This window comes from Beta vulgaris, chromosome 3, assembly GCF_026745355.1.
Source record: "Beta vulgaris subsp. vulgaris cultivar EL10 chromosome 3, EL10.2, whole genome shotgun sequence".
Classification (NCBI taxonomy): Eukaryota; Viridiplantae; Streptophyta; class Magnoliopsida; order Caryophyllales; family Amaranthaceae; genus Beta; species Beta vulgaris.
The window spans coordinates 45905624-45977712 of record NC_079204.1 but is presented as its reverse complement, the minus strand read 5'-3'; the positions used below and the strand labels follow the sequence as shown (position 1 = coordinate 45977712).

Sequence of the window (72089 nt, the reverse complement as noted above, 5' to 3'; positions counted from 1 at the left end):
TTAGATATTTAATCCATGTTGTTACTACATTTCCTTCCATTGCCTTTTACTCTTCACCTTTGTTCGTTTTGGTCCAAGTGCACAATCCACGGACTGGGTAAATATGGCGTAAGAGACTTAAGTGTAAGGGAGATTCGGATTTATATAGATTTAGGTGTTTAGGGAGTAATAGGTAACCGAAAATAATTAGGTTTTTGAAAGATATTTTATTCAAAAGATTTTTGGAAATAGTTAGATAAAGATAGATATTGTTGAAAAATACTTTAGATAAAGCTGAATTTTTATGAAATATTATTTTGATATATTTAAAAAATAATTAATATAATTAATTAACTCTATTAATTAAAATGGCTAGAAAATAGGTTTTAGAAAATGTGCTTTTGTAAAGTTATTTTAAAATGTTTTGGGAAGTGGGCTTAGTCAAACTATTTATGATGGAACCACTGACCCCAACGAGCATATCAAGCAATACAAGCAAAGAATGATGACCATTCCTATTCCTCGTGATATGAGGGTAGCCACCCTGTGTGAAGGGTTCGGGTCCATTCTTTCCGACCCTACCTTAGACTGGTTGACTAACATGCCAAACGGATGCATTACCTCGCTCGTTCGCAGAACTTCAAAACATGTTCAATCAACAATTCGTCGGTAGTCGAAAAGTCCAGAAGCAGAATGATATGTACCACGTCGTCCCACGCCATGGAGAAAGTCTCAGAGAGTATATTAACCGCTTTAACAGAGAGAAGGTGTCCATTCCTAATTGTGACATCCCAACACTACCGAAGAATTTAGGCATGGACTGTATGGAGACTCTAACCTCTATAAGGACTTAACCATATATCCGTGCACCAAGTTTGAAGATGCATTGAATAAAGCTCTCGCTCAAGTCTGCCTAAGAGAAGATATGGACGCCAGTAAGGAGCCCACTGAACCGGGCCGGTCTAGTAGGAAGTACACATGGAATCGGAGGCGAGATAGCAAACCAAAGCCATATGACCGGCTATTTAATGATCAATATGTCGTTGCAGTAAAAGACGAGGAGCTAGATTCGAAGGACGAGTCCGAGCATCACCCAGAGATAGAAGAATACAACTTTCGTGTGAGCACCGGGGGACTCATCAACCATCTGGCAAAGCTCGGAGACGCATTCAAGTGGCCACCTAAGTCGTCAAGTCCAGGAGACCGCAAAGATCCATCCAAATGGTGCGACTATCATGGAGACATTGGTCATGTGACTAATGGGTAAATTGCCCTCCACAGACTAGTCTCCTATCTCCTGAAGAAAAAACATCTCAAAGAGATTATGTTCAAGAAGGCTAAGACAACTATCTCAAAAGAGAAATCCACATCTTCCCCCCAAAAACCTCCTAATCCACCTTCTCATGTTAAAATTATTATGGTATTATAGAAGGATCTGATGTTTGTGGTTTAAATTACTCTGCAGCTAAGAGACATGCTAAGGAATGCTATACGGACAAACCTACCCTAAGGCGTGCCATCAACCCGGGACCAGCTATGAATTTCGATGATGTGGACGCACTAGATGCCTTAACATTTAACCATAAGGGCCTGGTCATTTTTCTCTCTGTGGGCAACCGCCTGCTCAAAAAATCTTAGTGCACCACGGAAGCTCGATCAAAATCATTATGCTAGACACGCTTGTCCAGATGTGACTGAGTGAAAGTGACGTGGTCAAAAAGTCTACAGTCCTAGTTGGTTTCAGTGGAGAAGACAAGAACACCATTGGAGAAATCTCCTTGCCTATTTATGTCGAAGGTGTCAATACACAAGTGATGTTTTTTGTCATAGAATGCGTATCAGCTTATAACATAATTCTTGGCAGGCCCTGGATTCACGAGCTGAAGGCTATTCCATCATCCTACCATCAAACGGTGAAATTCCCCACCCCCTGGGGAATCCAAGAGATTAAGGTGACTGGAGTGTTGCCAAGCAGTGTTACAAAGTCATGCTCAAGCTTTCCAACGCCCAAAACAAGGTGGTATAGCAATTACAGGAGCAGTTTGCACCCAGCAGCTATGAGGAGCCATAATCTGAACTCATGGACGAAGTGGTCCTTGACCCAAAGTTCCCTGACAAAGTAGTACAAACTGTCTCCGATCTGCCTGACGAGGTAAGGGCTGACATTATTGCTTTTTTATGTGCTAACGTGATTGCGTTGCTTGGAAGCATGATGACATGACATGCATTATCCTGGATGTTATCACACATAAAATAAGGGTTGACCCTAAGCACCCTCTAGTTTGCCAAAAGCAAACAAAGTTTGCGCCAGAGCGTAACCATGTCATAAACGAAGAAGTTGAGAAATTGCTCGAAACTGGTAAGATTAGAGAAGTACATTATCCTGACTGGTTGGCTAATGTGGTTGTTCTCAAAAAGAAGAATGGGTAAGTGGCATGTTTGTATTGATTATACTAACCTCAATAAAGTGTGTCCCAAAGATCCTATCCCCCATAGAGATGATATGATTGATGCTATTGCTGGCCATGAAACGCTGACAATGATGGACACTTGTAGTGGTTACAACCAAATCCTAATGCACCTAGAGGACAAAGAGAAAACAACATTCATAACCAACAGGGGCATCTACTGTTACAGGGTTGTGCCTTTTGGATTAAAAAATGCAGGGGAAACCTACCAAAGCACTAGTACAGAAACGGCGATTTGCGTCGGATCTGAGGCACCCATTTGCGTCGGACATGGGTGCGACGCCTAAGGCCTCGACGCAAATAGCCCAGACATGATCTGCGTCGTATGCTGCACGACGCAGATATATTAGCAATTTGCGTCGCACCGTATATACAGTGCAACTTTAATGACCCCATGTAAAAAATAAAAAAAAATGCAGTACCAAAGCATGAATGCTTTAGTATTGCATTTGAGGACAAAAAACGAGACATACAAATTGTAAAGAAATCAGAACAAAAACGCAGTACCAAAAGAAACGAATTGTCTTGCATCGATTAAACGAGATAACAGAAACGAAATTAAACGCAGTTGCAGAAACGAAATTAAACGATATAACATACAAATTCTCTTGCATCGATTAAGAAACGAAAAAAATCTAACAAATATCAAAAATAAAAATCCAGATCTAACATACAACAAAAAAAACGAAATTAAAAAACTAAACCTAAAAAAACAGATCTAAATTCGCCAAAAACCAATCTAACAGACAGATCTAAAAAAAAAAAAAACGCGAATGGAACGAACGAAATTCGCCAAAAACCAGATCTCGTTCTTCAATCTCGTTCTTCAATCTCTTTCTTCAATCTCTTTCTTCAAATAGCCAAAAACCAGATCTAAAATAAAGAAATCTCGTTCTTCAAATTTAAAAAATAAACATAAATATGACAAAACAAAGAAATTCAGAATAAAATTTGAACTAAAAAATACCTGAGAAATTCGCTGCTCTTCGAAAGAACAAAAGGTGTTTTTTCAATTTTCATCGGTGCTCGTTCTTCGTTGTTGGTGTTTGAAGCGGAGGAGTTTTAAAAAAATCTGATGTCGTTGGTGTTTGAAGCGGCGGTGTGAGGCTACTGCTACTACGGAGATTCAAATCAAAGGCGGTGTGAGGCGAACGTCGAAGGCGAACGGTTGAAGGCGAACGTTGAAGGCGAACGTTGAAGGCGAACATAAATATGAGAGTTGAGAGAGAGTTCAGAGAGTTGAGAGAGACTTGAAGGCGAACAGATTTGAGAGAGAAAGAGGCGCTGAAGAGAGGCGCTGAAGAGAGAAGGTGAGAGAGAGGGTGAGAGAGAAATTTAGGGTTTGAGGGAGACAAAAGTGAGAGAGAAAGAGGCGCTAAAGAGAGAGAAGGTGAGAGAGAGGGTGAGAGAGAAATTTAGGGTTCGCTGAAGATAAAGAGGCGCTCCTGCTGTTTGAGACCTTTTAAAAGACGTTAATTATTTGAGACCAATGTGCGTCGCATGCTCTACAGGTGCGACGCACATTAGCAATGTGCGTCTCATCTTCCGTAGGTGCGACGCACATTGGTCTAAAAATCTCTCAACAGGAGCGCGGTATATGCGTCGCACTCTCCTCACGTGCGACGCACAATGTTAATTTGCGTCGCATGTGAGGAGGCTGCGACGCATATTTTTGTGATTTGCGTCGCACATCTTCCCACATGCGACACAAATCCCAACTGTGCGTCGTTTCCGTTTCCGTGCGACGCAAATGAAGGGACGCAAATCGTCCTTTTTCTACTAGTGAAGATTGGTCAACAAAGTGTTTGAAACGCAGATCAGACGTACCATAAAGGTCTATATAGATATAATGTTGGTCAAATCAACGAAAGCTACCGACCACGTTAAGCACTTGGAAGAAACTTTTCAACTCCTCTATCAGTACAACATGAAGCTCAACCTATCCAAATGCTCCTTCGGCGTATCATCAGGAAAGTTCCTAGGTTACATAGTCACCTAGAAACCGAGAAGATACGAGTGTCCTAAAGATGTTATGATGTTGACTGGACGAATAGCCGCTCTAAGCAGGTTCATTTCTAAATCCTTAGATAAAGGTCCTTTATTTCATGATGTTCTCAGGAAAAACACCAAGTTGAATGGACTGCAAAGCATGAGCAAGCCTTACAATGTAAGATCTAAAGGTCTATGTGACCCATCCTCCCTTGCTGTCCAAACCTTAACTTGACGAGAAGTTGCAACTATACTTATCGGTGTCAGAAATTGTCGTTAGTGCAGTATTGTTAAGAGAAGATGACGGCAAACAACTACCTGCCTACTATGTGAGTAAGTCCTTACTTGACGCTGAAACCAGGTACACTTATCTTGAAAAGTTAGTTCTAGCACTAGTTATGTCATCTATGAAATTGAGACCCTACTTTGAGTCTCACCCTATTATAGTCAAGACTAATTATCCTATTAAGGCTGTCTTGTGCAAACCAAAACTAACGGGAAGAATGGCCAAATGGTCTATTCAACTTAGTGCTTATGACATTCAATATGAACCCAGGACAGCTATCAGATCACAAGCTCTAGCTGAAAAATTAAAATGCCTATTTTTCCTTATAAGATTCAAAGAATATCCTCATGCAAACTAGCACAAATAACTATAGTATTAGTGGATACAAGAATATAGTCAAGATAATTGGAAGATGGTACGTGTAAGATGATCATCTATTTATATACTCTTGTAATTAGACCTGGTTAATGGACATGGTAGCCTAATTACTAAATGGTTATGGTCAAATTTATAAGGCTTTTATCGGATATGGCTTTGATGGATATGACCAGTGGAGTAGAATCTTGCACATTTAAATCCGACCCAACTACAAAGGCAAGACTATTTGGGACTGGGAGATGGTAAGGGAATCCTACTTCTAAAGTGACTCTAATAGGATTTGATACCCCAATCTCAAGATTGTAGATACAAAATCTTATCAGTAGACCAGTTTCTACTTGGTAAAAAAATGTATTTACAAACCTCTAGAGCTATCTTAAAAATAAACGGCGGAAGTATACTACATATTATCAACACAAACACCATATAGCAAAACATAAACACTATATTTACTTCATCGGCTCTATATTAATTGCACAATTCTTTTACTTTGAAATTTTACATAAAATGCAATATTATTCTACATATTAATTCTTCTCTTTATCTCTCTCATCTCCACATACATGACTTTTTTAAAAAGTGTGTCGATTACTACTTAAGGTAAACGAGTGAAGGATATGAAATATGTTGTGAAACAGAGAGCTTCTAGTGTTAATGGAAAAAGAATTAGTGTAGTTGATTCAGAATGTCAGCAGCAATTACACTTGGTTGTAAATGTTTAATGTTGTATGTAGCCAAGGTTGTAATTGCCAAGGTGGTGAGCAAGGAGGTGTTCCTTCCTAGCAAGGAGGTGTTCCTTCCTGTAAGTTTTTGTCCCTTCTCGCATACCTTGCGTTACTTTTTGAGTAATAAAACTAGTATTTGGATTCAGATGTTGTCATGGGTTGGTATTGTTTTACGAATTTGATATGCATTTTTTTCAATTCCCAATAAAATATATTAAGGAAAACTCAACATTTAAAAAGTACACATATAATAATGTGGATACTTATAGTATGATTAAAAGTTGGGTGAGATTGTAATTGTGTCATGTATAATCAGTGGCGTATCCAGGATTCGAACCCTATGGATTCGGAGCCGGTAAAAAAAAAAAACACCCATTCACTTAGATTATGGGGAGTTGGGGACTCATTATCACGAATTTCACCTTCTTGTATTGGATTTAAATATTCTCTTGAACTAGGGGAAGAGCAAGTGGATGATTTTTGTGACTTGTTTCCGCACGATCTTTCCAAAAAAAAATTCTAAACCTTTCCTAATCTACCCAAGCAAGAAATTTCAACTCCATGACCTTAAAACTTCAATCAAAGTAACTAACAAATAAAAACTCCACAATCAACAGACTACATTCATTCACCAATTCAATCAATTCATGCATATTCTAAACAACTCCACATACCACAATTCACTGCACAATTTTCACAATCCACATTCATTCATTCATTCAACATTTAGATAAATAACAAAATTACAGAAAAATTACAATTACTACAAACTATTAAAAGAAATTCTAAACAAATTTAAACAATACATATTCTGAAATTCTAATGTCTAATCATGACGAATATTCAATAATTATTCTAATCTAAAAGACTAAAATCTGGAATTCATATTTAGAATTGAAGAAGACAAGAAATCAGTTACCTTTGGCTGTCACTGTGCCGCGCCGGTGGGTGAGTGGACTAAGTGCAACGAGCCGTCAAAGACTGCATGCCGCCGCCGCCGCGGTGAGTTACTCAGTTGGCAAATTGGCAGGGCAGTGATGTTCGTTGCTTAGGGAGTTATGTGCTTTTCAGTTTTATGTTTAGCTAATTTAGATAAAAGAGGAGAACAGGAAAAAAAAGGTTGATTTTTCGATTTTGCTGGGATTCGAACCTCAGCCCGCACGCATACACAAAGAGTTTCATGGAGAACAAAACCACCCTGACCACCACTTCTTTCATGCTTTATATTCCACGCAAATTGTATATATCATCTAGTTAAAATATTTTTTATTTAAAAAAAAACAAAACTGTGCAAATTTTTCCCAAAAATCATTGGGTTCACCTGAACCCAGTGAACCCATAGTAAATCCGCCCCTGTGTATAATAGCAAGAGGTCTCGGGTTCAAATCTTGTTGGAAGTTAATTTTATTTTTGTTAATTGACATGACGAATGTACATATTGCACAATTCTAGTGGAGTAATAAAGGTGTCACGTAGTGCTAAACTGCCCGCAATGTCTTGACTGGAATCCAGGGCCGCCGACATTTTCTTCATCTCGCCTCTTCAAAGCTCCAGTCTCATGGACTCCCCTAGACCTCTCATGCTACAAGTGGAACGTGGATGCTTCACTAAAGATAAGTTGCTCAAAATCGGCCATTGGCGGTGTATTGAGAGATCATCACGGCAGGTTTCTTTGTCTCTTTTCAAGCCCTATTCCTTTTATGGAAATAAATCACGCAGAAGTATTTGCAATCCAAAGAGCCATCAAGCTATCTTCATCCATTGGTTTTCTCTCATGTGCAAAAATGGTGGTGGAATCGGACTCACTCAATGCTGTCAATTAATGGAACATCTGATGGGCCATGGAACCTAAACTTTGTCATTAACTTCATTCGAAATGCTATGAGATGCGGCTCTATGATTGAAATCTCATACAAGAGCCGTGAATCAAACGTGGTTGCGGACCTTCTTGCAAAGCAAGGACTCTCAAGAGTGGACGACTTTGTAGCATGGTTGTAATTCGCTTGCTATCAGTTCTGTAGGGCAGTTTACTTTGCTATGTATCTCTCTAAGTAGCTGAATGTAATACGTAGAACTCTTTCCTTAATAAATAAAAGGGGCCAATTTATAAAAAAAAAATAAAGGTGTCACGTAGCGTATATACATTATCACGTACGTCTTTTAATATATTTGTATAGATTTTGACTTGCTTACACAAAAAAAAATCTAAAATATATGTATCTATATATATAAAAAAAAACTGTTCATAACTTTAGTTTGTGCAAGTGCGCTTAATAAGAAAGGATGATAATTAACATATTTGGAGCACATACCCACCACTATTTTTCTGATAAATATCTTAAAATCACAAGCAGCAAAACTTTCACCTTATCAATTTATGACTCCTGCATTGGTCTTTTAGTATTAGATTCAATCATATTGAAACATAACTTAGCTTTTATATACAACATCATATTCCCGAGAATCTTATTAAAAAATCACCCAGAGAGAATATGAGCCATTTATAAATTTATTATTATAATAAATTCTTACTGAAAAATGAAAATGCCAATTTTTCCTTATAAGAATTAAAGAATATCATCATGCAACTAGCACAAATGACTATATAGTAGTATTAGTGGATGCTAGCATATAGTCAAGATAACTGGAAGGTGGTACGTGTAAGAGGATCATCTATTTATATATTCTTATAATTAGATTTGGTTATTGGACATGGTAGTTCAATTACTAAAAAGTTAAGGTCAGATTTATAGGATTTTTATATGATAGGGATTTAATGGACAGGACCATTATTGATCATGGCCATTATAAGACTGATAAAATATTCTAATAATTTTAAAATATAAATTAAATATTGTAAAAATAATTACAGATATTGATTCATATTCAATCATAGTAACTTTTGTCTTTCTCTGTTTATTATAAGAATTTTGTTGGAAGTTAATTTTAATTTTGTTGATTGACATGACTTATGTACACCTTGCATAATTCTAGTGGAGTAACAGAGGTGCCACATGGCGTGTATACATTGTCACGCACGCCTTTTAGTATATTTATATAGATTTTGACTTGCTTACAAAAAAAAAATCTGAAATATGTATATATAAATAACTTTTGATACCTTTAGTTTGTGCAAGTGCGCTTAAGAAAGGAAGATAATTAAAATATTTGGAGCTAATATTCACCCAATTAACTTTTATTAATTGACATAAATCTGACCTTAATCTTTTAGTAATTGAACTATCATGTCTAGGGGTGTTAACGAGCCGAATCGAGACTGAACATGTTCAGGCTCAGCTCGGCTCGGCTCGAAAATGTTTGAGATTGAGCTCGACTCGAGCTCGAAGCTCGTCGAGCCTAAAAATCTAGGCTCGGCTCGAGTTCGAAAGACTCAAACCCGAGCTCGGCTCGAAAACAAAAAATTTCAGATATTAAAAACAAATCAGCAAAAATTTTATTCATTAGGATTTTGATAAAAATATAGCCCAACATACTTTTGCCAAGATTAAACTAATATGAAAGTCAGGTAATGCCCATTTAATAAATAGGCCCAACTTCTATTGAAGTTTGTCACTCTTTATCCACATGCCCTTTTAATGCAAAAGGTTCACTCTTTCCTTTCCTTCCTCACAAATGTGGGACTTCAGGAATTTCATATAACAGATCTTGCAATCACACGCTGCATTTCACCGATGTGGGACACTTGCAATTTCGTATGCTGTAGGCTGTACCGCTCTAGCATGCAAATTTTTTTTTTTTTTTTTTTTTCAAGAGGCATGCAAGTTTATTTTTTTTCTTTTTTAGTATGTAGTTGTTGACTTAGTGCCACCTTTTTGTAATATTTTTTTTTGATATAATGTGTTCAATGTTTATATAAATATTTTTAAATAAATGTTTATATAAAAATTTTAAAATAATTAAACTAGTTAATTAAAGACATTATAAATAGTCCAATAATACAAATAAGACATAATTTAAAATGCAGTTTAGTGAAAGGTAGTAAGATTTTATAATGAAAATAAGGTTGTTGTTCACCTTCTATGTCGATGCGGGATATTAATATCTTATATTAAAAATATCTAAAATACTTTCGAGCTAGTTCACGAACTCTCGAACCGAACTTAGGGAGGCTCAGGCTCGACTCGTTAAGGTCTCGAGCCAATCCCGAACTCGAGCCAAGCCCTCTCGAACCGAACTTTAACCGAGCTTTGACCGGGCCGAACTCGAATAGTTTGCGAGCCACCTTGGCTCATTAACACCCCTAATCATGTCCAATAACCAAATCTAATTATAAGAATATATAAATAGATGATCCAAATATTTTAATTTTACTTTTGTTAATTGAGATGACGTATGTACATATTGCTCAATTCTAGTGGAGTAATAAAGGTGCCACGTAGCGTATATACATTGTCACGTACGTCTTTCAATAAATTTGTATAAATTTTGACTTGCTTACAAAAAAAATCTAAAAAATATATATATAAATAAATATCTGTTCATACCTTTAGTTTGTGCAAGTGCGCTTAAAAAAGGAGGATAATTAACATATTTGGAGCACATACCCACCACTATCTTTCTGATAAATATTTTAAAATAACAAGCAGCAAAACTTTCACCTTATCAATTTATGACTCCTGCATTGGTCTTTTAGTATTAGATTCAATCATATTGAAACATAATTTAGCTTCTATATACAACATCATATTCCCGAGAATCTTATAAAAAAAATCACCCAGAGAGAATATGAGCCATTTATAAATTTATTATTATGATAAATTCTTACTGAAAAATGAAAATGCCAATTTTTCCTTATAAAAATTAAAGAATATCCTCATGCAAACTAGCACAAAAAACTATAGTAGTATTAGTGGATGCAAGAATATAGTCAAGATAATTGGAAGGTGGTACGTGTAAGGGGATCATCTATTTATATTTTCTTATAATTAGATTTGGTTATTGGACATGGTAGTTGAATTACTAAAAAGTTAAGGTTAGATTTATAGGGCTTTTATAGGATAGGGATTTAATGAACAGGGTCATTATTGGTCATGGCCATTATAGGGCCGATAAAATATCCTCATAGTTTTAAAAAATAAATTAGAAATTGTAAAAATAATTATAGATATAAACTCGTATTCAATTATAGTAACTTTTGTCTTTCTCCATTTATTATAAGAATCTTGTTGGAAGTTAATTTTGATTTTGTTAATTAAAATGACTTATGTACACATTGTACAATTCTAGTAGAGTAACAAAGTTGCGTGCCACGTGACGTGTATACATTGTCACGCATGCCTTTTAATATATTTGTATAGATTTTGACTTGCTTACAAAAAAAAAAAAACTGAAATATATATATAAAAAGAACTTTTGATACATTTAGTTTGTGCAAGTACGCTTCAGAAAGGAGGATACAATTAAAATATTTGGAGCACATATTCACCCACCACTATTATTCTGATATATATTTTAAAATCACAAGCAGCGAAACTTTCACCTTATCAATTTATGACTTTTGCATTGGTCTTTTAGAATTAGATTCAATCATATTAAAACATAACTTCTATATACAACATCATATTCCCGAGAATCGTATTAAAAAATTCACCCAGAGAGAATATGAGCCATTTATAGATTTATTATTATAATAATTTCTTACTGAAAAATGAAGATGTCTATTTTTCCTCATAAGATTTAAAGAATATCCTCATGCAAACTAGCACAAAGAACTATTGTATTCCCTCCATTTCAAAATATAAGACATTCACATTTTATAAAAAATTGCTTTGACCACAGATATCTCTCATAATATGATAATTAAGAATTATAAAAATTATATTGTTGGATTCGTCCTGAAAAATACTATAATAATATTAATTTTTTATCCACGTAAATTGAGAGTAATTAACAGTCAAAGTTCGACCTCAAACATCGTGAAGGTCTTATATTTTTAAACGAAGGGAATATTAGTGGATGCAAGAATATAGTCAAGATAATTGGAAGATGGTACGTGTAAGAGGATCATCTATTTTTATATTCTTATAATTAGATTTGATTATTGGACATGGTAGTTCAATTACTGAAAGGTTAAGGTCAAATTTATAAGGCTTTTATAGGATAAGGTTTTTATGGATAGGGTCGTTATTGGTCATGGACATTATAGGGCCGATAAAATATCCCAATAATTTTAAAAAATAAATTAGATATTGTAAAAATGTTTACATGTATGGATGCCTATTCAATTATACTAACTTTTGTCTTTCTCCGTTAATTAACAAAATCTTGTTGGAAGATAATTGTACTTCTGTTAATTGACATGACTTATGCAGAGATTGCACAATTCTAATGGAGTAACAGAGTTGTCGCGTAGCGTGTATACATTGCACGTCTTTTAATATATTTGTATAGATTTTGACTTGCTTAAAAAAAAATAATTTGAAATCTATATATATAATTTTTTTTGATACCTTTAGTTTGTGCAAGTGCGCTTAAGAAAGGAGGATAATTAAAATATTTGGAGCACATATGCACCCACCACTATTTTTCTGATAAATATCTTATAATCACAAATAGCTAAACTTTACCTTATCAATTTATGACTCCTGCATTGGTCTTTTAGAATTAGATTCAATCATATTAAAACATAACTTCTATATACAACATCATATTCTTATAAAAAAAATCACCCAGAGAGAATATGATCTTATAGATTTATTATCATAATAAATTCTTACTGAAAAATAAAGATGCCTATTTTTCCTTATAAGATTTAAAGAATATCCTCATGCAAACTAGCACAAATTACTATAGTACTCCCGTGTTTCAAAATATAAGGCATTCACGCTTTACAAAAATTTGCTTTGGCCACAAATATCTCTCATAATATGATAAATAAAAATTATAAAAATTTTATACCATTGGATTCGTCCTGAAAAATACTATAATAACATTAATTTTTTAAAATCTTTTATCCACGTAAATTCAGAGTAATTAACTTACAAAGTTTGACCTCGAACATCGTGCGTGTCTTATATTTTGAAACAGAGGGAGTATTAGTGGATGCAAGAATATAGTCAAGATAATTGGAAGGTGGTACTTGTAAGAGGATCATCTATTTATATATTCTTATAAAATTAGACCTGGTTATTGGACATGATAGTTCAATTACTAAAAGGTTAAGGTCAAATTTACAGGGCTTTTATAGGATAGGGTTTTAATGGACAGAGCCATTATTGGTCATGGCCTTTATAGGGCCAATAAAATATCCCATTAATTTTAAAAATAAATTTGATATTGTAAAAATGATTACATGTATGGATTCCTATTCTATTATACTAACTTTTGTCTTTCCCCATTAATTATTTTTCTTACCGGTTGTTAACCCGCCCATTCAGGACCGACCCTTAACATGTCCAATGTTGGACTTGGAACAAGGCCTCACTTTCAAATCGTCCCCAAATTGAAAAAAATTATTCTTTAAACATAAAAGACTTGACGCTGATAGTCAAAATATCTGCAAGTTTCTTAAATTAAGCTCTTCTTGTAATGTATCAAAAGAGTTTGAAGAGAAAATCTTAGTTTGATGCATGTTTTGGATTACTTGCATATTTTGGTGTTTTCTTTGAACATTTTTACTAGTTTTTTTGCACGTTATGCATGCGGTGATATTTTAGGCACAATTATGGTTCCGTAATAAAAGAAATCTAAAATAAAATAATGAAAGTGCGTATCTAAGTTTACCTCCATTTGGCAAGTAAGAAAAAATTAGATACTTACAAATAGTATCTAAAAACATATAAAAAGTAAGTATAAGTGATTAAATTTCATATCCAAGTAATAAAGAAAACTGAATATTTTTTGGAGTTTGTATTTGTAATTAATTTTCGATTACGGAAAAATTTAATTGAGTTTGAATATGAGTTGTCTTTGTAATGAGAATGTCATGTTTTTTTATTGTCTGTGGTATTAATTTTTGGTAAGTTCTTGATTATGAATTTTTTTAGTTGATTAGATGTAAGTTTAATTTGATTGAATATTTTTTTATTGGCAACTTTACGTGATTGACCATTATATGTGTTGATTTGGTTTAATAGAGATTTGATTGATTTTTTTTTTGGTCAGTTTAAGAACGTAATGGTTTTTAATCATGGAGGGTTAAATGTAACATAATGTTTGTATATTGTGAAAGGGTGATATAATATGTAAATTCATAGGAGGATATCGTTGCTCCCCCTTTGCTTATATAATAGAGATTATATAGGGGACTATTTTTCAATTTACCATATATAGGGCCTCCATATTGTTGGGGTCGAGCTGTCCATTGTCGGCTCGTTATCGACTCGCTAGTGACCCCTTATGAAGTTACCCTTTTATAACCCTGATCCTATATCGACCCGCATCGACCCTGACTCCACCCACCCAATAATTAGGTCTACTCATGATTAAGACAAAAAAATTTGAGATATTAAAAAAAAATCGATACCTTTTGTTTTTGCAAGTGGGCTTAAGAAGAGAGGAGAACTAAAATATTTGGAGCTCATATTCATCAACAGCTTTGAGGATATATTTTTAAAATCACACCTACCAGAACTCTTGCCTTAAAAATTTATGATTCCTCGATCCCTTAATTTTTTTCAAATTAGATTGACTAATATTATAACATAACTTCAATATACACCAGTTTAGGGATGGAAATGGATACAATACCTTCATTGGACCCGACTCTAATTTTAGGGTTTGGGTCTAACTTTTTCCAGAACACTAAGAGTTCGAGTCTGGGTCCAAGTGAACTTTGTAGGGTCCTGGTCTGAGTCTTAATATTCTAGACCCAAACCCTACACAGACCCTATACTTGGACACTAAGATTATTTAATATTCTTATTGCCCTTGTGTTGTATAGAAAAACCTTCGTACCTATTCTAAAATTTCAACTTTTAACATTTGGACCCTAAATTTTAGACCCAAACCCTAGACCATATACATCATATGCACTATCGCAAGTCCAAAACTATAAAAAACATTGAAAATTGGCAATTATAAAGGAAATAAGCTACACCCTATACTCAGACCCTATATCTTGTAGGCCTTAAGGGTATGGGTCTGGGTTCAACTTTTCTAGAATCTTAGGGTTCAGGTTCAAATTTGGGTCCAACAAAAATTTTAAGATTCGGGTATAAAATCTGGTCGAACTCGACACACGACCCTACCCATGCCTATCCCTATACACCACCTGCAATGAGTCTTATAAAAGACGGTTTTTTCACCAAATATCCTCGAGTTTTCAAAAAATTCACGAGGTACGCCCAACTTTTTAAAATACACGGAGTACCCTAAGATTCATAATAATACACCCAAATGCCCTTAATGACTAACGGCGGTTAACTCTGTTAGTTTTAACCCTAATTAACCGCTAATTACTCTAACTAAATCCTAAAAAAAAGAGCCTTTTGAGAATCTTTTGAGAATCATTACACCAACACATTAGTTTTAAAATACACAGGCAAGATATAGACGTTCAAACACCATTACACCAACACATTTTATACCTCAATAAGTAAAAAATAAAAAAAACGGAAGAACAAAAAAACTTTTGCAGAAGACTAGCTATTAGAATCTTTTGAGAATCTCCTAAAAATCTTAATTCTAAAAATCTTAATTTAAACTCTGAAGTAGAAGAATGAGATAATGAACTTGATTAGAAAAAAAAACCAAACATTGATGTTTTCTGTACAATCATTCGGCCAACTTTCGGTTCTCAAACAGAATAGTTAACCATGGTTACTAAATTTTACATTTGGTAGTACTTTTTAAAGTTTTTCCACTTATAAGGTAGTTTTGTAAAATAAACATGATATAAGGTACTTTTTTTTAAAAAAAAAAGCGTCTTTAATAGTTAGTTTTTGACAATTTTTCCTTAATTTTTTATATAAAAAAACAAAACCTAACATGGTGTGGATGATCTCATATTAACGCTACTTTTCTTTTGGGTGCGAAATTAATTATAAATAATGGATGTTGTGATTCTACTCAGCTCCAAACAATTTCTTCCAATTTTTGCTATAAAAAATATATTAATCATACTGCAATTCGAAAAGATGATTAAAGAATATATGTTGCTAGCCTAATTGGAAAGGAAATAGTAACGGCAACAGGAAATAGTGGCATCCCCACGACACACTTTGGATCCATAGCAACGGGTAGAGCTGTCAATTCAGTTACTTGAGTCGGATTTGGGCTATGAAGCATGAGTACGCCTCCCAGGCGCCGTTTCCCGTATCGGGTACGGTACGGGTACGGGACGGATTCACATGGAATTTGTTATTTCCCTAGGAACACTACAAGAGGGGGGGTGAATTGTAGGTGTAGAAATAAACGTAACTTTTTGCGGAAATTAAAACTTAAACGAATAAACAAGCTAAAGGAACACAAGGGATTTTTACGAGGAAAAACTTCTTGGGCCCAACAAGAAGAAACAACCTCGACCACTAGGGATTTTAAACTCAACACTTTCACTAATTAGGCCAAACAACTCTGTTACAACCTAATTCTAACTCGAGCCTACCTTGAGTTCCTAAACTCAAGTTCCTGAACCACTGTTCCCTTAACAGCAGTTCCTCTCAACTTCACTCGAAGTTTTCTCACACATACAAGCTTCACTCAAAGCCTTTCTCTTACAGAACTTCACTCAAAGTTCCCTTACCCCAAAAACCAAAATACAATTGATCGAAATAAGCTTAGTGGAATTAGAGTAAGAAGGCAAAGAACAAATGGCTATTATGAGAGAATGAAGGCACTGACACTTAATAAGTTAAACTCACTTAATTACTTAGTCAGACACAATTTGGAACTTATCTAGACTTCTATATTTATAGTGTTAATCATGAAGAACGTGGGATTAATGTTAGAGTACACGTTTTAATCCATTTACCCATGATGTTCCTTCCCCTAAGGAACACGTTTTACATCATGTCCCATGATCCCATGAACTATAAATGAACGTGGATAAAATGCAGCCATTACTCCTAAATAATAGGAGTTCCTTCAACATTATCCGAAAATCAGTTTTTATAAACTCTTTTTATCTTTAAATCTGAATTTCTAATCTTTAAGAAAATAATATCTTTAAATAAAATCTTTCTAACAACCGGATATTTATTTTCTTATTTTCCGAAAAATAATATCTTTTCCAAAACAGATTTTCTTTTTAAAACTGATTTTATCATTTGAAATTAGAAATAACTAATTTCCTATAATCTAGGCATGACTTACTCCATTATCATTTTAACCGTTACACTAAGTACACGCCTAAGTCTAGTTCCTTATATTAGTTCAGTTCCTTTAACTATTTATCTAAGTGCCACTGAGTTTGTTCCTTACAGGGACAAACGCTTCATTCTCAAATATTCTGCCACAGTTCCTTACCATTCTTTCTTTGTTCCTTTACATTGGAACTAGAAAATAAAACGCCTAGCTTCTATTATTCTTGATCCAATGCTTGCTCCAGTATCAACATAGAAACTTCTTTACTTAGCCTTTGAAATCCTCTCTTGACTTCTTCATTGACTTTGTATTCTCCCAGTTCCTTGCATTGATACCTTAGACACCATACACTTAAATAATTCATTAGTTCACTACTTAGTTTGTTCCTTTGTTTCTTTGTCATTATCAAAACTAGGGTTCAACAATTTCCCCCTTTTTGATGATGACAACAAAGGTACAAACTAAGGAAAATAACAAATAATATAAGTGAATGAAAATAAAATAAAGAAGAAAATGAAATAAAAAACAATTATGTGAGTAACTGAAGTTTTGATTTTTCATTTACCTTAACCTATTTTTGATTTTTCATTTACCTTAATTTTTTAATTTTTTAATTTTTTTTTTCAATTTCAATGTACAGTTTGTTCCTTAAATCCTTTTCCCCCTTTGTCATCCTCAAAAAGAATAGACTCTGCATGAATTGATGAATTGATTTAACACCTTAAGACCAATATGCAAGCACCATTAGTGGTTAAGTTAGAAAATCAAAGAGTAAACTTGCTCAAACATCAATCACATAATACTAGCCATTCCAAGGAAGAAATTATGCAAAGCATTTAGAAACATAGACAATATAGCAAAAGTCATTGATTATATAGCACTTGTTCCATAACAAAACAAAGAAAGAAAAGAAAAGGAAGAAACAAAAGTTGTGTTCCTTGATGAAAGAAACAGGAACAACAAAAAAAGAAACTAAGAAAGGGAAGGGGAATGGTGTTCCTCTACAACTTCTTCTTCAACCACATCCTCCAATTTTTCATCACCACCCCATGATGTAGTTCAACCTGTTCCTTCAGCTCCTCCAAAACGAGCCATAGTGTCCATCTTCTTTTGCTGCGCAACCACGGTATCACTCAATCTTCTATATAGACTTATCATAGTATCAGTTTTGGCATCCAAAGTCCAATGAAGATGATTGTAAAATTTTATCATATGTTGTGCAGGAAGGCAGACTTCATTAACCCAGTTAGTGTCATCCGGATTTTCCTGTTCCTTACCTTGGAACTAGAGGCAGATGGGGGATGTTGTGAAGGAACTGGGGAGGTTTGAGTGGAAGGCTCATCTGTTCCAGGAATGGAAACAGAAGGTGAAGGGTGATAAATGGGAGGAAGAAATGGTGGTGTGGGTGGAAGAGTTGTGGAGGTGGAAGCAAAAGGATTTGGTCCTTTTATTTCATCCTTCAACTGCTCAAAACTTGAAGGAACAGAGAAGGACGAAGGTGAAATGGAGGGTATTTTTGTGAAAGGAACAGAGAGTTTGGGAGATGGTGGAGTAGTGGTTCCTTGAGAGTAGAGGGTACCTGTTCCTCATTATCCGAAAGGACTAAAGGAGAGTCCTCTTGGAAGGAACAGGAACAGGAGCAATTTTTCGACGAGTGCTCTTTCTCACTCTCAAAGGAACAGAGGGTTTAGGCTTAGTGGCAATGTGTTTGCGCCTCTTAGGTTTTGTTCCTCCGGTTAGGAACAGGAAGGATTATCCAAGATTACATCATTTCCTCTTCTAATCAGTTTGGGCAGTTTTCTTTTTCCTGAGGAACTGGAAACCATTTTCCTTGAATGAGAACACCTTCTTGGACAGACAGCCAAGTCCATTTAGGGTCTTCTCATTCAAGATGTTCCCTTGTTTGATCCTATGGTGGTCCAACCCGTAAGTCTTACTTCAAATGATGAAGTAAGAAGTTATAGGACCGACCAACTACACACAATGTTCTCTACAGTGAGTTAATGTTGAATGAAGAGGGAAGGGAAATTGATTTGTATGTGGTGGTCAAGCAAAACATGTAACACATATCCAAGAGACCCACTTCATTCCTCTTTTCAGTTCGAGGAATGAGTGCTCTCCAAACCAAGTTAAACAGTACTTTGTGAAGGGGAGAGAGTAGGTTATGGTTAAGTTTGTTTTGGCCAGCTGTTCCTCCAAAATATTCTAAGATTTTGTCTTGAGGAAAATTCGGAAAGGAAACAGTTCCTTTCCTTTTAAAATACAAATCAGTTCCTTTGCAAGGAACTTCCCATACTTTGCTTAAAGTTGCTTGATTAAACCTTATTTTCTTGCCTCTAACTTCAGTTGTGCAAGTTCCATTAGTATTAACAAATTTGCACAAAACTCTCCATAGCTAGAGGAACAAGAGCATTATTAAAGGCGAATTCAAACAAGAATTCCATGCCTTGTTCCTTTAGAATGGAGGTTAATTCTAGAAATTCAATTTTATTTGCCCATTCTAAATCGACGCAAAAGCCCAAGACATACCTAGATTCACTTCGTTCGACCCTTTTCTTGGAAGACGAAGAAACAGTTCCTTTGGAAGGAACAGGTGCAGTTTCTTCTTCTTCCCCCTGAGATTGTTCCGGGGTTTTCTTCATCATCTTCCCCAATCAATTTTCTTCTTCTATGCTCCTTCTAGGAGATTCTAATTGCTGTTCCTCTATGGGGTTTTCTTGAATTATGTCGGTTTCAAGGGTTTTAGTTGGAGATGAAGAAATTTCCATTTTTGAAGTGTCGGTTGTTTTTGGTGTTGGAAAAGGTGAGTTTCTTGAAGTTTTTGCCATGATTTATGAAGGTTTGGAGGTTTTTATGGAGTATCAAAGGGTGTGATGAGGTTTCGGATTTGGTGAAGATGAACGTTTGAGAGGAACACGGTTTCTTAGATGAATTGAAGAAGGAAGTTTTGCATGTAATGTAATTATGACACGCGGGAAAGAAATAAAGCAAAAGAATAATAAAAAATATAAAAGGAAGAAAAAAAGATAAAAGAACCAAGATTTAATTAAACTGGTTCCCCTTATTTTTCGGATTTTTCGGATTTTTCGGATTTTTATGAATTTTAATTTTTGAAAGAAAATAAATGCTAAGGAACTTGTGCTATAGGAACAACTAATGCTACATATCAATATCCTTCATACTATGCATGTTTCTTGACCTTAGGAACAGTAAGGGGAGTATTATGTGACATTTGTGAGTTGTTTAGTTTCTTTGACTTCATGGTTATGTTTTGCAACATTCCAATTTGCAATGGTCTTAGGCAATTAAACACAATTATTTTTAGCACACAAAGTCACTCAAATTGATTCAAACATGGGGGAATTGACATAGGAACAATCACTTAATTTTTATTAAGCCTAACTCAAGCCTTAATTTCTCATATCTATCTCTTTGCAAAGGCTTAGTTAGGATATCAGCAATCTGATAATCAGTTTGACAAAACTCAAGTTTGATCAAACCTTTTTCGACATTTTCTCTTAAAAAGTGATGTCTAATATGTATATGCTTTACTCTAGAATGATGCACTGGATCTTTAGATATACTTATAGCACTTGTATTGTCACAATAAATAGGAACACATTCAAAGTTTATTCCATAGTCACTAAGTTGTTGTTTTATCCAAAGCATTTGAGAGCAACATGCAGCAGCAGCTACATATTCTGCTTCAGCAGTGGATAAAGCAACTGTGTTTTGTTTCTTGGTACTCCAAGAAACTAAACTATGACCAAGGAATTGTGCCATACCTGAGGTGCTTTTCCTATTAACAAGATCTCCAGCATAATCTGCATCTGCATATCCTTTTAGTTCGAATGTATCACTTCTTGGATAGTAGAGTCCAAGATCATCTGTTCCTTTAAGGTATCTTAGAATTCTCTTCACAGCAGTGAGGTGAGACTCCTTTGGATTTGCTTGAAATCTTTGGATATGTCGCTGATTATGAGTTCCACAGGATGTGACTTTTGTAATCTCCAAGGTTTTGGTTGAAACTCTCTTATAGGGACATGTTGTTCCTCATGAGTTCCTTGAGTGGATGAGGAACTCTGCTCAGTTGTTCCTCTGTTAGCCTCGGTGGACTCAGTTCCTTTATTTAGAGGAACAGGAGTATCTTCTCCTCCTTGAGGAACAGGAATATCTTGACTCATTATTTTCGAATTCCTCGTTCCTTTCCTCTTTCACTTCTTCTTCTTCTTGTGAATCTGTGTTCCTTGAACTAGGTTGCGCTAACCCTATCTCATAGTCATCAACCTGTATGCTTGGATTTTGTTTGTCAGATTCATCAAAGATTACATGAATACTTTCTTCAACACACATAGTTCTCTTGTTATATAATCTATAAGCTTTACTATGTGAGGAGTATCCTAAAAATGTTGCTTCATCACTCCTTGCATCAAATTTTCCAAGATTATCTTTTCCATTATTATGCACATAACATCTGCATCCAAATGTTCTAAAGTAGGTGATGTTTGGTTTCTTTCCAAAGTAAAGTTCATAAGGAGTTTTATTAATGATAGGTCTCATCATGGCACGATTAATTATGTGACAAGCAGTATTAACAGCTTCAGCCCAAAAGTTCCTTGGAAGTTCACTAGCAATTAACATGGTTCTAGACATTTCCTCCAAAGTTCTATTTTTCCTTTCTACAACACCATTTTGTTGTGGTGTTCTAGGGGCAGAAAAATTATGATCTAGGCCATTATCTCTGCTTAGGTCATCAAATTTATAATTTTCGAATTTCTTGCCATGATATGATCTAATGTGCATTATTTTATGTCCACTTAGGTTTTGAACTCTTTTAGCAAAGACAAGGAACTCATCATAAGTTTCATCTTTACTAGAGAGAAAAATAACCCAAGTGTACCTAGAGTAGTCATCTACAATCACAAGTACATACCTCTTTCCACTTCTGCTTTGAATTCTCATGGTCCACATAAGTCCATATGAATTAACTCTAATGGTTTAGTGGTACTTACAATCGTTTTAGATTTGAAAGAGGATCTTACTTGTTTACCTCGTGCACATGCATCACAAACTTGATCAATATGAAATTTTATAGATGGTAATCCTAAAACAAGGTCTTTTGATCTAAGTTTCTCAAGCAATGAAAAGCTAGCATGTCCTAGACGCTTGTGCCATAGAAGTGAATCATCTTCAATAACACTAAGACAAGTTAAATTGATTTGAGGAACAAGGTCTAGATCCACAATGTATGTGTTCCCTTTCCTTGTTCCTTCCAAGATAACCTTCTAGTTTTAATGTTGATGATTAAGCATTTTTCCTTATCAAATTTTACAGTATTTCCTTTGTCAAAGAATTGAGAAATGCTTAATAGATTATGTTTTAGACCTTCAACTAAAAATACATTTTCAATGGAGTGTAATGGTGACTTACCGACCTTACCCATAGCAACAATGTTACCTTTCTTATTATCACCAAATGTTACATGCCACCTTCATAGGTTGTGAGTGAGAGAAACTTCGTTTTGTCTCCTGTCATGTGCTTGGAACAACCACTATCGAGATACCAAGTGTTGTTCCCCTCACTCCAACCTGCAAAAATCAACTAGTTGTTAGTTGAAGGAACCCCATCTTTCGTGGGTTCCTGTTCTTGACTAGGATTTGTTTTGACAACCCATTTTTTTTACTTATTGTCACATTTTTCCCAATCATCTCAGATTTTAGTTGACATTGATTTATGTAATGACCTACCTTGCCACAATACATACAGAACTTATCACTAGGTAGATCAACATATTTCTTTGTCTTGTTCCTTTTCTTGTAGTTTTCAAAACCAAGACCTTCTTCCTTTTGGTCTGTGGTTTCTCAATCCACTTAGGAACTTTCATGATTTTGCCTCTGTTCTTGCGACAACCAGTTCCTTTTTAAGATTACAGATATGTTCCTTTAAAATATTTTTCTCTTTATATATTTTTTCAATCTCAGATCTGTATCCTTTCAAAGGGGTTGATCTTATATCAAAGGAACTCAGAACAGGGACAAATTCCTTCAAGTGTGAAATCTCTAAATTAATTAGATAATTTTCATTTTTCAAACTCTCATAACATTCTTTGATTTTTAAGTTTTTATCAAACAAATCAAAAAATCTAGTTTCGACATCAGTTCTCATTTTCTTAAGCCATTCTATGTGTTCCTTGCAAACCTTTAAGGCTTGTTCCATTTGTTCACATTTTTCACGTTCATATACACCCTAAATTTTAGACCCAAACCCTAGACCATATACATCATATGCACTATCGCAAGTCCAAAACTATAAAAAACATTGAAAATTGGCAATTATAAAGGAAATAGGCTACACCCTATACTCAGACCCTATATCTTGTAGGCCTTAAGGGTATGGGTCTGGGTTCAACTTTTCTAGAATCTTAGGGTTCAGGTTCAAATTTGGGTCCAACAAAAATTTTAAGATTCGGGTATAAAATCTGGTCGAACTCGACACACGACCCTACCCATGCCTATCCCTATACACCACCTGCAATGAGTCTTATAAAAGACGGTTTTTTCACCAAATATCCTCGAGTTTTCAAAAAATTCACGAGGTACGCCCAACTTTTTAAAATACACGGAGTACCCTAAGATTCATAATAATACACCCAAATGCCCTTAATGACTAACGGCGGTTAACTTTGTTAGTTTTAACCCTAATTAACCGCTAATTACTCTAACTAAATCCTAAAAAAAAGAGCCTTTTGAGAATCTTTTGAGAATCATTACACCAACACATTAGTTTTAAAATACACAGGCAAGATATAGACGTTCAAACACCATTACACCAACACATTTTATACCTCAATAAGTAAAAAATACAAAAAAACGGAAGAACAAAAAAACTTTTGCAGAAGACTAGCTATTAGAATCTTTTGAGAATCTCCTAAAAATCTTAATTCTAAAAATCTTAATTTAAACTCTGAAGTAGAAGAATGAGATAATGAACTTGATTAGAAAAAAAAACCAAACATTGATGTTTTGTACAATCATTCGGCCAACTTTCGGTTCTCAAACAGAATAGTTAACCATGGTTACTAAATTTTACATTTGGTAGTACTTTTTAAAGTTTTTCCACTTATAAGGTAGTTTTGTAAAATAAACATGATATAAGGTACTTTTTTTTTAAAAAAAAAGCGTCTTTAATAGTTAGTTTTTGACAATTTTTCCTTAAAATTTTATATAAAAAAACAAAACCTAACATGGTGTGGATGATCTCATATTAACGCTACTTTTCTTTTGGGTGCGAAATTAATTATAAACAATGGATGTTGTGATTCTACTCAGCTCCAAACAATTTCTTCCAATTTTTGCTATAAAAAATATATTAATCATACTGCAATTCGAAAATATGATTAAAGAATATATGTTGCTAGCCTAATTGGAAAGGAAATAGTAACGGCAACAGGAAATAGTGGCATCCCCACGACACACTTTGGATCCATAGCAACGGGTAGAGCTGTCAATTCAGTTACTTGAGTCGGATTTGGGCTATGAAGCATGAGTACGCCTCCCAGGCGCCGTTTCCCGTATCGGGTACGGTACGGGTACGGGACGGATTCACATGGAATTTGTTATTTCCCTAGGAACACTACAAGAGGGGGGGTGAATTGTAGGTGTAGAAATAAACGTAACTTTTTGCGGAAATTAAAACTTAAACGAATAAACAAGCTAAAGGAACACAAGGGATTTTTACGAGGAAAAACTTCTTGGGCCCAACAAGAAGAAACAACCTCGACCACTAGGGATTTTAAACTCAACACTTTCACTAATTCGGCCAAACAACTCTGTTACAACCTAATTCTAACTCGAGCCCTACCTTGAGTTCCTAAACTCAAGTTCCTGAACCACTGTTCCCTTAACAGCAGTTCCTCTCAACTTCACTCAAGTTTTCTCACACATACAAGCTTCACTCAAAGCCTTTCTCTTACAGAACTTCACTCAAAGTTCCCTTACCCCAAAAACCAAAATACAATTGATCGAAATAAGCTTAGTGGAATTAGAGTAAGAAGGCAAAGAACAAATGGCTATTATGAGAGAATGAAGGCACTGACACTTAATAAGTTAAACTCACTTAATTACTTAGTCAGACACAATTTGGAACTTATCTAGACTTCTATATTTATAGTGTTTAATCATGAAGAACGTGGGATTAATGTTAGAGTACACGTTTTAATCCATTTACCCATGATGTTCCTTCCCTAAGGAACACGTTTTACATCATGTCCCATGATCCCATGAACTATAAATGAACGTGGATAAAATGCAGCCATTACTCCTAAATAATAGGAGTTCCTTCAACATTATCCGAAAATCAGTTTTTATAAACTCTTTTTATCTTTAAATCTGAATTTCTAATCTTTAAGAAAATAATATCTTTAAAATAAAATCTTTCTAACAACCGGATATTTATTTTCTTATTTTCCGAAAAATAATATCTTTTCCAAAACAGATTTTCTTTTTAAAACTGATTTTATCATTTGAAATTAGAAATAACTAATTTCCTATAATCTAGGTATGACTTACTCCATTATCATTTTAACCGTTACACTAAGTACACGCCTAAGTCTAGTTCCTTATATTAGTTCAGTTCCTTTAACATATTTACTAAGTGCCACTGAGTTTGTTCCTTACAGAGGAACAAACGCTTCATTCTCAAATATTCTGCCACAGTTCCTTACCATTCTTTCTTTGTTCCTTTACATTGGAACTAGAAAATAAAACGCCTAGCTTCTATTATTCTTGATCCAATGCATGCTCCAGTATCAACATAGAAACTTCTTTACTTAGCCTTTGAAATCCTCTCTTGACTTCTTCATTGACTTTGTATTCTCCCAGTTCCTTGCATTGATACCTTAGACACCATACACTTAAATAATTCATTAGTTCACTACTTAGTTTGTTCCTTTGTTTCTTTGTCATTATCAAAACTAGGGTTCAACAGAATTCATACACAAAACGATTTCGGGCACGTGGGTCGGGGGCAAATAACTGGGTACGGTGGTCTTCATCTGGGTACGGGGCTGGGTACGTTTTTAACCTTCAAAATTGAGAACTCTGAAGACTCGCCACTCCGTCGAAACTCTTTCTCTTCCCTCTATTGTGCTCCGGCGTATCTCCGACGACTCTCCTTCGCATCTCCAGAAGTCTGGCACTCTGGCAAGCAGTAGACCTTCTCGGCAGTCTTGCATTTAGCCATGCTGGAATTTTTCTTCTGGTTTACTTTTTTATTTTTAGTGTGGTGACTGGTGAAGGGGAAGGGGAAAGGTTAAACTAATGAAGATGTCACGTCAAAGTGAGAAGAGAGGGTGGTGTTATTGGTGTACAGGTATAATACAGTTGTCAGTAGTTCTAAAAAAAGAAAAGTTGTAGTCTTTGCACTTTGTCTTTCTCTATTGCTTCTTTTCTTCTTTTTCGTTTTTTTGCTAAATCAAATTATTCATAATCCTATATGTTTTTTTTCTGGTGAAATATATTTTATATATTCTAAAAATGAAAGTTTATTCTTTATATGTTTTATATGTATGTTTTTTAATAGTTCTGTACAAAAATAAAAGAAGATTTATGTAGGAAAAACTGAACCTAATATTTTTCATTAAAATGTATCAACATTTTTTTTGTCGAATCTCAGCCGTACCCGTTTTCGGAAATTTTGATTTTGTCGTTTTTCGTCCCCATACCTGTACCCGTATCCGTCCCCGTTCCCATATCGGTGCTACTTAGGGTTTAGGTAAGGTCATCTCAGGTTTCAGGTCATGTTCAGTCAGGTCGTATTAGGTCATTAAATCTAACAGATCGAATGCAGGTCGGGAAAATTCGTAATTCGGTCAGGTCTGCCTGAGTTTGTTTCTTCTTGCAGGTTCAGTCGGATTTGACACAATCAATTTCAGGATATGTCATCTTTTGTAGTCATGTGGTGTCGGATCGAGTTGATTGTAGGTTTGTAGCGGGTGCTTTCAGGATAAGGTCATGCGTGGTCGGATACTTATCCTGTCAGGCTAATAACGGTTTAGATCATCAGGTTTGAGTCAAGTTTAACTTGATAGTTATCGGGTTATGTTATAATTGGGTTGTGCCATACTTGGTTTTGGGTCATTTTTGGGTCGCTTCGAGTACGGAACGGGTCTTGAATCTTGTGTGGTGCTGCTTCAAATTTTTAACATTATTTAAGATTTCATTAAGAATCAATGCTTGAATAGTTCATCTAGTTATATGCCTTTTTGTACTAGTGTTAGTTTATGATTTATGTAATTATGTTACTATGTGATGAAGCCAACGACAAGTCGAGTTATTAACAATCAATAAGTTGGGTAAAATCGGTAACATGTAGCAATAAGTCGGGTAAAACCATGTACCAGGTTGAAACATGTCTTGTAAATCAGGTAACTGGCGCAATAGGTTAGGACAATAACAAGTTGCGTCGAGTTATAATAAGTTTTAGGTCCTAATCAGTTCAATTGTCGAATTGGGTTCAAATTATTGTCTGGTCGGATAACTTCAGTTATCGTTCTTTTTTAGGCAGGTGTCGGTTCAAGCTCAAGTCATAGAGTATTGGGTGAAGATCAGGTATCAGTTATATTTAAGTCATGTATAAATCAGGTTACAGGTGACATGTTTGACTAAAATTTCAAGTCCAAGTTAGTTACAAGTCATTACAAGTTCAAGTCGGGGTATGAAATCATGTCAATTTTAACAGCTCTAGCAAGGGGGTATCATTTAATTGTTTGCATTTTTATATCAATAGTCTGCCATATCATTGATAATTTTTTATGATAGTAGGTCTAAATTTCATTTTCATCCTATCAATAACAAATGGCTTTTTGTTCTTCAAATCCGTCCTCTCATATTCGTTTCAAATAAAAAAAAAATCATATTCACTTTGATTAGAATACAATAAAAGTTTGGAAACCATTTTTTCTAGTTTTCATATTTCAGTATTTTGCTTTTCTTTTATGAGAGTTGTTATTAGTTTCAAAAAGATGATAATAAAGAAGCCCTAAATTACCAACCAAAAATACCCACATTTATTCAGGACATGATAGAATTATACTTCTTGTTCTATCAAGAGTCAGGACGAAGCTGAAGATAAGCTGATAGTACAAGAGAAAAAGAAACATCAGAAAGTTGCGAATGACCAATTGTAACTGGACCTTTTGACATGAATTGCTTGATATGAGTTTAAACTTTAATTAAGAGCATCAGTTGATGAAATCTCTGATAAAAATTTCGCAACACTGCGTTCTGCTGTGCTATCTTCAGCAATTGCTATCCAAAGCTCCTCCTTGAACTCCATGCAATTCTTGTTTATCTCTTTAACCTCGTCGCTTTCGAAATCCATAAACTTCTTCACAACCTCCTGAACTTTCTCTCTTTTAATGAGAACATCCTTTTCAATTTTGTCCCTTAACCTCCACCCAATTTTCCAATTCTCAACAATTAACTTACTATACATAGGTTGATCAGTTGACAAAGGGAAAGTCAGCATTGGAATACCTGCAAAAGCACTCTCTAAAACAGAATTCAACCCAGCATGACTAAGAAAACCCCCTATAGATTTATGATATAACACCTTCATTTGATCACACCATGAGACTATGAAGGCTTTACGATTATCACCACATACACCCTTCAAAAACGATGTCTCATCTCGACCCACGAACAAGAATGATACGTCGCTAGCACACAGTCCGAGAGCTAGTTCTTCCATTTGTTCTCTTGAAGGTAAGAGATGACTTCCTAGTGAAACGTACAAGACAGACTTATCAGGTTGCGAGTTTAGCCATTGTATGTAATCTGGTTCATGGTCGAGGCACTCGTTGCTTTTCTCTTTATTGTTTGATAGTTTGGGGAGGATAATAGCAGGGCCTATAGGATAAATAGAGGTAGTCGACGGTAATATGCTTTTCATAGCTTCGATTGCTGGCCCTTCGAGCTCGTTCAGAGTTCTAAGGATGATAAATTCAGCCTGAGACATGTAAGACATTCATGATCCAACATAAGATCCAACATTCTTTTTTTGTATGAGTGGAAAGCGAGTGGGAGATCGGCTAAACGTGTTGGACCAATGCCGGGAATATACTCCACTCGCTCATCTCCTCTTTCCCCTGTTCACGTTGAAAAGAAATTAGTACAAGTACCTTATACTTTCTCAATTTAGCAATACTTTAAAAGGTGTAGAAAACAATCTCATCTGAGGAAAATATATAACAGCATAAAACTATTTTCATCTTACTGCAGATAATTTTTCATTTGATAAAAGCATCCAACTTGCCCATAGAATAGACTAGAAAGCAATTCCTACACCCTAAAACATATTACCTCCGTTTCTTTTTAATTGTTACACTTACACTTTTCACGCATGCCGATGCACTACTTTGAGCCTTTATATCTCTAATTTTGTATTTGTAAAAAATATAAAAACTACATATTAATAAAATATATACTAATACGAATCTAACAAGATCCCACATGACTATGTTTTTATTCACGTATAAATCACAAACGAGGGTCAAAGTGCAATTTGTGAATAGTGTAAAATGTCAAAGTGTAACAATTAAAAAAAAACGGAGGTAGTATAAGTAACTACTAAGAAAGGGTTTTTTTGTCATAAAGGACCCAATAAAATACAAGTTTTGTGGGGAAGGACCTAATATTTTTTTTTTGTCAAAAAAGACCTAATAAAATACTTCCGATTGTGAACAGGAACCATTTTATGAATTTCCGGCCAAATTTACCATTTACCGATGTTGACCCTTTTTTTTTTACCCCTAGTTGACTCTTTAGTCTTTAATGTTTTTTTCCTATTTTAACTGACCCAAACATATTGAATTCTCACACTTTCCTCCCAGCAGCGCAATCTCCATTGAAGGGAAGCATCAACCTATTCGATCTTATCCTACAACCTTCATCAAATCCAAGATATGTTTTGCTCTTCAAAATTTTCTTTCTTAATGTTTAAGGATTTTTGAAATTTATGGCTCCTATTATACGTTTTTCCCAAAATCGCAAATTAGGATTCTTAATTTACGGTGATTTCTCTTCTTCTCCTAATTTTACGGTAATAGAAATAGAACATTAAAGAGTCAACTAGGGGTAAAAAAAGGGGTCAACGCCGGTAAATGGTAAATTTGGCCGTAAATTCCTAAAGTGGTTCCGGTTCACAATTGGAAGTATTTTATTAGGTCCTTTTACAAAAAAAAATTTTATTAGGTCCTTACCTACAAAACTTGTATTTTATTAGGTCCTTTCTGACAAAAAACCCACTAAGAAACGACATTAGAAGTTATTTTTACCCTTTGAAAAATCATGTTTGATTATTGCTTGAACATTAAGAATGGATATGTTTACCTATCAAGGAGTCCAAAGGATAATGTTGGTTACTCACAAGAAGATCATAGTGATGAAGAGCTGGAAACAAACAAGCTAACAAAGGCCAAAAAGTAGCAACTGGAATGTTTCTCTTCTTCCCAACACCAATTACCCATGGAAGGAAAGTATCTGCAATTATGACATTAGGTTTACATTCAAGGGTGTCAAAAACTCTCTCAACGGGCTCTTCCATCTTAGTATACACAGCATGGAGAAAGCCTTCATTGTCACCCCCTCGGATATGCTCCGAGGGGAGAACGTTAGGTATAGAAGCAAACTTGGCGTTAGCCGGTTTGTCGACAGGGTCGATCAAACTAACCCACTCTTCTGTGAGTATGATGGTGAAAGAAACATTATTGTGCGCACACGAGGATGAAGAGGTTAGTTGGTTGCATAGGGTGAACATGGGATTGATGTGACCTCGCCCAGGGTATGGCACTATCACTATGTGACAATTCTTACTTTCATTCAAGGATGCCATGAGAAGGAAACAACGCTCAATACTTAATACTGAATTGTTGTTGATTAAATGATTAATCGAATGGATGCCTAGAAACACTGCTTCAACTTGTCACATTTATAGTATATAAACAATGTTTTTAAATCATCGAGATTCTTTTGATACTCAACGTGTCTCTTTTTATTTTATAATCAGGACTTTTTATGGAATCATATTCGTTCTCATAATCTAATCTTATGCTGCGTGCAATTGCGTTCTGGAACGAATATTCATTAAAGAATGAAATAATGGTAGGAAAAAGAAGGGAACAGCTAGCATTGGTCTATCACTGACTTCTGCTTGTCGATGGGCTTTGGTTTTTCTAGGTCTAAGCTTTCTAGAATATCTTCTTCAGTTCTTTGTGAATTGCATGCCAAGAAGCTATTTCTCCCTTCTCACTTTTCTATCCTCATTCTATCCTTTTTCTTATATGACACATACTTTGAATTCAACGACATAAAAACAGGCGCATAGTGTATTACAGTGTTGGACTATAAGTTTGGCTACATGGCAGATATATAGTAGGCTTTATAGACTTGTACTTACTCTCATATATGGGGGTATGCAACTATGCCTTATATATTAATTATTATATTTATTTTTATTTTCCATTAGTATTGTTATTGTTATTATAATTTATGTAATATTCAGAATTGTATTTTTGAATGGGTTTGTCATTTGTGGCGGTTTGGATAAATATGAAAGAGTATACCTCCTCCATTTCTTTTTACTTGCAACGGTTTGACTTTTACACTATTCACCAACTATACTTAGTTTATTTTTGGTGATTTATTGTAAAGGAAAAACATATTCACGTGGGATCTTGTTAGAGTCGTCTTAATGTATATTTTTCAAGTTTTATAATTTTTAATTGTCGGTAATTAAAGATATTAATAGTTAAAGTTACGCATTGACAAGCGTGAAATTCAAATGGTTGCAAGTAAAAAGAAACATACGAAATATATAGGTTTGAATTATACTATATATTCCGCCTTTGACTTTTCATGTGCCTTACAAGATGTTGTCTATAATCATTTATGTGAAGTAAAAAAAAGAAGAAGAAGATAGTAATTAGTAACCTAGTAGAAACGTTAAAATTCATACTAAGAGTTATCGATATGTTTTTGGGGAAAAGCTAGACATACTTATTTTTAATGGAATAATTTATTTCGTTTTCTTGTAATATGATGTATCTATACAAATATATTAAAAGGCGTGCGAAAACAAGAAACTGTGCCACGTGGCGCTCTTCCTAGGATGTTTTAGTTCGTGTAATCCATGTACAATAAAAAAATTAAGAAATTGCATAGTATAGGATTTGATCTCAAGACCTCAAATATATACTAAAGTTTTAACCACTAGGGTAAGTTATATTTAGTGTTATTATTATAAAGTATTATATTAATAAATGAAATTTCTTCTTACCCGGGGCATAGCCAGCCTAATAAATACTTAAAGATAAAAAGGTGTTTTTGTGTAAAGGGATCGTTTTTTTTTTGAGGGGAAAGAGAAGTGCATTAATCAAGGAACAAAGAGTCCATGAGTACATAAGGGGCAACATCATGAGGGCAATGTCACTCCCAATATTGTTCAACTCCGAACGACACTACTCTAGCTAGATTATGAGCAACATAATTCCCATCTCTTTTAACATGACTAAAACGAATGGAAAGAAAAGCGTGACACATATAGGGAACAACACCAAGAATTGCATCCAGATCTTAAATATATAATGCAGCCTTTGAGAGTCTTATAGAAACCACTTGCAAATCTGTCTTAAGCATAACATGCGACAAACCATGCGAGATAACCAATCTTGCGGCCATATGAACCGCCTTGCATTCGGCGACCTCCGGGGGCCCATAGGCACAATATTTTCTCACAACCGAAAAAAGTACTTGTCACTCGAGCCACGAGCTACAACTCCTAAGCCAACCCACCCATCATTGCTGATAGATGCACCCCCGTTCAGTTTAATCACCTTGGATGGAGGCGCAAACCACCAAGTTGGGCTGCTCCCAAGAGGCCGGTTTGGTTCGCTGCCATAAATTCTCACTACATATTGGTTAAAATCTTTTATATCAATCATAATGCTTATAATAATAAATCATTTATAAAAACCTTGTAATTGATCGTCGTCTACTCGTTATTATTGTCGTTGATTATAATATATAATATTAGAACATACGAAGAGTCTTTCTACTCCTTTAATCATTAGAGTGGTGGTAGGCGTGTCGCACACCTAACAAAAGTAATTTCCTAACTGTGTAGCAGGGCAAGTCAGGGTCGAATCCACAGGGACAAACAATATCAAATACTAGGTATCTCGACTCAAATTAACTAAACAAGTGACAAACAATGATGGAAAAGGGTGTTGAACTAATACTAATACTAAACTATGACAATTACTAAAGAGACACAAGGTATAATCAATCAATAAAGGCATCTAGAATTAAGTATCCCCACTAGCATGACCAATACATGAATAATTTCCATCCCAGTAAACATAATCAATGATTCAAAAGGAGTAATGCACTCTATAACTACCAAAGACCTCTCCCGAGTACCAATGGCTACTCTAAACAAGCAATCAAACCTATTCCCATGGAATCATGCAAGAAAGAGACATTAAACATGGCACCACAATTAAATTCCTAGTAATCCTATCTACTTATTCCCGTAGAGATATTCATACTCTTGATTGAATCAACAAAACCATCTAGATTCAATTCCCATTGAAAACAAGATATAAGGAATCAATTCAAAATCATCTATCCCTAGTATGATAATGAAAATAAGAACAATTCAATCAAGCAAGAACAATTAATTTTATAAACTTGAGATTAATGGAGGAATTCATGTATTAATCATCGCTAGGGTTCAACTTAACCCTAGATTATAAGACTACTCACTCATAATAGAAATAACAAAGCAAATAATAAACAAATTGAAAGACATAATAATAATAAAGGAAAAGAAGAGATTAGAAAAACTTATTCTTTACTTGAAGGAATCAAACTTGTAGAATTCAAGGTTTAATAATGGAGTTTTCTCTCAAAAACTCTCTAAAAAGTAATACTCTAGTCTCTAATAATGAAAAAGTACTCAAAAGTATGGTTTAATAAAACCTAATATCGTTCACATAAACTAAAAAATAATAATTAAAAGTCGCGGATTAAACCGAGCAGCAGCACGCACGGTCGAGCCAAATGTTGCACGGGCATGCAGAACCGCGCACGGGGAAGCAGAAAGTTGCTTGGGCGTGCGCACACAAAAGCTTTTGGTCGATTTTGTTACGATACTGCACGGGCAAGCGAGATCTCGCTTGGGCGTGCGCCTTGGTGCGTGGGCAAGCGAGATCTTGCTTGGGTGTGCACCTTGGAGCGTGGGCAAGCGGACTTCTGCTTGGTCCCGCAAAGAGGATAATCTTTGATATCATCATTCCTTTGACTCCAAAAGCACTCAAACTCATCTTCTCGCATCCGGAAACTGCCATCTAGACCATCTACGAACCATATGAGCTCCTCTTAGTCACAATCGGCCTCAATAACCTGAAAATCACATGAAAAACCCGAAAGTGTCTCGAAATAACACAATGGCTCAGAAGAGTGCCCAAATCATGCAATTAGACCTAATATGCACTAAAATCTTCATGAAAAAGAGACTTAATACCTACCTATATGCAACTAAAAACCGACTTATCAAGTGGTTTTACGCAGTTGATTAGTCGAAATAATAGTTATTAATTGACTAAGACCATACACTAAACATCACCGTATACAATATAGTGTTTTTATTAGTTTTTCGTTTTCATCCATCTATTTATCGCACACACAAACACATATGTATACATAGGTCGATCTTAATAATTTTGATAATATGATTCCATAACAAAATTAAAATGACACGAGTAGGAGTTAACTCGATATACTATATACCTTTTTTCTTTAATAGGTAAACGCTTAGTATAGTAGTTCCAATTGACGTTCAATAGCGAATGGACCTGATGCTTCACAATAATTGAATTAAGGTCATTAGTGATTCAACCCGAGTACACTTGACTCCACCCAATCGTACAGAAATCGAAATACGACCTGAGCAAACCTTTTTAAAAAATATCCACGGGTAATAATCATACTCGGGAACGAATCGACTTGTAAATGAAACGCTCGGCACCCGACAATCCGATGATTCAAATGTGATTGACCCAGTTGAACAAAATCTGACCAATCATGACCTAGGGCATTGACTGTCCAAATCCTGACTTGTCCGAATCTGACCTGATTCGCCGTGAGTATACCCAAAACATGTTGAGAACCTGTTTTGACACCACTATCGTGAGCAACATGTGAAAGTAAAATTGTGTGGATTAGTGGTACTTGGTCTGAATGAAATTCATGCAAGAATGGGGAAGTCTTTTGTTTGACTCACTTGGGAAGCAATTTTAATTCGAAATCATTAATGTATTTTACACCTAGTTCTTGCCAGCTTATAATATGCATATTTTCAAAAAAAAAAAAGTACATTAAACTTTTGAGGCTTTGAGCAATAAAATTTTAACTTGCTTGACAAAAACACACTGAAATATGAAGAAAAGAAGGAAAAATTGTTAAAAATAAGTTAACATTAAACCATCCGCTAAAATTAACTCATTCTTTCGATTATTCTTGAATAAGTCTAACTTTAACAGTCATGAATTTTAAACAAGTTAAATTACTTGTGACCGGTTCTACTGGTTTAAAAAATTGTTTTTTTTTTTTCTTTTTATGCAAGTGCGCTCAAGAAATGACGAGAACTAAAATATTTGGAGCACATATTCACCAACCACTATATTCTGGATGTATTTTTAAAAATCACAAGTATCAAAAATTTTACCTTACTAATTTATGATTCTTCCATTAACTTTTTAGAGTTAGATTCAATTATATTAAAACATAACCTGTACATGAAATATCATCACAGAGTTATAAGAAAAAAAAAGGATCCTTTAGAAAATATGAGCCATTGGTAGTATTGTTATGATAATAAATTCTTAGTTAATATAATAATGAAGATGCATATTTTTCCTTACAAAAGTTTAGAGGATATCCTAAATCACGTTAGTATTAGACTATTAGTATTAGTATTAGTGGAAGCAAGAATAAAGTTCAGATAATTGAAAGATAGGAATGACAATCCTCCAGTTATATATCCTAATAATAAAACAAATAATTTGAAATATGAAAAAAGAATTGATACAGACATACAGTTAAAAAAAATAGAGAAAACTAAAATATTTAGAACACGTGCATTTTGGAGCACATGCATTATATTTCGAGCACATATTCATCAACCACTATTTTGGCCTTGGGAATGAATATTTTAAATCACACGTAGCAAAACGCTCACCTTACAAATTTATGATTCCTCCATTAATTTTTTATAATTAGATTCACTAATATTAAAGCATAACTTCTATATCTCTATAATATATAGAAAGGAGAGTAACATTGTCCTGCTATCGAATTTACTTTCTTGACCTCATTAATAAGTTTTGTTATATAAAATAAAAGGAAACACAAATTATCATAATCAAACCAAGTTACAATGACAGCAATAAGGAAATCTTAATAGAAATGTAAATCTCGAGTAAGCAACATAATCAAAGTGATTTCAAAAATACAATTTTAAAGTTGAAAAATTACCACAAGTACAAGAGATTGAAATTTTTTTAAAGAATTACACTTTTTCAAAAAAAAAATATATTTATACAAAGCATTACTCCCATCATAAAAATTGACAATAGAGGTCTGAACTTTGGATGATAATTTTTAAAAGATTTGAACTATTGATTAACCTGTGTACGTAGGTCCCAACTTTAAGGGGTCTTAACTTTTAGCGGGCCTTAGTGACTTAAAATTGGCTTAATAGGCCATCACTTGTAAAACTTGGGTCACATCAGAAGGGTTAATTGATGGAGGGATGTAGGATAAGTCTAACTTTAATTAACTCATTCTTTCGATTATTCTTGAATAAGTCTAACTTTAACAGTCATGAATTTTAAACAAGTTAAATTACTTGTGACCGGTTCTACTGGTTTAAAAAATTGTTTTTTTTTTTTTCTTTTTATGCAAGTGCGCTCAAGAAATGACGAGAACTAAAATATTTGGAGCACATATTCACCAACCACTATATTCTGGATGTACATATTGGGATATATCTTCAGTTCTAAGTCGTCGAGGCCCGCTAAAAGTTAAGACCCCCTAAAGTTGGGACCTACACAGGTTAATCAATAGTTCAGACCTTTTAAAAATTATCACCCAAAGTTCAGACCTCTATTGTCAATTTTTCCTTTTTTTTAATGGTGGTTACACATTGAGTATTGACACTATTCACAACTTTTTGTTTGACTATCATTTGTGATTAATGTTTTAGAAAAAACATAATTATGTGAGATTTTCTTTACTTTGTCTCGATATATTTGAAATATCAATTTTGTATAAGTTTTACAAATGTCAAACTAAATATAATAATGTTCCAACATTTACGTTAAAGCGTTAAAAGTTAAAGTTTAACTATTATAAAGAAACAGAAGGAGTGTGAGATTTCGATCAAATAGACAAAACATCAAAGTCAATTATTTTCATCTCTTTGAGCATGCAATTCACACAAATTATATGCATGGGGGCTTGAAATTTTATAAAGATTAAATTTATTAAAAAAAAAAACCTAAACTAGCCTGGACGCTGTAGTTTTCAATTGGGTGCTACATTAATTATAAACAATGGATGTTGTGATTCCACTTAGCTACAAACACTTTTTTTCCAATTGTTGCAATAAACAGAATTTGTAATCATATTGCTGAAAATCACTTCTTATCCTTTATGTATTCACAAATTATTTTTTTATGAAAAAGAATATGATTATAGATGGAGTTAGGTGAATTATATGAGTTGTTTTTCAAAGAGAAAAAACATCTTTACAATTATGAGAATAGCTACAATATTCTAATTATAGCCATTACAGAATACAGATATATCCCAATGTGTACTTTGTCCAAAAATTGTTTGATAGTCCTTTAAAAAACAATTATAGGGAATGTCCACACAAAATCTCTATAGTGGGGAATATGATACTCTTCCTCACATTTTTTTTTTTTTTTTATCTTGCTCAGCTACCAATTCCAAAAGATAAGCAAGCATTAGAACTATATAAAGGGCAAACATATGACAAGTTTTTAGCAGCACAGATAGAAACAAGATTCAGTTCACAAGTAGTGTTTAACTGAGGTCTTCCCCTTTAGCAAAATACACCCTCAAAAAAACTAAACGTTATATACATAAACAATGGGCTACTTATTCAATGGGAATGGTAACACTCCTACCATTCAATCATTCATAACCCCAACAGAAACCACTGATGTTTGTGATGCCAACTCTCCTCTCCTTGCTACAGGAGACATACGAGTCCTAAACCAAATCTTCCAACCATATGGCCGTCGACGAGCGTTCAATGGCCATGTGGTGACTGTGAAGTCTTTCGAGGACAATGCCGTGGTTGTAGAAACCATCCTAGACAAGAAACTACAGCACAAACATCCCAAAGTTTTAATCATTGATGCAGGAGGTAGCCTAAGGCGTTCCATGGTAGGAAGTGTTCTCGCCCAAATGGCTTATAACATGGGATGGGCTGGAATAGTTGTGAATGGATGCATTAGAGATGTTGACGAAATGAACTCCATTGATATTGGGGTACGAGCATTAGGTGCCGTTCCAGTAAGGTCGTTCAAAAAAGGTGGTGGTGAGAAGTATGTTACTGTTCATTTTGCTGGGGCTTTGATTAAAGATGGAGATTGGTTATGTGCAGATAGTAGTGGCATTTTGGTGTCTAATTGTGAACTGTCTATACTTGGACCACTCTACCGTCCCATTCAAAATGAGACTACAATTAATGGTGGTGGTTTTTACCACTACACTCATATAATGGCTGACTACACTAGCCCAGTTGAAATGCATCGCTTGTTTAAAGCTCACTTTATCGACGACCACAACTTCTTACCTAAGTTTCTTCCCGAGTCATTCAAGAGCGTTGAATTTGTTCTTGGTGAGTCCACTGGGGTTGGATGCATCAAGCTAATGAATTTTCCACAAGGTCTGGTTTCGAAATTCACTTTTTATTTGTTAAGCTTATCAATTTTATCGTAATAGCAATTTAGGTCATGTTTTCTTTACCTTAAAACCTCTCTTCTTTTTTTTTATCTAAGCGAAGAATCGAAATGGTTTTTGGTAGATTTGACAAACCACACATGATGTGAAAATCTTTGACTCAACTTAGAGCCATATGCATGCGATATTAGCTTTTAGTTCCAACTATGATTGGAACTAAACACAATACAAAAAAAAAAAAACCCATTTTTCATCTCTAGTCGTTGAAATCTAAAAACCATATATCTTATTTTAGTTGCTCATAGCTAGCGTGTGAACAAACCGCTCTTTACTTGTTAAAAGGTATATTTGTTGATTGAAATTTGAAACCAAGACTGATTAACACCGATTTTTTCTAATTCAATTGTTACTTTTCTTTTTTAATTTACTGATTAAAATTATATATTTGCTAATTGAATTGATTATTGGTGGTGAAAATTGGTTTAATTTTTTAATTAAACTTTATTTTTACTAGATTTTGATGAATGTGATTATTCACTAATTTTTTAATGAGTTTATGATAGTGCTTATTTGTCTGACAAATCTTGGTTGATTGCTTAATTTTTGTAGATCACCGATTTAAATATATGAAGAATAGAGTGGATGAATTGGATCATGAGAACCTCTACATCAAGTACTCAATTATAGAAGGTGACATTCTTGAGGACAAGTGGGATCATATTGTGTATGAAATAAAGCTTGAACCCTATAATACAGGGACTCATTTTAAGATGATAGGACACTATCAGGCCAAGAAAGATGTCATTCCAACAGAAGAGGATGTCAAACATGGTCGAGAAGAACTTAAGCACATGCATAAGGTAGTTCAGGAAGTCCTTCTCCTCTACCCTCACCTCTATGCCTGAGTGTCATAGAGATCAAGAAGTAATAACTATTCGTTTGATAAACGATATTTATATTAATAAATGCAATAAATTTAACACTTTATCATATATTCGGAGATATTATGTACTTAGTATATCTGAAGCTTTCTTTTCTCAATACTCATTAACAGTCTTCCAAATGAGCAAAATTCACATAATAGGTAGAGCTCTAGATGAGCAGAAAATGCATTGTACATGTGTAAAATTAAAAAATAGTACCGCAAGTGTACGGTGTACGATATCGCACAATTAGAAAATACGGGTCGAACCCACAATGATGTCGATGTCAAGTTGTATTATGCACTTAATTATATGAATTTAGCCAATTAGAGTCAACTACAATTACTAGAGCAATAAATTAAATCATCTATGAAAATAAAGTAAGAACATCAACTAAGACTAAAACTAAAATATAGGAAATGCTAAAGAGACTACCAAATCAAAACTATAAATAGACCAAATAAAACCAATAATAGAATACCACTATGAACTAGACTAGCAAACAAAAAAAACATACTTACCCGCAAGAAGCATTAAGATCATATAATATGATATAAGACAAACAAGAGAATAATCCAATGTTCATATATAGGTTAAGATATGAAACCACATGATATAGATTAAAATGATTAAAGTAACAGCCAAATACGCAGCAAACAAATCGGCAAAAAAAACTAATAAAACAAGATCATAATGTAACTTTAATACTGCCCAAATCCAAAACGCTTTACTAATAGTGTAAAATTAAGAACAATAAACTAGAGTAGAAGACTACTAAACAAAACTAGAATAAAATCAGGAGTGATTATACTAAACATTGAGCCGTCCATCTGGAGGGTAGGACTGTGACTCCAGTCATTCAGGAAAACCTTGATCGTCCAGTGACAGCTGGTCACTTGGAGAATGTGTTAAATGATTTCCAGGCCAGAATGGCCGCTGTCATGGAAGAGCAGATTAAGAGCCTTTCGATGGAAGAGCAGAATGTGTTAAAGGTCTTGCAATTGAATTGAATAACAAAGAAGAATAGTAAACCGGACCACTTGTAGTTCCGCTGCTGTCACCAACGAATAGACAAACAGTCGAAAACCCAATCATAATGTAAACTTAAAAATACTATTTGTGTGAATGTCATATGTTCTTCTCTCCCCCCTGTAGAAATTAAGGGATTTTTTTCTTTTTTTTTTTTTTTTGTTTGATGCGTTGTTGTTGTTGTTGTGGAAGCATTGGGCTTCCTTTTGTTTTTTCTTTTCATTTTGATGGGCTTCTCTTCTTTTCTTGTGTAATCTTTGACTTCAGTTGCTTGTTACTTGGGGCCCGTACTCTCTTATTTTGCAAATTGAATGCCTATCATAAGATAAAAGGCTAATTAAGCTCAATAGGTGATGAAGATAATAACTAAATGAAATAAGTACACACTATGTTGATTAACTAGAATATATGCAATATAATAAGCTAATCAACATAGTACACTCGAGCGTAAGATTAATGCTCTCTAATAAATTTGTGTGTAATTTGTAATGGAAATCTCTTTCCAATGTAAAAGGTCATCTCTGTCCAACGAAATGTACTTTGCCTTCACAAATTTTCATACTACCGAAATATCACATTCAAGTGAGAAAAATGGATGGCAATGAATAATTATAAAGAAAAATACATGCTTAGTTTAATGGTGTCGTATTACGGTAAGTGTGGGAATTAGACTTGTCCTTTAAATTTAGATACACAATTATCATTTATTACTATTAACTTAGTATTTGAAACTGTATATTTAACGAGTCATCAGTATTTAATCTTAAGATCTTGTAAACGGTAAAATAAGATGTTGGCCAGGACGATATCCTTAATCAATGTCCATATTTTTCAAAAAAAAAAATTACTTAAGTTTCGTGAAACAAGGGGTAAAACATGGGAGCTAACACTTTGATTTATGTAAATTTACTCATTTAATTTTTTTTTATGAATTTTATTAATTACATTTTTAATAGGCTTAAGGATATAATAGTTGGAATAGGAATTTGTTACAGATTAAAAATGTAGTTTGGTGGTAAGATCATTATATGTGAAATAAAATGTCGGGAGGTTGAAACTCCAATGTAAATATTTTGATCATATATGAAAATCGAAAAATGTCATACCAACATGTAAAAGCCATGTAAGAGACGTAGTGAAGGCACGTTATTATATAAATTGGAACGACTGCACACTACAAAAATTACATCATTGTAGATAGAAACAAAATTTGGCAAAGAATTTATGAACTGTTTATAAACAACAGCATAAGTTATTTTCTGTTGCATATTATAAAGTAACATTTTTCACTCTAATTCTACAACAAATGAACGTAATACGTCTTTGATCTATTGCTATTAGAAACCGATGGTTAGACTATTGGTTTCTAGATGAAATTATATTTTTGAGTTGTTACTCTTTAGCATTAAACTGCGCCAACAGATATTTGATTTGTTATTTGTCGCCAGATGGCATCATATTTCCTATTTGTTGCCAATTAGGAAAAAAAATTATGAAAAGGGATATTTGAATTGTTCCCACTTCCCACTAGAAACAAGACAATTTTATTGCTTGTTGTTGAAATAGCATGTGATTTTAATTTTCTTGAATTGTGTTCCATATAGGAAAAAGATGAGCCAAATTACCACCTTATACGCTAGAACAATTTCTCATACTATTATCAATTGCATTAAATGTGCAACATCCTTCAAGCTTGTAAATGAATCGATCCTTCTCCTCCTCTGTATTGATTTGCCAATCGCATTTCTCATATTATCAAACAATTAATTGACAGATTACATATGGTGAAGCAGCTAGATAGTTGTATCAAGTATTAATGCTGAACCTTTCCTAAGGTTTTCAAGTTATAACAATGCTCTCTAGCGACTCCGAGCGCGAGCGAGCTCTGACCAGTGAGGAAAGTGATATCTTACAAAGATCGAATAAGAAATTTAAGCCTGATGAGAATGGAGTGGGAAAGGAAGTGGAGATGGATGTACCATCCTCTCAAGGAGTTGAAGGGATCGGGCATTCAGGCCAACTGAGGTCTTATAGTCAAATGGCGCAAGGTTTCGGTAGAGCGGTAAATCCATTATTTGAATCAAATGGAGCCGCAGATGTATCTGATGATGAAGAGAACCAGGAAGGATACGCTGAGGATATTAATTGTCCCACAATTTACCTCTCGAAGGCGGATAAACGTCGGATTAGGCACCCATGGATGAATGCTATTATCATCAAGCTATTTGACAGAAGGATGAGTTATGAAGTGCTCGTCCGTAAACTAAAGCTTAAGTGGAGTCTAAAAGGGCAAATAGCCTTGACTGATGTAGGACATGCGTATTATGTAGTTCGATTCAGTTCTCTCGAGGATTATGAGTTCGTCTTAACTCAAGGGCCGTGGTTGATAGGAGATACCTACTTAACCATTCGCAAATGGATTCCCAATTTTATTGCGGATGAGGAACCTATCAAATTCCTTACAGCATGGGTTAGGATACCACATTTATCTGTGGAATACTTTGATAAACAAATATTGCATAAGATTGGAGAAAAGATTGGAAAAGTGATTAAGATTGATAGAAATACTGAGTCGATGGATAGAGGCCAATATGTTCGTTTTTGTATTGAAGTGGATATTTCTAAACCTCTTCTTTCCAAGTTCAGGTTAAATGGACGTATATGGAAAATTCAATATGAAGGATTAAAAATGGTGTGCTTCAAGTGTGGGCGTTTAGGCCACAAGGAGGACAAATGTGGAACCTGGGATCAGGAGTTGGCGGCTCCGGTAGTTAACATGGGGGTCCCTCCTAGGCCCGATCAGGTGGCCCCCCCCAAACAAGTAAGGCCGGAGGTTAGCTCAAGCTATGGTGATTGGATGCTGGTTCAGAAGAATGGGAGGAGAACTCTTATGAAGAATATTAAAAATGGGGATAAAGCGGGGACTGGCGGTAATGTCAAGCAGGATAAGAACTTTGATAGAGGGTTGCGCGAGGGTTTGCCTGGTAATCAGAAGTCCGGTGAGAGACCTTTACTCAATGGATCTCGGTTTGAAGTGCTGAATCAAGCGAGTCAACATCACCAAGGAAGAAGTGACGTAGAAAAGTCAATGGAAGTGGAAGTCCAACCCGCAGTGGCTTCGGATAGTGATCTGGGTAACCCAGTGGGTCGAGCCATTGATCTTAGTCCGGTAGATAATTCTGCTATGGAAATAATTTCCAGTGAGGAAATGGTTGCGGAAAATCAGGAAAAATTTTTGGAAAAGATAGCGCCCATATTTTTAGGTAACAAAATAGCGGTGGGTGGCAAGGAAGTTTCCATAAGTCCTCATGGTGATGTGGCAATAATTTCGGAGTCGAGCATAATTGTGGAAAATAAAAATCTCAAAGATATTCCGAAGGATTCGGAGGAATTGAGAATTGGGCCCATAGGGGCAAATTAAGAAACTTCCTGTGAAAGGACCTAAACTTAAAAAGTCCTCTCTTAGGAAGTCCCCCTACCAGAAACCGAGTGGAAAAGAAAACATTGGTCCAAGTGTGAAAATTAAAAGCCAATTTCGCTCGATTCATCAATCGGAGCAACCAGTTTTTGCTCGGGTCCTCAAAGATGGTGCCTATCACACTGGTATTCCGAATTCCCCCCTCGGTGGAGATGTTTGTGGAGGAGCAGCCAGGGGGGCCATCAATGGTAGTGGCTCACCCCTTGGCCAACAGAGTGAGGTTGGAAGTAAACTCCTATCTTCCGCCGGACAACAATTTACCCTTTCTGATGGTAACGATTGCGTTGCCGTTCATTACAGCGGGTCCAATGAGAGCTCTCAGGGAGGCGTTCCTCTCAATGATGCATAGAATTCCTTTAATGGAATATGACAGGTACCCTAACTTCCCGCAGTTTAATATGTCAGTTAAAATTCTAGTTTGGAATGTTCAAGGAGTTGGTAATAAGATACCAACCATCAGAGAATTAATTCGCATTAATAATCCTACGGTGCTGGTGCTTGTGGAGACTCATCTGAGTGGTGAACAAGCGCAGAAAGTATGTGATAAAATTGGCTTTTCGGGTAATCTTCGCGTTGAGGCTCAAGGTTTCTCGGGAGGGATATGACCGTAACTTCCTTTGGCTCCCATTCACAACATCTCACAATTGAATTCCAAAAGATAGGAGATACTCCTTGGTTGTTTTCGGCTATCTATGCTAGCCCTGATACTGTTTTGTGAAGACAACTATGGGAGGAACTGGAAAAAATTAAAAATTCTTATTCGGGTCCGTGGTTGTTGGCGGGCGATTTTAATGAGACAATTAGCATGAATGAGCGGAATGGTGTAGGTGGTTCAGAGATGGAAAGGCGGTGTCGAAACTTCGCTAATTGGATTGATAATGTTAACCTTATTGATCTAGGAGCTGCAGGCCCTCAGCACACTTGGTTTAGAGGCTCGTCTCCTGAAACTTTTAAATCGGCCAGACTTGATCGATGCCTGGCTAACGAAGATTGGAGATTGAAATTTGCAGAAGCTGCGGTTCGCAATCTCCCTAAGTCATGTTCTGATCACTGTCCAATTCTTATGAGCTCCTCGGGTTTTGCCCCTCTCCCTCAAGCCATTCGTCCGTTTAGATTTCAAGCGGCATGGCTTAATCATGATAAATTTCATGAATTTGTGCATAGTAATTGGCTTTCTTCAGCTCCAATTATTCCTTTTTTAAAATCCTTTGCTGAGAAATTGAAAAAGTGGAATAAAGAGGAGTTCTATAACATTTTCAAGAAAAAATCTGAACTTTGGGCGCGCCTTGAAGGTGTTCAAAAAATATTATCTACGGGGAGGCAACCTCATCTTATCGAAATTAAGAAGAGATATGGATGAGGTTTTGAATGATGAGGAGATGATGTGGTTCCAAAAGTCACGTATGGAGGCCATTGTGGATGGGGATAGAAACACGAGGGTCTTCCATTTGTCCACGATAATTAGAAGGCGCCGAAATCGTATTGACTCTCTAATGGATGACTCTGACGTTTTAATTTCGGATGGTTCTGTTGTGCAAAATATGGTTCGGGCATATTGGGAGAAACTGTTTCAAGAGGATTCACCGGTGAGGCCAGGGTCGCATCTTCTTCGCGGCTATTTTCTGGAGATTTCGACGAGTGACCGTGAAAAGTTAAGTCGCCCTTTCAGCTCTTGTGAGATCGTAGCTGCTTTAAAATCAATGCAACCATTCAAAGCTCCTGGCCCGGATGGGTTTCAGCCGATATTTTATCAACGGTTTTGGGAAGTGGTTAAACCCAACATAACGGCATTAGTTAAAGATGTGTTGGAGGGAAGAGATTTCCCGGAAGGTCTTAATGATGCTTTTTTGATATTGATTCTGAAACAAGATGTCCCTAGCAAGCCCCAACACTTTCGGCCTATCGATCTTTGCAATATTGTGTATAAATTGGTGACCAAGGTTATAGTAAATCGAATCAAACCGGTTCTACCTGAGTTAATATCCCCTACTCAATGTAGCTTTGTTCCTCGGAGACAAATCACGGATAATGTGGTGATTGTTCAGGAAATGCTTCATTCTATGCGTTCTAAGCAAGGGAAAGTTGGGTATATGGCAGTCAAAATTGACTTCGAAAAGGCATACGACAGATTGAGGTGGTCCTTTATCCGCGATACTCTTCTTGAACTTAGTCTTCCTCAAGGAATGGTTGATGTTGTTATGACTTGCATTACCTCGGCTAAGCTGCAGATTTTGTGGAATGGGGAACCACTCGAGGCTTTTAGTCCGACTCGTGGAATTCGCCAGGGAGATCCCTTATCCCCCTACATCTATGTGATGTGTATGGAACGCTTAACGCACCTAATTGAGAGAGAAATGCAGTTGGGTGAGTGGAAAGCTGTTCGCGCCAGCCGTAATGGTCCCCATCTTTCTAATCTGGCATTCGCGGATGATTTAATTCTTTTCGGCGAAGCTACGTCTCAGCAGGCAGCAGTGATGAAAGGTTGTCTCAAGGCGTTTTGTGAGGCGTCGGGGAGTAAGGTCAGCTTGGCCAAGTCCCGGATTTTCTTCTCGAATAACACTAACTTTGACATTAGAGATGAGGTGAGTAGGTGTCTTGAAATGGAAGTCACCGATAACTTTGGAAGCTATCTTGGGGTACCTACAGTCCATGGGCGTACTTCGAAGCGGGAATATCAGTTTTTAGTGGATAAAATTAATGGTCGGCTTGCGGGGTTGAAGTCAAAGACTTTATCAATGGCGGGTCGTGCGACATTGATTCAATCCACTCTTGGAACTATGCCCATGTATGTTATGCAATCGACGAAGATTCCTAGATCGACCTGTGATGAGATTGATAGGAGATGTATAAGTTTTCTTTGGGGTAGCTCAGAGGGAGAACGTAAAACTCACTTGGTGGCATGGGAAAACGTAACTAAGCCTAAGTCAGGGGGAGGTCTAGGTCTTAAGTCTATGAGGCAAGTTAACTCTGCGTTTCTTGCTAAGCTTGGGTGGAGGCTCTTGACTGAACCTCAATCATTATGGTCGCGGGTGGTGAGAGCTAAATACTGTGATAATAGATGCGACTTGGACATGTTCAAGGATCGGCAAAATGCCTCGAATACTTGGAGAGGGATTATTTCGAGTGTCGATGTCATCCGTAAAGGTATCAATATGGCAGTAGGGAACGGGGCTAAAACTTTCTTTTGGCACCATCAATGGGCCACGAATAGACCCTTGATTGAGTTGGCTGTGGTTGAACCTCCACTACACCTACAAGATGTAACAGTGAAGGAGATGTGGGACTGTCATGAAGGTTGGAAGGTGGATCAATTTGCTAGCTTTCTATCGGCTGAACAGTTGAAAATCATAGCGTCTTTCGAATTGTCATCGGATGACGATTCAGTTGACGAGCTCTACTGGAATGGCTCGCCGTCGGGAGGATTTTCCTTGGGCTCAGCATTGAAAATAATTCGTAATGAGGGGACGAATTCAGAAGCAATGAATGATCGGTTTGCGCCAATATGGAAAATTGAAGTTCCTCAACGAATTCGTTTCTTTCTATGGCTGGCTATTCAGGATAGAATAATGACAAATAGTAATCGGTTTCTTCGTCATCTTACGGATGACCCCCGTTGTTTGGTATGTGGCGAAGTTGAGGAGAATACTTTGCATATTCTCCGTGAATGTCCAGTGGCTCGCATTCTTTGGAGAAAATTAGGAATGAATATTGAGGATTTGGGGTGGCGTTGCTCATTATCACAATGGATTCTCCATAACTTGAATGGTAACTCCCAAAGAGGGCAGGGAGAATGGACAAGAATCTTTGCCATCACTTGTTGGTGGCTGTGGCGCTGGCGAAATGACAGAAGTTTTCGTCAATTACCCCAAATACCAGTGGATCAAGTTGCCTTTATTTATGCTCGAGTGCGACAGGTAGAAGAAGCCATGGTCAGATGTTTGAAGAGGAAGGAACCTGCTGGCTCGACCCGTAGGGAGGTTCTCATTAGATGGTTACACCCTGAGTGTGGGTGGGTCAAGTTAAACACAGATGGAGCAGCTAAGGGAAATCCTGGTAGAGCCGGGGATGGAGGTTTAATTAGAGGGTATAGAGGTGAACTTTTCGAAGTCTTTGCGATGAATTGTGGCCTTTGCAGCTGCACCAAAGCTGAAATGTTGGGGGTCATGCGAGGATTGGCAGTAGCTTGGAACGCGGGTCATCGGAAGGTTATTGTGAATGTGGACTCCTTGACGGTGGTTAGCATGTTGGAGGCGGATGTTCCGTCGAGTTCCCCTTATATCCACCTCATTCGAAAATGTAAGGCCCTTATACAACGCGAAGGGTGGGAAGTGAAGATTGCTCATTGCTATAGGGAGGCGAATCGAGCCGCTGATTGGCTTGCTAACTTTGGAGTTTCAATGGAGGAGAAGGTCATGTTTTTGGAGGCGGTCCCGAAGGACCTTCATGCTATTTTATTGGAGGACCTTAGGGGTGTAGCGTGGCCTCGTCAGGTTGCGTCAATGGATGCTGAAGGAGTGCAGTAGGCTAGTTTAGTTTTGTTATTTGCTTCCTTTTGTTTTTTCGTTGGTTGGTCTTTTGTTAGCTTATTTCTTTGTTAGGTCTGTTGGTTTGTTATTTCTTTCTTATGGACTTGGTCCTCTCTTCACACCAAAAAAAAAAAAAACATATGGTGAACATATGTTATATAAAATAGGTCCTTAGTCAAAGTGTAAGTCTCTAACAATTAGAAATAATTAATAATTTGTTTCTATTTTTTAGTAATCAATGTTGCTAATTTATTGCTAATTTTTAGCAACAAAATGTTAATATTAATTTGTTGCCACATAGCACTTATCATTCATAATACGTTGCTAGAATTGACAACAAATGTGTAACATCCCGGATTTCCGGACCAGTTTACGGAAGATTAAGAATAACAGAAGAGACTTTAACCGAGATAACCTGAACTATTACCATCACACTCACCGAACTATATCGGAGAGTGTGAAACTCAATTCCTAATTCTATTCAATTCTAATTAACTATTACAAACACAGCCTTGATTCTCAAACTCTGATCTAATAAATTTCTATAGAAAATCCGGCAAAATTCGCTATGAAAATAATTTAAACCTGTTTACAATTTCAATTTGTAAAATACTCCAACTCAACAACCTCAACGCTTTCGCGGAGCAATAACCAATAGAATCAGGAACACTAGCTAGCGATTGTTAAATACAGAATTAGTTATAAAAAATTTATTACTAAATATTACAACGTCGAGCGTCCTCACTTTAAAAATAAATACAATACTACATCATCTCGTATCAGCTTCAACTTGCAAAAGACTAACTCACGACTTCAACCTGAAACATTTAAGATACTGCCACCCACCAAGTGACAGGCCACATAATTGACAAAACAACATACACACATCAGCAAAGATGAGTACTAAACTCGTAAATAAGATTAACACATACTTTGGTAGCTTTTACATGAAAAAGACTCAACATTCAACATAGTTACAACAATTACATTGTCATACTAGTGCAGAACTTTAGTCCTCTCGGACATATAGATGAGATACCTTTAATTTGTTCACTTAATATTCTCATAGTCCACTATCGTTCTTATAATAGCAAACAATAGCAAACAAAGCAGAGACATTTTTCATATATCTTCTTTAATTAGCTTTCAACACATCACAATTACTTATGAGGAATCTAAGTTAACCAACTCTGATATATAGGTTATATAACTTATTTCCTTTAATCGATTTCTTATCAGAAATCCAACTTCTGCTTTCACACTCTATCAATCGTTTCTTACACTGTTATACACAAACCCTTATCAAGCAATGAATAACATAACTGTCACTATAACGATTCCTTATCAGGAATCCAATAAGGAGATACGATTCCTCATCGGGAATCCAACATCAGTATGACTTACCATGATATACTTCCTTATCATGAAACCAATATCAATATTCATATTCAAATACTGGATAAACATTCATTACTTACCTGATATGATTACTTATCGGGAATCCAATAGCTAAACAACTTCCTATGATACGATCCCTTATCGGGAATCCAATATCGAAGAACTTTCATAAGTTGAGATAACTTTCTTTTAACCAGGGGGAAAGAGAACGCGGCAGAGGAGACATAGCTTACACTCCGACAGTGGGGGTCGTCACCCAACCATTCGCTTTACCTTTAGCCAATAACCGCGGCTAGTCCATATTGCTTTTTTTTGCTGATTCAATCAGCCATTCACAGATTTCACATTACCTGATATATCGCCCCACAGAGCAATGGGCAGGTTTCACAGATAAAAGCTGGAATGTCATGGCATGTTGTTCGTTTAATGAAATTTTCACATTTATCCATGTGGGATGGGATGAAAGTGCTAATGATATTACTATATGAAGGAATGCTTTAACTAATTCCAAATTCAAGTTTCCGCATCCACCACTAGGTAAATTTATATATTTTCCTTCCATAGCTTAACAATCATAGATTCTAATGTGATTGTCATTGCAATGATAGGAAAATATTATTTGGTGGATTCCGGATACCCGAATACTGTTGGGTACATGTGTCCGATTCGCTTGATTAGATACCACATACCGGAATATAAGAAGAGTCCACCTAAAGGGATGCTAGAAAATTTCAACTATCAATATTCATCACTGAGAATGTCCATTAAATGCGCATTTGGTCACTTAAAGAAAAGGTGGAAAGTGCTTCATAATATGCCACAAATGTCAGAAAAGTATCAGATGTCTATTATTGTTGCCACTTGCACACTTCATAATTTCATAAAAATGCACAAGCTTGGAATACCAATTGTGCAACATGAAGCAAGTGTTTGTGGAAGTGTTGATGTAGGGATGTTTGATGACCATCAAAAAGCTCCCATGTTTGAAAGACGAAAAGCCTTAGCAAGGCTTATTTGGAAAGATGTTAAACTGAATGATGCACATGAAGCTGATGGTGAAGATAATAATGAAGATGAGGTGGAAGAAAATGACGAGGTTGCAGATCATATGGAAGAAGATTATTAGGAAATTTAGAATACTCTTTTTTGTTTCTTTCAATTGCTAAATTTCCCTTAAATGTTCTTTTTTTTAATTGCTACATTGTTTAAACTTATTTATTTGGAGTTATTCACCCACCAAAAAGTAATACTCCCTCCATTTTCGAAAGTTATTCCTACTTTAAACAATTTCCTCTCACAAAACTATTCAAAATAGGAACAACAAAATAAATCACAGGGAGTATTACTTTTATATCTTTCACTTCTTTCACCAAAAATTACTCGTTTTTATCACTTGTCTCGCTCCCTTATTTTATGTTCAATGGGTTAAAAAATACTCTCCAAAAAGATTAAAAGTAATAATAATAATATAATAATAATAATAAAATTAACAATAATAATAATAATAATAATAATAATAATAATAATATAATAATAGTAATAAGAATAGTAATAATAATAATAACAACAACAACAACAATAATAATAATAATAATAATAATAATAATAATAATAATAATAACAATAACAATAACAACAACAACAACAGCAATAATAACATTAATAAGAATAATAATAATAATAATAATAATAATATAATAATAATAATAATAATAATAATAATATAATAAATAATAATAATAATAATAGTAATAATAATAATAATAATAATAATAATAACAATAATAATAAAATCAATAAGTTGTAGTGTGAACTGAACTGAATAAGGGCCTGTTCTCCCCAGCTTTTTTCAATTCAGTTCAGTTCAGCTCCAATCATTTCAATTCAGTTCAGTTCAATTCAATTCAGTTCAGTTAAATTCAGTTTAGTTCAGCTCCATTCTTTTATAACCATTTTGTTAAATATTATTATTATGTTGGTATAATTTATTTTATTAATTACTCTTATTATTATTATTATTATTATTATTATTTATTTTATATCATTACTATTAAGTATTATTATTATTTTATATATATTATTTTTTTTATTATAGATTTACTCATTATTATTAGGAGGAACATGGTTTAGGTCAAAGCAAAAAAAAAAAATCCACGTTTTTTAGCCCATAAACCAATCAAATCGCGTCAAGACGGTTTATGATGTAATTTTCGCGGTCCAACCCAATCATTATTTTTATTACTAAATATTATTATATTATTAAATCTAATTATTAAAATAGTAATATTAATTTACTTCTTAGATATTATTGTTATTATATATCATCATCAAGTATTAATATATTAATACAAATAATTTAAAAAAATTATTATTAATTATCATTATAATCATTAATTATTATTATTATTTATTTATGATTATTAATATTATTTATCTATAACTATCATTTAAAAATATCCAAAATACTATTATTATTATCCATTATTATTACTTATCATTATAATAATTATTTAATATTCATATTATTATTGTTTAAATATTATTTATGTGTTTATTACATTCAATTTAATTCAATTCAATTCAATTCAGTTCAGTTCGGTTCAGTTCAGTTCAGTTCAGTTCAGTTCAGTTCAGTTCAGTTCAGTTCAGTTCAGTTCAGTTCAGTTCAGTTCAGTTCAGCTATTTTATGCCAGAGAGAACAGGCCCTAAGTTTGAACTGAACTGAACTGATCTGATTTGAACTAAATTGATCTGATCTGAACTGAATTGATTGGATCTAAACTAAACTGAATTTTCATTTATTCAGTCCAAAAGAACAGAACCTTATCACCCAAAATATGTTTAATAATAATTTCATAAAACTAAAATGATAGATATATTTCAAACTTAGAAAATATAATATAAACTCATATTCTAACCCAAATAAAATATGAATATCAAAAACATAATTAACTTAATAAGTATAATCAACATTTAACAAACGCACTTCTAAACGGGGCTATTACATATGTCAAACATAGCAACAAACATGTCAACAATATTTCAGCGGATGCAATATGGCAACGAAATTGTTTTCAATTTAGTAGCAAAAATCATCTGGCAACAAAAAAATTTAGCAACTTTAATTTTTTCTTTCCAATATGTTCTCAACTTGCGTTGGCAAAAAAATTCTTATGAATGACGATAAATTTTAACTATTTCTAGATTAATTTACTTTTACAGCGCATAATGGCCTACAGTGTTTGCCCAGAAGTTTGAGTGAGAGAGTAGTATATACTAGTTGTTAAGCTTCAGCCAAGTGATGCCACATATTATTTGATAAGACTCTAAGATACAATTATTTCGGTTGACAATTGACATTTTATCACAAGTAGAAGTTGTAGCGTGATGGTTGGATAATAACTTACATATTTAGGAATCAAGCTAAGATTTTAAGACCTCTTACAAGAAAATTTGGGAGGAATGGGGCCAACATGTTTCGGTGCGTAAATTTTTTGTTTCACAAGTGTATTATCAGATAAGAAACAAGCTATTTTATTTATATTATATGCAGATTTTTCACTAGTTACCTCTAAGCTTTTAAGAAATTCATGAGGTACCCTTTTTGTTTAAAAAATGCATCAGGTACCCCCTTGATCTCCAAGGACCAAGATAGAACTTTAATCATTGACATCTATTTCTGCCATGTCTAAATGGCTTTTATATATATATATAAGTTGCAACAAATGCCTTTTTACATAAATATTAAGGAAAGAGGAGAGAGAGTAAAATTTGACGCAATTGCCATACATTTTCATGTGAGATAGGTAAAGTGAGGATAAGATGGTCAAATTAGCCCAAGATATTTACCAATAGATCAGAAAATGTTGCATCTAAATAAAATATATATGTATATATGATTGGGTTTTAGTGAGAACCCTCTTATGATGATAGCTGTGAGAACTACTTAAAATAAGCAAAAATTTCTAAAACGAGCAAAAAAAAAACAGTTAAAAAATGAGCAAAAACATAAAATGAGTAGAAACAATAAAATTATCAAAAACGTAAAATGAACGAAAATGTAAAAGGAGAAAAAGGAATGAGCATAAAAAATGAGAAAAAACGTAAAAATGAGCAAAACGTAATATGATAAAAAAAAAAGGTGCAAAATGAGCATACAAATGTTAAATGAGCAAAAACATAAAATAAAAAAAATATAAATGAGCAAAAACATTGTGAAATGATCAAAATTCGTAAAATGAGGAAAAATGAGCGGTTCTAATAGTTCTCACCATAAGGGTAGTTCTCATATGAACTTAAATCCCCCCACTCTCTCTCTCTCTCTCTCTCTCTCTCTCTCTCTCTCTCTCTCTCTCTCTCTCTCTCTCTCTCTCTCTCTCTCTCTCTCTCTCTCTCTCTCTCTCTCTCTCGTGTGTTCGTGTGTGTGTGTGTGTGTGTGTGTGTGTGTGTGTGTGTGTGTGTGTATATATATATATATATATATATATATATATATATGTATATATATATATATAACTTGTTGGTCAAAGCTTAACTTTCTCTATATTAATTATAAGAGAGCATGTATTTAGCAAAAATAGATTTAGCTCAGTTATTTAGTATCTGATAAGTTGGTTTTTAATTGCACATAAGTAGGTTTTAAGTCTCATTTTCATGTAGTTCTTAGTGCATCTTAGGTTTATTTGCATGATTTGACTAGCTTTTTGAACCATTCTGCTACTTCGAGATACTTTTGCCTCTTCTTTGTGATTTTCAAGTTTTTGTGGCTGGTTGTGCCTAAGAGATGCTAAAATGGTTCGTAGATGGTCTAGATAATGGCCCCTGAAGGCGAGGAGACGAGTTCGAGCACTTTGGGATTGAAGAGATGATGATATTTAAAGAATTTTGTTTCTGCAGGACCACGCGCATTCCCGCTGGATTGATCGACGAGCCGCACGATCATGCGGATTATTGCTTGCCCGTGCACATCTGTGAACAAAAAGGGAAAATGTTATGTCTTCCCCGCACGATCATGCATATTTTTCCAGGATATAAGAAACCTGTTTTTCTTTTTTGGTTCAACATTGACTTTCCCTTCTACATAGTTAGGAGGTTAGTTAGGAATTATCTCTATTAGGTGCCTATCAAATTTTGGCACCGTTGCCGCAGACTAACGGTATTAGATTAACTTATCTTTTATTTAATTATTTGGCTAAACATTTCGTTGGATCATTTTTATTCTTTATATTGTTTGACCTTTCTTCTTTCAGTCTTTTTTGTTGCATGTGCACTCGTAGAAAGTGTTTAGAAGATCTAGTTACTCTTGATAGCGAGATCGAAGCCACAATAAGAAGATTAGGAAGTCAAAGAAGAAAATCACAACAAGAATTAATGGGCGAAGAAACACCAAATTCTCTACGGGGGTATGATATGTCGGATGAGACTACTGATAAAGAAGAAACTCACAACAAGAATTAATGGGCGAAGAAACACCAAATTCTCTACGGGAGTATGATATGTCGGATGAGACTACTGATAGGGGCGTGCACAGGTCCAGTACCGGACCGTAACGGAATCGGTTGGACCGAAATCTTAAATTTTTGGACTGAGACCGGACCGGAAAAATTCTTGTACAGTCCGATCTGGACTAGAATTTTTCCAGTTTGTTTCAGTTTTGGACCTGTTGTGTTGGAATCTGCAATTTTTTTTAAAAAAAGTATTGTTTATTTAGATTTATACATATTTGTAAATTAGATATATTAAAATCTAATAATTCTAATAGCAATAATCTTAAAGTTAATAAAGAATAGGTTTTTATCTTTCTAACTTTATAACTTTGAATTTTTTTAACTTTAAAACTGTTTTTTTTTACTAAAAAAGCATAAATTATGTTACACTAGTCCGAACCGAAAACCCGGAATCCTAATTTTCGACGGACCGAGATCATCGGTCCGGTCCAAATTATGGTCTTGTCCAAATTTTCGGTCCGACCTTACCCTTTGCACACTCCGACCCACCACCATTACCAGGCCAACCACAACTGCAACACACTTTGAGCTCAAACCACAATTTATTCAATTGATTTCACAGTTTTCTCATGCGGGAATACCAAAGGAGAACCCTATTAATCATCTGGCGAACTTTCTAGAGATGTGTAATATACATTGAAGCTGACAAATGTTTTTGATGACTTGAATCAATATTGTGTTTTTTCTTTTTTCTAGAGATGAAGCAAAAGGTGTGTAATAGCCCTGCTTTTAAGAGCGTTTATTTAAACGTTAAATATAATTATTAAATTAATTATGTTTGATAATTCTTATTTTACTTGAGATGTAGAATGTGATTTTTATTTGTCGTGCTGTAACGTATTTATTTATTTAATTATATGAGATTATTTCTATTATTATTATTTTATATTTTGAATTATGTGCATTTAGTTGAGCGGTTTTTGGCCCAAATAGAAAATCGAAGTCGGGCCCCATCCTTTAATGTTGTCGGTTGCTTTTGAAAGATAACCCACAAATCCTCCCTTCATTGTCGGTCAAATGAGTAACCAAAATCCCAAACCCCAGTTGTTTTCTCTCTCTCTCCCGTGAGAACTCAAAACCCCAAACCCCAAGTCTCTCTCTTTCTCTCGCGGATCCTCCCCGATACCCCACCGACGACCGACCGCCAGACTTATGTCGTTGTCGTCGCGCTGCTGCTGTACCTCGCCGACTCATTTAGCCCTCATCGGATTTCCTCCCCAGTGCGTCGTTGTTAGGCTGTTTCAACTCGTTGCAGCTTTGTGTCGTGCTCGTGTTCTTCCTCTCTTGCCTTTGTTTGCTGTCGACGTTGATGTGGTTATTATTGTTTATTTGGTGGTGTTGTTCGTGGCCAGTGGTGTTGCGCACCGCTGCTGCCGTGCCTTGCAGCCTCGCCGGAGCATCGAGCTCCCATGTCGTGCGTGTCTTCCCTGCTCTTGAAGCAGAGGTTAAGGATTGTTATTAATTTCAAGAGTTGATGGAGTTGTGAAGTTCTCAAAGTATTTTTATGTCGGAGCTACAGAACGGATCGCGTATGAGGTAACTTTTATGTTCAGTAAAATCATTTACTCATGCCCATGTGTGTTTGGATCTCTATTCTGTTTTTAATACTTAAGTTCGTACTATGGCCATATATATGAATGTGATGATGGAATGTCATTGATTGAATATGAATACGCAAATGTTTTGCTGGCTTAGTTTATGAACTGAAAATAGAAAGTGGGCAAGGTATGGGTGGAGGATGGTTACTCTTTTTGACCTGATACGGTCGGCTACGCTCCATAACGAACCTTGGGGGTAGTATTGCTGGGCTCCATAACGAAACTTGGAGGCAGTGTTTGTCCTTTGTCCAGAGCCTGTACTTGCCACTGATTGTTTAAGAGAGTGAGTTATGCCAGCGTTGTAACGAAAAGAAATGATTTGAGAAATAAAATGTTTATATCGGGCTGAAGTAAAGGTTACGAGTTTTCCACTCATTTTGGAATTTTGTTTGTTTTGTATTTTCTCCCTGAATTTGCAGGTTTGGTGTCGTGAGCTCGGAATTGGAAGTGGAGTGAGATGTTGATGTTGTCGTAGATTGTAGATTGAGTTTGTATTTAGTTAGTTGATTCGAGAATAGTTATCAGTATTTCATTGTATATTATTTTGGAAATTTAGTTCAATTATTGGTGTAATTAAGGATATTTTTCCGCTGCGATTTAATTTATTTAAGAGTTAATTATTGGTTATAGTTGTTGAGTGTTTTTCGCTAGCAGCTCGAAAGAGCGGGCTGTTACAAGGTGGTTGAAAGAAGAAAAGGTGAGTAAGATCGCCACATGGCCAGAACTAAGAAAACCCTTTCTCTATAAGTTCTTCCCTCCTATGAGAACTTCAAAATTCATAATGAAATATTTGGTTTTCAACAACATGAATGGAATTCTCTCTATAAGGCATGGCAAAGATGCAAGGCTTTGCAAATACAATTCACACACCATGGTATTCCTAAGTGGCTATTGATTCTGACATTCTACAACAGTATGGAGAATGATTTTCGAAGCTTTATTGATGCCGAATCTGGCGGTACTTTTATAGCTAAAACTCCAGAAGTTGCTAAGACATTGTTGGATGATATGACTGTCAACAATAATTTGAATGACTGGAGTGTGTCTCGCGGAGCCCCTAAAAAGGGAGGTAAGTATGAGGTTGATTTTATTGCTGCTTTGACTAACATTGTATAGATTTTGGCAGCCAAGGTTTGACCAATTGGGTAGCGAACTAGTAGCACCTGTTTGTGAGATTTGTAAAGTGTATGGTCATACATTAAACGAGTGTCGCTACAATACCATGGGGGTGACATCTGAGCATGCAATGCCCTAATAAACACAAATACAAGACCACAAAACAATCCACACTCAAAGACATATAACCCAAGTCGGAAGACTCATCCAAATGTCTCCTACAAAAATAACCAACCTTAACCTCCACAATCACACTACTCTAAACCACCTAGTTTTCAAGCGAGAACACCTTTATTCCCCCCACACCATCATCCTCAACATCCAACCTCGAAACCATCATTATAGAATTTCGCTTTTTCTCAAGCAAAGAAAATTGAATATTAAGAGAAGTAGAATAACTTATTCAACAACTCCCACTAGTGGAAAAATAAGGAAGGGCAGCGCTAAAAAAGGCCCTTAGGGCTGCGTATTCTGACATAAGCCCTTTCCATAGCAGCCTTTCACTAAAAGTGAAGGGCTGTGTTTTTAAACCGCAGCCCTTCACAATGAAGGGCTTCGTTTTTGGGCCAAAAACGCAGCCCTTTCGACCCATAAAAAAATTATTATTATTATTATTATTTTTTTTACATTTTTTACTTTTGAATATATCAAGAAATAACATTAAAGCTTATTCAAAGGTTGTAGAGGAAGGAGAAACATTGGCAAGCACTACTCCAACTCCAATGGCAAGCTCGTGACATAAAACTTCTGAATTCTACTTAACCGCCAATAAAAAACCTCAAGAAAACATAATTAGTCATGCTAATTGAACAAGCAAACACTATACCATAAAGCACAAACTGACCAACAACTAACTTAATGATAATTATACTATAATCACACCAAAAAGGGCGTAGCATTACTAGCACGAAGATTAGCAAAATAAGATCTAGGATCACTTTCAAAGTAATCTCTTGGAATAAAGAGTTCCCCATCTGTTCCAGGAGCCTTCATCATCTTCGTAGCTCTCCTAAAACAGCGACAACACATGCAGAACAATCCACTAATGCATCTGATGATAGCAGACAAGTAGCAGCAACATAACAAGCAGAGAAACAATAAGCACACTCGAGCTATATGTAACTCTAGCCTCGGATTGGAGCTGCACAGATAAAAAGAAGACTGAGGATTAGACAAGAAAATCAAAAAATTATATATCTGAAAAAAAAAATAATGAAAATGAAAAAAAAGGAACGAAATGAACAAAAAAAAGAACAAAAATAGAAAAAAAAAGAAAAATGAAAGAACGAAAATGAAAACGAACGGAACGAAAAAAAATGGAACAAAAACGAAAATACAGAAGAGAAAAAATTATAGATCTGAAAAGTAGCAACACAGGCAACCAAAGGTCGAATTCGAAATTGTATCAATAATAATGTACATGAATTTGTAAATTACGAGTCATAAACTGCTTTTTCTTATTATTTTCATGAAACCCGGATTTCTATTTGTTTAGGAAATGCAGCAATTCATCATAACATAACATGAAGCAATCAAATCAAACCAATTAATGTTCCTATGTTTGATTGATTGATATGGGGGTTTCAGTATACCTTACCAGATAATTTGGAGCGAATTGAAGACCTCGTAAAGCACCGCACCACGCCGCCGCTTCTCACCGACCGCTCAAGTTCCTTCTCATCGAAGAAGACGGACGGAGAACGAGGAGGAGGAAGCGGAACGAGTGATTTGGAGAAGGAGAGTGAGGAGAGAGGTGGTCGGTGTGGGAAGGAGAGGAGAGAGAAAGAATACGTTTAAGAGCTTGAGGAGGAGAAGGGACGTGAGAGAGGAGAGAGAATGAGGGAAATACTTGAAGCCCGCTTAATATTTGAGCCCGCGAATACATTTTAATTTTTTATTTTAAAAAAAGCCCATATAGGGCTGCGTTTTTTTGTCAAGCGCAACCCTTCACTCAGAAGGGCTGCGCTTATCAAAAAAACGCAGCCCTTTTTACAGTCAGAGGGCTGCGTTTTTTTTACAAGCGCATCCCTTCACTTAGTAGGGTTGTGCTTGTAAAAAAATGCAGCCCTTCTGACTGTAAGAAGGGCTGCGTTTTTTTGACAAGCGCAGCTCTTTTACTAAAGGGTTGCGCTTCTCGTCAAAAACGCAGCCCTTCTGTTATGTAGGGCTGCGCTTTTTTTTAAAACACAGCCCTACAATAAAGAAGGGTTGCGTTTTGAAGAATACGCAGCCCTTCCAGCGCAGCCCTTCCTTTTTTTTTTCCCCTAGTGTCCCTTCAACAAATTCATGCTCATAATAAATTCAGCATTATTTTTTACTTTGGTTGAGATGGTCGTTTATGTCCTTCCTTGATTTCCTAGTTTCGGTTGCTTAAGGATAAGAAAGAAGTTGAGCTTTAGGAAGTTTGATAAGTATTTTATTAGTTGCATTTAAGTAACTTTTAAGTCTCATTTTAATGTAGTTTTTAGCGCATGTTAGGTTTATTTGCATGATTAAAGTAGCTTTTAGAACCATTGTGTTACTTCGAGATACTTTTCCCTCTTCTTTGTTATTTTCGGGTCTTTGTGGTCGGTTATGGCTAAGAGAGTCTACGATGGTTGGTAAGGCGAGGAGATGAGTTCAAGCTCTTTGGAGTTGAAGAGATGATGATATTTGAAGAATTTTGTTTGTGGGGGATCACGCGCGTTCCCGCTGGACTAAGCGACGAGCCGCGCGACTATGTGGATTATTGCTTACCCGTGCACATATGTGAAGAAAAAGGGAAAATGTTACGTCTCGCCTGCACGACCGTGCACATTTCTGCTGGATCGTGCATGATGGCACACGATCGTATAGGCTTCTGCACGACCGTGTGAGCTGCTCTTTGGGTTATTTTCCGCGATTTCTTTATTTCCTTTCTTAGTTCTTGTAAATGATAATTGGGTTTCCTTCAAGCTTCTTTTGGGCTGTTTTTCATATTAGAAAATAGATTATTATTTTGTCATCTCTATGATTTGGCTACTTTGGATCCATTTCATTCAATTAAAAGACTAAGTTTTTTCAATTCCTTCTCTTTATTTATTGTTATGTTTGTTTATTTAATTTTTTTTTTTTTTGTTATTTTACTTATGAGTGAGTAGTTTTATAATATAGGGTTAAGTTGAACCCTAAAAATGATTGATGCATGAATTTCCTCCTAATTCTAATTTAATTGGATAAATTTGTCCTTGCTTGATTGAATGTGTTCATTTCATTATCATACTAGGGATTATAGATGGCCACTTGTGCGGGCTGGGTCGGCTGGTGTGTGGGTCAAAGTGGGCCGGACTAAGATTTCACGGCCCATGACCGGACCGTGAAACTCACAGTATGGATGGGCTGGTCCACGGGTTGAAAAATCTTAGCACACACCGGTCTGTTACCGATTTTCACAATTCAAAAAGCGATTTTGGTGATTCGTGGGCCTAGCGGACTAGCGGCCGGCATGGGAATTTTTGTTCTCATTAGCAGGCTTACTGTAGCTTCCTTGATTGTTCTGTGACCCTACAAGTTTCAAACCTTTATTTTTTGACTGGTTGAATCTAGACCTCACCTGGTTACCACTCTCATTACCATTTTTCTCTTTCTATTGCTTGGTGAAGCACTCATACTCCCTATGGTCCTTCTTCTGGTAGTAGTTATAGGTTACTAGGTCTCCCTTACAATCTCTACCAAGGTGGTTCTTACTGCAATTCTTATAATGGTAAACCCTCTCAGACTAGCCCTTATTGTTATAGCCCTGACCATTTCTCCCTCGAAAATTCCCATTCTCATTCCTGTTCTTCTTGAAATTCCTCTGATTTCCTTCAGCATTAAAATTCTTTCGCTTCTCACCCACTATAGCATTCTTCTTGTCACACCTCGACTGAAGACCATAAATATGGACGACTCTTCCATACACAATGTCTAGAGATGAAAACGTTTCACCACCTAACCCCAGCTAGATTTCCTCAGTCAAACCTTGCTCAAATCTTTGAGCCTTTAACTCCTCAGTGGCTACTACCTCAGGTGCAAACCTCGAGATTGTTATGAACTTCTTATAGTACCAGAGATGGTCATGCTCACCATCCTAAGGTTTATAAATTCCTTGGCCTTCTGTTTCTCATGAAAGCAGGGTAAAACTTCCCTCTTCAGGCAGTAACAAAGGAATCCCAATTAAATCCCTCAACATTACTCAGTCTAGCCCATTTTCTCTCCACCATAAGCCAACCTCATCTTTCAGATATAGTACAACTTGACCTATTTTCCTACCCTCAGGACAATTCACATCCCCGAAAATCTTCTCAAACTCCCTAATCCAACTCTCGAAAAAGGTAGGATCAACTTGCACCTTAAAGTATGGTGGCTTAACTTTGGCTAGTTTTTCAAACATGTCCCTAGCAGAATCGGGACACTCAACTATTTCTTGAGTCATTTTCTCTGCCAATATGCGAATAGTAGAAGCTAAATTATTACCGTTGTTAGCAATTTTTTTTGCGCCGACCTGTAATTAACGTAACTCTACTTTAGGTTTTGATACACAACTTACACGTCATTCTCTATGAAGGCAACATTTGAGACCATACAAGATCGCCTTAACATACAATTTCTCATGAAGTTATAATAATACCACAAAGTAACTCATCATCAATCATATAATCATTCAATCATAACAAATAAAATAAAAATATTCCTAATCACGTGTCAAAATATAAATTCTTGCTCACTTGGATAACTAAATATTTGCTTTTTATTCCTCAAAAGATGCTAGTAGCAATTTTTTTCCCAAACCATAATACTGTACTTTTTCTAAATAAAATAGAGGTACTAAGAAATAAATTTAAACCATAACTTGACTAATTATCCAATATTTATTCTCAAAGCATAAATGCAAAGGTAAATAGTGGCACATCATCAGACTCATCATACTCATCTGGAACAGGATATCTCGGCTCCCCAAACACACTCCTCATCATAACATCATAGATATCCCTCCGAGTTTGACTCCCAGCACGGTCAAAATGTATGACATCATCATCACTGTATGGACTGCTCACCTTCACCTACGTATCTCCAGCTCTATACTAGTAAAACTCTCATAATCAAAATGAGATCCCCCATCTATCTCATCGTCACTCAACACGATCGGGTTGGCATAGCTCCCCACCCGAATATCCTCGCTACCAAACATATCTAGATCATATAACAGATAAATATAAATTTTGAGCAATTGGTACTCTCACTTAGAATATACACCCAACAACAAGCAATAAGTAATAATAACAACAATAAAAAGCATAGGAGTAACATAAGCAGTTAGCAAGAAAGAAAATATAATCATACTGAATAATTCTTTAATGCAAATATATAATATTTCTATCCTGTATGCCCTTCCTATACTACCCATCTCTCAGAAAATAATAAAGTAATCAAAATAAACTAGAATTATTAAAATAAATAATGAAATTATGTTTTTCGAATTTAGAAAAACCGAAAAGAAACGAAATAAATAAATAAAAATGAAGAAGTTCGAAATTTTGAACCATATAAAAATATTTCGGACCTTAAAAATAATTCAAAAAATAAATATTCGAGATCTTAAGTCTAGAAAAAATGTTATGAAAAGTGATTTGAACAAAACGAATAAGTAGGAGCTCAATTTCTATGAAATTCATTTTAAGTAACTAGCTAGCTAGATGCTTAAAAATTTAAAGTTGGCATGAAAGGTGTAACAGCCCGCACTTCCGAACTGCTAACTAATCACACTTAAGATACACAAAACACAATCAACACTTAACAAACCTCAAATTTACATTTATTAACATCTGTAACATCCCGCACTTCCGAGCTGCTAACTAATCACACTTAAGATATACAAAACATAATCAACACTTAACAAACCTCGAATTTACATTTATTAACATCTGTAACAGCCCGCACTTCCGAGCTGCTAACTAATTACACTTAAGATACACAAAACGCAATCAACACTTAACAAACCTCGAATTTAAATTTATTCACAGCGGAAACAAAACCTATAAAAACGATCCTGGATCTGTGGGTCAGGGGCCCACAACATAATAACTTGAAAATCAAATAATAGATTACGAATACTTCTAAACAAAGCATCTAATAACTTTAACCTCAGCCCACCATTTCATAACATAAAAATCTTCTTCTTGATCAATAATCATATTCCAAGTCCTCGACATTAACCCTGCAAAATCACTAACAATGAACCATGCCCCCCACCAGGACAGGTTCCAAGAACAAAATCAGATAACTGAGTACACATACATATACTACAAATAATAAGTTCCTTGCCATAAGGACAAATTTCAACAACCGTTGAATACATAAGCTCATCCCAACCTCATTTTTGGTGGCTTAAGACCATTCATATACAATTCATGCTAGAATTCAGTATGCTTCACAAGTAAGGTGCTTGCTTAAAAATTTCAGGATTACTATCCTTGCACAATCGCAAAAGTAAGAATTTTTATCATGAAGATCACCACTTAGATCATTCAAAACCCTTTGGGTCTATAGCATTTAATTTTTGGGTAAAGCGAACACGAATAGAGAGGGGCTCCTTACACAAGGAGCCGACTGTCTCTAAGCTAATGGAGGTCGTCACCCCACCGTTTAAATATTTATGCTTGCAAGCCTTAACCAGGACATGTCCCATTTTTATTATTTGCTGGACTTCACCCACCCAGCGAGGGTTCGAAGGAGATCACCCATCCTCCAAGGGTTGTTGTTCATACCGTACCTTATTTGGTATCGGCCTTTACCCACTTGTATCCATAGTTTATGTACATAAATAACTTAAATGCCAGTTTATCAATACCACATGTACCAAAGAAAACATTTTCATCCATGGAAAGGAAAAAGAATCACAACTACTTTAGTGTCTCTAATCATTGCAAGACTTGAATCTTCTTTTAAAATCTTTCTTTTTTTTACGTCAACAATTTAACATATTAGTTATGTGTAAAGATATAAGGAAATAATCAATTCTTTACTGCTTGTAAAAGTCATATAGGCACTTAGTGGACTCATTTAAACTTTACAAAAGGGTTGAGTTAACTTGAACATTTGGAACTTTTGTCAAAATAATTCAGCAAAAACTGAACTTAAAATGAAATAACTTCCTTCGGTACTTCGAATTAGGAATTTCCAAAACTTAACCTCAATAACTTTTGGATCATGACTCTCAAAGGAACAATACCCCTCCATAACACATATTGACATCTCGCTCCATAAATGTTGTTTACTTTCCCATAAAACAATAACTAAATCATAATGCTTATTTTCTCAATAACACAAACTTATATCTTTCAAAACTTTACTCTTTTCTTAATTCGTATCGCATACTCAATTCCAAAGTGTATCGACGACTTAAACTTCCGTTCGTAAATTAATATAAAACAAAACAAAGTTGAAATATAATTAACATATCTAAAATACCTGAACCTCAATAATCCTATTATAACACAAACTCGAATTTCAAATAATCTCACTTACCTTAAATATTCTTTTAAAGGAAGTAATATACATAAAACGTATTCGAAATCAAATGTCTCTCCGCAGTCGAACCCATAACATAATCAAAATGTAAAATATGTTTCTCAAAGACTTATAAGATAATTAACTATTATGAGACCCAATTCTAAGCTCGTGCGATTAACCTGTATATTTTCTTGTAGACTATAAGGTATCCTCTAACATGTTTTGGCAATTCCCTTCATCATAATAGTTTCTCTTTGTACTTGGACTTCCGTCTTTAACTTATAGCATCTAAACTATACATTCCAAAATTCTCATGATATGAATTTTCCCCTTAAAGGTTTTCTTATTCCCAATACATGAACTTTCATTGCCAGAATATAACCTTATTACATTTTATAAATCACCTACAATTACTATGGCAAGTCAAAATATCTCACTCCATATTTCCCAATACTCAACTCGTTGTCCTCATCCTTCTTAAATTTATAATTCACAACCATACGTCCCCATGTATTTGTACTGAAAGCTCATATTAGTCTTAACACCATACGCTTAGTATTGTCATTATATAACTTTAATTACCATGCTCTCTATTATCTAGATTTATATTTTCTTTCCCAACATCCATTTATATAATCTTACTCATCCAATAGACGAAATTATGCTCCAAACTCTTTTACTTGACCCTTTGCGGATATGATCTTTTATTACATAAGTATTGTAAATTATATCTCTCTAATCGATACTCTCTAAACCACCACCAAGATTGGATCCTTTATTTCACTGATACGACATTCATATCTCAAATCCTACACATCCTCTGAACTCACAAACCTCTCGTAACAACTCCATTAACTCATAAATTAATATTTGACCTTTGAAATTCACATCCAAATTTACTATTCCCTAACTATCTAATCTACGTCCACACATAACATCTTCATTCTTAGTTAGAACCTCCCAACAATTACTTCATCCTTCAATTATGACATCACAAATCTTCATTCTTATATAACCAAGCTCCATATGTTTTTCGGAGATATCTTCGAGTGATACCATTCAGCCTTGTTTATACGCCATAAGTAAATCTTGGAATATTTGACTACTTCTAATAATATCCTCAAAGCGACAATTGTATTTCTTAAACAGAACTTCACAAGTACCCATCTCACAGCAAACTCATTCTAACTTAGATTCCAAACTCCATATAACATAATTCATCCATGATATTCTGTAAAGATTAACTTATTTCAATAGACTTACGTGTTTCCAAACTTAAATTCGAAAATAATGTTCATTAAATCGACCCAAATTTGAGAGACTTTTTCCTTTGAGAACTTCTTCATAAAAATTTTAGGAGTAAAGATCCTCCCCGTCATTAATAGAACTAGAAAATTCTGATTTATAATTTCACGAGTCCATATTTGTTCATAACTCCAAGTCATAATTTTCAAAGTTCATGATCATATATAATCAAAATCTCAAACCATAATAAAGAGTTTTTCATACTTTCAGGATACCATATAAAACTTATATCACAAATATTTTCACAATTGTCTTAAACCTGAAATTTTAACTCAACATCCTTGATCAAAATTCCTTTCTTTTTCTCTGAAACTTTCAGATATAACTACAGTTTAAATCGAAAGCGAGTTCATAAAGATATCGAGCACTAGTAGAATAAATGCTATTTGCTGCGGTTAAAAAGTGCCTTATTGCTGCGGTTTTGGGCGCGCAGCAATTAAGGGGGCAGCAATAAGTATTAATTATATTGCTGCGGTTTAAAACCGCAGCAATATCTCAACATATTGCTGCGGTTTCTAGCACAAAACCGCAGCAATATTGTCATTTTTTATCAGAAAAAATCCAGTATATTGCTGCAATATTTCATGGTTAAATTTTTTTTTTTTTTTTGTATTTTGTACTAAAATTTGAAATATTAAAAGCAGCTCACTAACCCATCCATTATCCACCAAATTCACATATGAACTTAAAATAAAATGACATTTGAATCTAATTAATATATAAAAATAAAAAAAGATAGTTACAAAAATAATACAAAAAATCTAAAAGTAAAATAAAAAAAAGCAAAAATAAAAAAACAGAATTACAACTAAATAACTAAAACATAATTACAACTAAAACAGAATTACAACTAAAATAGAATTACAACAAAAAAATATAATGAAAACAAAAAAGAAACTGAAAAATTAAAATTTCCTAAAACAAAACTGAACCGGATTTTGCGAAGGAAGCCACGACTCACGAGATCTGCGGATGAACGGCCGACAAACTGGAACCATCGTCGGTTGAAACCATCGTCGGCTGAAACCGAAGGCGGCGAAGAGAGATCTGCGGTATTTCGCGTTTGCTGAAACCGAAGGCGGCGAAGAGAGATCTGTCGTATTTCGCGTTTGCTGAAACCGAAGGCGGCTGAAACCGAAGGCGGCGAAGGCGTGGGACGACGATGGTGGCTGAGATCTGACGACTTCGCGTGGGACGACGGCCGACGGCCGACGACTCGAAGGGAGAAGACGAACGAACGATGAAGAGCAACGAGCCATGAGCCATGAGCCATGAAGGACGGCGAGGACGAGCCGAAGAAGAGAGAGGAGAGAAAAAGGAGAGAGAGAGTAGAGGACTGTTAATGAGAGACAAATGGGGGAGAGGACGCTGAAGAACGCCGAAGAGGATATAGAAGAGAGAGAGAGGAGAGAGAGTAGAGTGAAAGTGTAAAACGGCTAATGAGATTTTGAGAGAGAGGAACAAAACCCTAGTTGGGCCACTATTTCTTTTTTATACTTAAAACGGCCTATTGCTGCGGTTTTTTTAAAAAAACCGCAGCAATAGGTTAATATTTTAATATTATATGTTTTTTTACATGGTTTTTTATATTATTTTAATATATTGCTGCAGTTTTTTCGAGAAACCGCAGCAATATATTTCGTCAAATAGTAAAAAAATTTCAAAAAATTTCGTTCAAACCATATTGCTGCGTTTTTCGGTGGAAACCGCAGCAATATGGTTATTTTATATTTTTTGTTTTCTTTTTACGTGATATATTGCTGCGTATGGGTAAAACCGCAGCAATACTACCGCAGCAAATAACATTTATTCTACTAGTGGAGTCGACGTCCCGGCGCTTAGTTCATAAATCAAAGTACTTGTTGCAAAACCACTTATATAGTTAGATATACTAAAGATCTTTGCTTTAATTCTCATAGCTACACTTTCATATAAAAGATCAACTTACTAAGCATAAGAGACTTATTATAAATTCAATGTGGAAACAAGTAGGTTTAATAATATCACACATCTATATTATTGAAGGATTCAACTACCTCCAATCAGTTCTTCATAAAAATATTATTCAGTAAAACTCATCACATATATAGCTTTCGCTCATAGCTTAAAACCAAATATGTAGTTAGCAACTCTTGTAAACACGCGTATAACACTTTGAGTAATTTTTTATTTATATAAAAGGCTTATTAAGCTCAGCACATGAAATCACATAAAACACGAATATAGATTCAAAGGTGGAAGGACGTGTGTGTACCTTGAAACAATTCCCAATAATTCGACATTCTGGATAACCACTATAGCTCGAACTTCAAAATTTATCTCCATATATATACTTCAACAACGACCTCAAAACAATAACAACAATCATTAACCATCCTCACAACAATTTAGATAAACAAATTGAATTACTCATACTTTCTAAGCTCTTCCATGAACTAACCACCACAACCCTTATATACGACCCATTTTACTAATCCAACTCACAACATCAATTCTATCTCTAATTAACATCATTCTGATTTCAGAGAGTATTATCAAACAACATAATTTATAAAAATCAGTTTTTATAAACTTACTTAAGAGGCTTACTTCATATTAGAATCTTTAATCCAATAAGAAAGATAAAATATTCAATCTTTAAGTTTAACAGCTCTTATCATAACTATATTTGCTAATCAATAACAAAATTGAGAACCAAGTTTATTTCTAAATTCAGAATATAAAATCCAATTGCACAACACTTGAATTGTAATCAAAGGAGATGAGGAATTAAGAAAAATTAGCTTCTACCTTCATATGGAAAGGAATACCAAAACAATGGCAGCAACAAGGCAAACAAGTTAGCAATGACAACATGGGCAAACAAGCCAACCACGGCAGCAGCGCAACACAAAGTACAGCAGCAGTGTTGAACTTGTGTAAGGCGTAACTCATAGCTCCGAACTCCGAATTAAGCGATTTTTGTGCCCAAATTCATTAGCTCGAAGTGATATACAACTTTGATTCAGCAACAAAGAGCAAAATTGAATTGCATGTTGTAGATAATTGAGGCAACAGATTGTCGGAATAAAAACAGAGGAGAGAGAAATGAAGGTAGCAACACCTAACTTACAAAGACCATAACTCATAGCTCCGAACTCCAAATCAAGTGATTTTTGTGCCAAAATTCATTAGCTCGAAGTTATCTACAACTTTGATTCAGAATCAAAGAGAAAAATTAGATTACATGTTGTAGATAATTGGGGCAACCGATTGTCGGAATAAAAACAAAGGAGAGAGAAATGAAGGTAGTAACACCAAACTTGCAAAGACCACAACTCATAGCTCCGAACTCCGAATCAAGTGATATTTGGGTTTAAGTTCAATAAAATTTTGAGATCTACATCTTTGATTCAATAAATTTGGGAAAATTCCGACTTCGAAATGCAGAAATTGAACATGCATAGTACGGGGTATAAAATCAGAGGAGAGAGAAAATTATTTTTTAGGGTTTTATTTTGGTTATAAGGTTTCTCCCAATGCTTAACCACTTGGATAATTAAACTGAAATCTTGAAGAAAATAATTGATCTATGGGAAAAATACACTTTGGCACTTGATTGAGAAGTTATGAAGAGGAGAGAGTGATGCTCTAGCATCTGGAGTAGATAACATGAGTGAGGAGAAATAAATTGTAATTAAAAATGGGTTTCTCTTTATTTCAAAGCTTAAAATCCTTAACTCAATATCTCTATTAAATAAAATCCATACTAACTTATTTGTGCTTGGAACTTACTTTAGACGATAAAAAAAATAATTCTCAAAGTAATTTCTTTACTAATATGAACATAGCTAACTTTGACTAAAACGTGTTTGAAAATATCAGCTATTATACTTATCAAATCTCATTTATAAAGTCGTTATTAAACCTGCTTAAAATATAGGCTATTACAAAAGGCCAATAAAAACCTAAAGCTCTCTGATACCACTTTGTAACACCCCGACGATTCTCTATTTTTCAAAATACTACTTTAATATAAACAAAGAGAATTATCAAAGTATTATCGCCCGTGTGATTACGTATCGGCTTATTCAGAATTTTAATTTGTAGCGGAAAACATAATAAATAAACTTAAAAAAATATCACTTAGTCAACCAAAATGTCAAATCTAAAAGTCAAACCAACAAAAGTCAAAGTCCACCTCAAAAGTCAAAGTCAACGACAATAGTCAAAGTCAAAGATGAAAAGTCTAAAGTCAAATAAAATATATAGTCAACACAAGGTCTGCAATCCTGAACCCATGATGCATTATCTTCGAACCTTTAATGGACGATGCACTATTGATCCCTAGAGACTGCTCACCAAATGGGTCATCACATGATCAATAAGGCATAGCCATGATCAACACATACACATAAAGCACGTAATTAGCAAAGTTGAGTACTACATAATAATTAAATATATACACAATCCTAACATGATACTAATAAATATCAAGCAGGGATAAATAATAATATAATAACGTCGCAAACTGCTTTTACTGAACTAAACTCCACAACTAATAGATTAATTAATTTATATG

The 72089-nt window shown here is 35.1% G+C and overlaps 4 protein-coding genes, 1 long non-coding RNA gene and 1 other non-coding gene across 6 annotated transcripts; 3 read left to right on the top strand and 3 right to left on the bottom strand.

Annotated features, from left to right (window-relative positions):
* Positions 1-28164: 28164 nt before the first annotated feature.
* Positions 28165-31040, bottom strand: LOC104906727 (UDP-glycosyltransferase 87A2). The gene is made up of 2 exons (XM_010695523.3): positions 30476-31040; positions 28165-29232 (listed from the first exon to the last, which is right to left on the bottom strand). Exon 2 carries the CDS (start codon positions 29109-29111, stop codon positions 28314-28316), a length of 798 nt encoding a protein of 265 aa, XP_010693825.2. The 5' UTR covers positions 29112-29232; positions 30476-31040; the 3' UTR covers positions 28165-28313.
* Positions 31041-37728: 6688 nt separating this feature from the next.
* Positions 37729-40777, top strand: LOC104906773 (uncharacterized). The gene is made up of 2 exons (XM_010695574.3): positions 37729-39125; positions 39749-40777. Exons 1-2 carry the CDS (start codon positions 38321-38323, stop codon positions 40042-40044), a joined length of 1101 nt encoding a protein of 366 aa, XP_010693876.2. The 5' UTR covers positions 37729-38320; the 3' UTR covers positions 40045-40777.
* A 4597-nt stretch (positions 40778-45374) lies between these two features.
* LOC104906772 (uncharacterized) lies at positions 45375-45929 on the top strand. Its single transcript, XM_010695573.1, has one exon. It carries the CDS (start codon positions 45375-45377, stop codon positions 45927-45929), a length of 555 nt encoding a protein of 184 aa, XP_010693875.1.
* A 5165-nt stretch (positions 45930-51094) lies between these two features.
* Positions 51095-51619, top strand: LOC104906771 (uncharacterized). The gene has a single exon (XM_010695572.1). It carries the CDS (start codon positions 51095-51097, stop codon positions 51617-51619), a length of 525 nt encoding a protein of 174 aa, XP_010693874.1.
* A 6751-nt stretch (positions 51620-58370) lies between these two features.
* Positions 58371-58476, bottom strand: LOC125496173 (small nucleolar RNA R71). Its single transcript, XR_007272873.1, has one exon. It is a non-coding gene; the product is annotated as a small nucleolar RNA R71 (small nucleolar RNA).
* Positions 58477-59448: 972 nt separating this feature from the next.
* On the bottom strand, positions 59449-60687 carry LOC125495911 (uncharacterized). Its single transcript, XR_007272305.2, has 2 exons — positions 60312-60687; positions 59449-59855 (listed from the first exon to the last, which is right to left on the bottom strand). It is a non-coding gene; the product is annotated as an uncharacterized LOC125495911 (long non-coding RNA).
* Positions 60688-72089: the final 11402 nt, after the last annotated feature.

Excerpts from the sequence above, each read along its gene's own strand:
- LOC104906771 (XM_010695572.1), top strand. The coding sequence starts at position 51,095 with ATGATAGGAAAATATTATTTGGTGGATTCCGGATACCCGAATACTGTT.
- LOC104906772 (XM_010695573.1), top strand. The coding sequence starts at position 45,375 with ATGAATGAGCGGAATGGTGTAGGTGGTTCAGAGATGGAAAGGCGGTGT.
- LOC104906773 (XM_010695574.3), top strand. The coding sequence starts at position 38,321 with ATGGGCTACTTATTCAATGGGAATGGTAACACTCCTACCATTCAATCA. Across the intron at positions 39,126-39,748 it reads GCTAATGAATTTTCCACAAG|ATCACCGATTTAAATATATG; the intron begins GTCTGGTTTCGA and ends TAATTTTTGTAG.
- LOC104906727 (XM_010695523.3), bottom strand. The coding sequence starts at position 29,111 with ATGTCTTACATGTCTCAGGCTGAATTTATCATCCTTAGAACTCTGAAC.